The sequence below is a fragment of the Lolium perenne genome, chromosome 6 (genome assembly GCF_019359855.2).
Source record: "Lolium perenne isolate Kyuss_39 chromosome 6, Kyuss_2.0, whole genome shotgun sequence".
Lineage (NCBI taxonomy): Eukaryota > Viridiplantae > Streptophyta > Magnoliopsida > Poales > Poaceae > Lolium > Lolium perenne.
This window is the reverse complement of record NC_067249.2, coordinates 87,199,923-87,271,576: the sequence shown is the minus strand read 5'-3', so window position 1 is coordinate 87,271,576 and position 71,654 is coordinate 87,199,923. Positions and strand designations below refer to the sequence as shown.

Below are 71,654 nucleotides of genomic sequence, written 5' to 3'. Positions count from 1 at the left end.
GTACGACAACAGGCGAGACGATCGGCAGGACGGTAATCGGAACGACTCTGGGAACCGTGGTAACTATAAACCACGACCTCAAAGAACCCCCAAATTGCCTTACGCTGAACAGATCAACGCCCCTTGCTACCTACATTCTTATACCGATTCTAAGGATGGAAAAGTAAAGTCTAGCCACCTGCTTAGGGATTGTCGGCAGTTCCTTGATATGCATGAACTCATCCAGCAGGCAGGCCAGAAACAGCTACCGCCACCACCACCGCCACCCCCGTCACAGCATCAAGTACAGCAAGCTCAACCTCATCAAGACAACGAGGCATTTCCACCGCCACGTGGGCAAATGAATATGATCCACAGGACAGGTGTTTCAAGGAGAGAGATGAAGAAGCTCACCCAAGAAATCAACCTGGCAGAAAGCGTCATGGCAAACATTCCTGAATATGTCGAATGGTCGTCTCAGGAAATCACGTTCAGTCGAATGGACCACCCGATGACTATACCAAAGCCAGGGCACGCTGCCCTAGTGGTCGAAGCACAGATAGGAGGGTTTAAGATGAGCAAATTCTTCATGGATGGAGGAAGTTGACTCAACTTGATATTCCTTGACACAATTCAGAGTATGGGGATCACCATGAGAATGCTGGAAGACTCAGATACTCGCTTCCATGGGATACTCCCTACTTCACCAGCATACTCTCTTGGCAAAGCTTACTTGAACGTCGTTTTCGGTAAACCCGCACTATGCATACCTCAAGCTGAAGATGCCAGGGAACAATGGAACAAACATCACAGTCTATGGGAGCTTTTCACGCTCGGACAATTGTGACCGTGACTTTCAAAGGATTGCTGCTAAATTTGGGCCACGGCGAGATACTGTCGACCCCCCGCCCAAGTTGACGATACAAGAAATCAAGGAGGAAAAACTCGACAGGGAAATCAAGAAGAAGCCAGCTCCCGAAGGCCCAGCAGCAATAGCATCGGCAGAAAAAGTTTCGGCAGAAGATGTAGGAGGCGGCAAGACGCTAACAATCACTGCCCAAGCACCCGACGAAATCAATAGCGCTGCAGCAACCATCAGCATGGCAAAGAAATCGGAAGATGCCTCTGAAGAAGAGAAGAACCCCTTCCTTGATAAAACACTTCCTTAGTTTTTAAATTTTTCCTTTACACAGGGCCTCTTGTTTTTCGCCCTCTAGTTTCGTATTTACCTTCTCAATAAACACTTAAATTTCGATTCTTGTTAAAGTATTACAGTCATCTAAAGCATCTGTGACCGTGCTGCTGCCAAGTAAAGGCATAACTTAACGCGCGGCGGAAGATAGCACCCAGGGCAAAAGCCTCTACGAGCACTGCAAAGAAGAATAAAGGACATTAATCCATCCCTCTGCTTCAGATGCCTCTACGAGTGCCGTACAAAGCAAGAGTTTGGAAAAACTTACACACAACCCACGCTCGATATTTTACTTATGAAAATATCAGAGAGCAACGGGCTCATCGGCAGAATCATTACACCCAAAAAATTCGGGAATGACTATCGAAATTTACAAACGGTTGAAAGCAAAGTTGCGCATACAACAGGTTTAGCAAAACCTGCAACACGAGGTGATCACTCGTAATGATTTGCTAACCAACTAGTACACATACATCCAACGGGCAATTAAGCTTCGCTCCTTTGAATATTTGCCAACGGCATGGTAAAAGTACATATTCATGTATCAACCAGATACAAAGTTTCGGCTCAAAAATCCGAACACTCGGATGGACTAGCCAAATACAATTTACGAAAGTAATTTTACGCCTTTACATCACCCTTGCGTAATTTCCTTTTCCTCAGGTACCTTTGACATCTCTTCAAGCCTGTCGACAATTATATGGGCAGGTGCTAAAACCTTCGGGTACAGTTCCTCGAAATTACCAGTTGCATTGGCGATAGACAACAAGCAAGCTGAAGGATAACAAGCAAGCACAAGGGCAAGCATGCACTTGGCCCCTGCAAAGACTTGAGATCTTACTAGCTCCCGAACCTTCTTGGCGCTTCCAAATTCAGACATCAAAGTCAAAAGGGTAGGGGGAACTGCATTCAGAGGAAACATTGTTTTCCAAACTACCCTCATAGCCCTGTAGCACTTGTCGAAGAACTGGTGGACCTGTTGCACTCGATCCTGAAATTTGACGACAGCCGAGGCCTTCGAGTGTTCCCGCCAGAAAATCTCCTCGGATGAGGAAAGCTGAGTCAAAGCATGCACCCGCTCGTGTATCCGCTTGTTCTCTTCCGCATGGTTCAACGCTATGACTGCCAAAAGAATTAGTAAAAGACTCAGACAAGAAGTTGCTAGCAAACAGGCAAAGGGATCAGAAAACTTATAGTTTAAACTTTCGGTAGCCTTATGCAGCTCGCCAAGAATGTACCGCTCCACGTCGGCTGCAATCTCGCTCTTTTTATTGATGATGGCAGCTAAGGCATAAGTGTTGCGTAAGTCCTTTTCCATCTGCGTGATCCGGTCTTTCATGCGCTGGCTCCGATCGCTTTCAGGAAGAGCACCCGACGAGTCATCTGCGAACGAGGGTACTGGGAAGACCTGCAGAAAATACTGATTATAAAGAGGTGATGGATATGGTACAGCCGAACATCCAAAATAACTCCCATCGGGAGAAGTGCAAGAAAGTGATATCATAACAAAAGTGTGCTAACAACACTGCTAGCACGGAGTTTATTACAAGCATGAGTTTTGCGGCAGAGCAATGTTTCGCATCAGCTCAAGGCACAAGTTTGTTACAAGAATCAAGGGAGTTGGGTTTGAGTCGATAAACTAGGGCCAGCCGACGACTTCCTTGATGAAACTAGTTCAAGGAGCTGACGGGCACAAGTAAGAGCAGACGCCTTAAAGGTGCTCAAATCAACAGGTTGCCCATCTTGCTCTTTTGGAAGACCCTTAGTCATTTCCTCGATGTCACCCTTAAAGCCGTAACCCATCATAAGCTGGAAGGCAAGGACATCACCAAAAGTGCGCGATGTACGCTTGAATACCTCGATGACCTCCTTGGTGTCAACCGCGAAGGTATCGATCAGCTGTCCCAGGGTCTTCTCTTGCTTGATCTTGGGGAAGATCATCGAGTGCATCCGCGCCAGAGCACCCTTCCCCTTCACAAGAAGCTCTTGTGTAAGCTGGTGAGAAGCGAGAATCATCGATACAGCGTTTGCTGGGGAGTTATTTGGAACTCTCTCCAGGGCATCGACAGGGATGTTTGCTACCTCTGCAGTGGAAAGGAAAAAAATTCAGTCATTGACAAAAAAGTTTAAATCCATAAGAACGTCATTCGACAGAAGTATGTTAGAGATTACCAAGCAAGGCCAAAGAAGATTGACGAAGGACTTCATCCTTTTCGGCTGCTCGAGCCTCAGCCACCAGCCTGGATGCTTCCTCCTCCTTCAGCTTCTCTTTCAGTCTGGCCAGCTCCTCCTTCAGAGAATCAATCTCTTGACGAGCCGCGGCAGCTATCTTGACTGCGCCATCCAGTTTCGAGGAAGAAGATTCGACTTCCTCTTGCAGCCGAACTTTGTCAGCCTCTAGGGAAGTGAATCGGGAGGCGAAAACCTCCAGAGAAGAAATAATGCCTCGCAGGTCCTTAAGAGAGAAAGAGAAACAATTAAGCAAGGCACGCTCCAAGAAATTTGTATTGCGATCAGAAGAGGACTTACAGAAAAAGGAGCCGCAGTAGCAGCAGTTGGAGAAATATCCTTCCCTTTGGAAAGGGAAGACGCAGTCGATGCTTGAGCCATGGGGGCAGCCTTAGGAGCCGAAGCTTCGGAAGCCACCACGACCGGCGAAACAGCATCAGATTTGGCCTTTTTAGGAGGAGGCTCGATAAAGCCCTCGTCACTGCAAAAGTAAACAGTCGACTGTGATTATAACAGGGGTATGAAAAGTAAAAAAGGCACAGTATAACTTTCAGAAAAGAACTACTTACATGTCGAAGAGATCATCTTCATCGGCAAAGCCGCCGGTTGATCTCTTCGCAGGAGAAGCTCTGGCCCCTTCCGCAGCTGCATCAACAAAAGTATCACGATCAGTGTCGACGTTACGCACTAATCCATCTGCGATACAAGTGTTATCGGCTGAGGGGGGAAGATCAGCGTGGGCAACTTCAAGATTCATCGGACCATTATATTCATCCTCTAGACCTGTTTGATCGGTGGTGTGAAAATCTACGGCGATTGAGGAGCCCCTCCCCTCAGAAGTATCATCGGGTGAATCACGTGTATTTTCAGAAGCCATAGGGATCTGGCAAAGAAAAATGACATGTAAGAACAAAGGTAATCATGTCGGCTGAGCAAGAAGCTATAGTAGAGATGTGAAGAATGGAAAATACCCCTGATGGTGGATGATCAACGTCAAGGGGAGCATAAGAAGAGATTAGCGGAATTGAATCTTCCTGGTTGAAGGAAGTAAGACGACGAACTTCATCAAGCAACTCTTTCTGTGATAGATCGGCAGCATTAATCCTGGTCTCATCCTTTGGACCTGAGTACAGCCACATCGGGTGAACTCTGGCCATGACTGGCTGGATTCGGCGCTTCAGGAATACTGCTGCCACCTCCGTACCAATCATAGTTTGGCCGTCAGCCTCTTTGATTCGAAGGAATTTGGCAAACAATTCTTCGGCTGAGGCCCTTTCGTCGGCTGAGAGGATGTTCTTCCAAGAGTCCTTGGGCTTGGCTTCAGAAACGTCGGCATAGCAGGGGAGTCGACACTCGGGTGACGAGGAATCTTTGACGTAAAACCATTTCATCCTCCATCCTTGCACGGACTCTCTCATTGGGAAATTAAAATAATTAACTTCTGAACGAGCAACAAAACCTACTCCTCCGGTGACAAAGTACCCATTACTACTGCTGTATCTCTTCACATAGAAGATCTTCTTCCATAGCCCGAAATGAGGTTCAATACCCAAAAACGCCTCACACAAGGTGATGAACACAGCAACGTGAAGGATTGAGTTGGGGGTAAGTTGCCATAATTGGATTTCATACATCCGCAAGAGATGGAGAAGGAATCCGTGCGTGGGGAGCGAAAGGCCTCGGTGAAGGAAAGATAAGAACATCACAGAAAATCCAGCAGGAGGATCAGGCCGAGAAATCGCACCTGGAAGAATCACATCTCCCGCGTCGGAGGATATCAATCCTAAGCTTCGGGACCTCTTCTCGTCACGCTTGGTGACGGTCGAAGCTACCCAGTCCCCAGGTTTGACCATTGAGCTCGACGGCGCTGGTGAAGGAGATATGCCCTAGAGGCAATAATAAAGTGGTTATTATTTATATCTTTATGTTTATGATAAATGTTTATATATCATGCTATAATTGTATTAACCGAAACATTAGTACATGTGTGATATGTAGACAACAAGAAGTCCCTAGTATGCCTCTTAAACTAGCTTGTTGATTAATGGATGATTAGTTTCATAATCATGAACATTGGATGTTATTAATAACAAGGTTATATCATTATATGAATGATGTAATGGACACACCCAATTAAGCGTAGCATAAGATCTCGTCATTAAGTTATTTGCTATAAGCTTTCGATACATAGTTACCTAGTCCTTATGACCATGAGATCATGTAAATCACTTATACCGGAAAGGTACTTTGATGACACCAAACACCACTGCGTAAATGGGTGGCTATAAAGGTGGGATTAAGTATCCGGAAAGTATGAGTTGAGGCATATGGATCAACAGTGGGGTTTGTCCATCCCGATGACGGATAGATATACTCTGGGCCCTCTCGGTGGAATGTCGTCTAATGTCTTGCAAGCATATGAATGAGTTCATAAGAGACCACATACCACGGTACGAGTAAAGAGTACTTGTCAGGAGACGAGGTTGAACAAAGGTATAGAGTGATACCGAAGATCAAACCTCGGACAAGTAAAATATCGCGTGACAAAGGGAATTGGTATTGTATGTGAATGGTTCATTCGATCACTAAAGTCATCGTTGAATATGTGGGAGCCATTATGGATCTCCAGATCCCGCTATTGGTTATTGGTCGGAGTGAGTACTCAACCATGTCCGCATAGTTCACGAACCGTAGGGTGACACACTTAAAGTTGGATGTTGAAATGGTAGAACTTGAATATGGAATGGAGTTCGAATATTTGTTCGGAGTCCCGGATAAGATCCCGGACATCACGAGGAGTTCCGGAATGGTCCGGAGAATAAGATTCATATATAGGATGTCATTTTATGTGAATTAAAATGTCGCGAAGGTTCTATGGAAGGTTCTAGAAGGTTCTAGAAAAGTCCGGAAGAAACCACCAAGGAAGGTGGAGTCCACATGGGACTCCACCTCCATGGCCGGCCAACCCTAGTGGGGGAGGAGTCCCAAGTGGACTCCCCCTTAGGGGGCCGGCCACCCCCCCCCCCCCCATATGGGAGGTCGAACTCCCACCTCTAGTGGGAGTCCTAGCTTGGCTAGGTTTCCCCTCCATATGGAAGGTTTTTGGTTCGGGTCTTATTCGAAGACTTGGAGACCAACTCTTGGGGATCCACCTATATAATGAGGGGCCAAGGGAGGGGGCCGGCCACCCGAAGACCACAAGCTGGCCGCCCCCCTTGAAGTGGCCGGCCACCCCCTCCCAAACCCTAGCCGCCCCCTCTCCTCCATATCTTCCGCGTAGCTTTAGCGAAGCTCCGCCGGAGTTCTCCACCGCCACCGACACCACGCCGTCGTGCTGTCGGATTCAAGAGGAGCTACTACTTCCGCTGCCCGCTGGAACGGGAGGTGGACATCGTCTTCATCAACAACCGAACGTGTGACTGAGTACGGAGGTGCTGCCCGTTCGTGGCGCCGGAATCGATCGTGATCAAGATCTTCTACGCGCTTTTGCAAGCGGCAAGTGAACGTCTACCGCAGCAACAAGAGCCTCATCTTGTAGGCTTTGGAATCTCTTCAAGGGTGAGACTCGATACCCCCTCGTTGCTACCGTCTTCTAGATTGCATCTTGGCTTGGATTGCGTGTTCGCGGTAGGAAAATTTTTGTTTTCTATGCAACGTTATCCTACAGTGGTATCAGAGCCGTGTCTATGCATAGATGGTTGCACGAGTAGAACACAATGGTTTTGTGGGCGTTGATTCTCTTGTTATCTTTAGTTTGAGTACTTTGCATCTTTGTGGCATAGTGAGATGAAGCGGCTCGGACTAACTTTACATGACCGCGTTCATGAGACTTGTTCCTCGTTCGACATGCAACTTGTATTGCATAAGAGGCTTTCCGGGTGTCTGTCTCTCCTACTATAGTGAAGATTCAATTTACTCTTCTATTGAAAACATTAGTATCAACGTTGTGGTTCATGTTCGTAGGTAGATTAGATCTCTCTCGAAAACCCTAAACCACGTAAAATATGCAAACCAAATTAGAGACGTCTAACTTGTTTTTGCAGGGTTTGGTGATGTGATATGGCCATAATGTGATGATGAATATGTATGAGATGATCATTATTGTATTGTGGCAACCGGCAGGAGCCTTATGGTTGTCTTTAAAATTCATGTTGAGTAGTATTTCAAAGTAGTTGTAATAGTTGCTACATGGAGGACAATCATGAAGACGGCGCCATTGACCTTGACGCTACGCCGACGATGATGGAGATCATGCCCGAAGATGATGGAGATCATGTCCGTGCTTTGGAGATGAAGATCAAAGGCGCAAAGACAAAAGGGCCATATCATATCACATATGAACTGCATGTGATGTTAATCCTTTTATGCATCTTATTTTGCTTAGATCGCGACGGTAGCATTATAAGATGATCCCTCACTAAAATCTCAAGATAATAAAGTGTTCATCCTTAGTAGCACCGTTACCAAGTCTTGTCGTTTCGAAGCATCTCGTGATGATCGGGTGTGATAGATTCAATAAGTACATACAACGGGTGCAAGACAGTTTTGCACATGCGGATACTAAGGTGGCCTTGACGAGCCTAGCATGTACAGACATGGTCTCGGAACAAGTGATACCGAAAGGTAGAGCATGAATCATATGGTTGATATGATGAACACTTTGAGTGTTCGCCATTGAAATCACACCTTTTCTCGTGATGATCGGGTTTAGGTGCGGTGGATTTGGTTCGTGTGATCACTAAGACAATGCGAGGGATATTGTTTTGAGTGGGAGTTCACTTAGATTTTTAATTATGTTGAATTAAAATTTGAACTCAATTTGTCATAAACTTAGTCTAAACTTTTGCAAATATATGTTGTAGAGATGGCGTCCCCAATCAATTTTAATCAGTTCCTAGAGAAAGAGAAACTTAAGAGCAACGGTAGCAACTTCACTGACTGGTTCCGTCATGTGAGGATCTTCCTCTCTGGCGGAAATCTGCAATATGTGCTTGATGCACCGCTAGGTGACCCTCCTGCAGAAACTGAAACCGATGAAGTAAAAGATGTTTACGAGACTCGGAAAACTCGGTACTCTCAAGTTCAGTGTGCCATCCTGTGCAGTCTGGAATCCGATCTTCAAAAACGTTTTGAGCACCATGATCCTCATGAGTTGATGAATGAGCTGAAAGCTATATTCGAGACTCATGCGGCCGTGGAATGCTATGAAGCATCGAAACAGTTCTTCAGCTGCATGATGGAAGAAGGCAGCTCCGTTAGTGAGCACATGCTCGCCATGACCGGGCATGCGAAGAAACTCAGTGACTTGGGAATAGTGATTCCTAACAGACTGGGGATTAATCGTGTCCTTCAATCACTGCCACCAAGTTACAAGAACTTCGTGATGAACTACAATATGCAGAACATGAACAAGGAGTTACCTGAACTCTTTGGCATGCTAAAAGCTGCTGAGATTGAGATCAAGAAAGAGCACCAAGTGTTGATGGTCAACAAGACCACCAGTTTCAAGAAACAGGGCAAGTCTAAGGGAAAATTCAAGAAGGGTGGCAAGAAAGCTGCCACGCCTCCTGTGAAACCTAAGAATGGCCCTAAGCCTGATGCTGAGTGCTATTACTGCAAGGAGAAGGGACACTGGAAGCGTAATTGCTCCAAGTATCTGGCTGATCTAAAGAACGGCCTTGTCAAGAAAAAGAAAGAAGGTATATCTGATATACATGTTATAGATGTTCATTTCACTGGTTCTCGTTCTAGTACCTGGGTATTTGATACTGGTTCGGTTGCTCATATTTGTAACTCAAAACAGGAACTAAAGAATAAACGACAACTGCTGAAAGATGAAGTGACGATGCGCGTTGGAAACGGATCCAAGGTCAATGTGATCGCAGTCGGCACACTTCCTATACATCTACCTTCGGGATTAGTTTTAAGCCTAAATAATTGTTATTATGTACATGCGTTGAGCATGAACATTATATCTGGATCTTGTTTAATGCAAGACGGTTATTCATTCAAGTCTGAGAATAATAGTTGTTCTATTTTTATGAATAATATCTTTTATGGTCGAGCACCACAAAAGAATGGCTTATTTCTGTTAGATCTCGATAGTAGTGACACGCACATACATAACGTAAATGCTAAACGAATTAAATTGAATGATAATTCTACTTATATGTGGCACTATCGTCTTGGTCATATTGGAGTGAAACGCATGAAGAAACTCCATACTGATGGATTACTTGAATCACTTGACTTTGAGTCACTTGATAGGTGCGAAGCATGTCTAATGGGAAAAAATGACTAAGACTCCATTTTCTGGTATGATGGAGCGAGCTACTGACTTATTGGAAATTATACATACCGATGTGTGTGGACCAATGAGCGTAGCATCGCGCGGTGGTTATCGTTATGTTCTAACCTTCACAGATGATCTGAGTAGATATGGGTATATCTATTTCATGAAACATAAATCCGAAACTTTCGAGAAGTTTAAGGAATTCCAAAGTGAAGTAGAAAATCAACGTAACAAGAAGATCAAATTTCTACGATCTGATCGTGGAGGTGAATATCTGAGTTATGAGTTTGGCATGCATTTAAAGAAATGCGGAATACTTTCACAATTGACACCGCCGGGAACACCTCAACGTAACGGTGTGTCCGAACGTCGTAATCGAACTCTCTTAGATATGGTTCGTTCTATGATGTCTCTTACTGATTTGCCGTTATCATTTTGGAGTTATGCATTAGAGACAGCCGCATTCACTTTAAATAGAGCACCATCAAAATCCGTAGAAACGACACCGTATGAATTATGGTTTAATAAGAAACCTAAGCTGTCGTTCCTGAAAGTTTGGGGTTGCGAAGCCTATGTAAAGAAGTTACAACCGGACAAGCTAGAACCCAAAGCGGAGAAATGCGTCTTCATAGGATACCCTAAGGAAACTATAGGGTACACTTTCTATCACAGATCCGAAGGCAAAATCTTTGTTGCTAAGAACGGAACCTTTCTTGAGAAAGAATTTCTCACTAAAGAAGTGACTGGAAGAAAAGTAGAACTCGATGAGATTGATGAATCTATACTCGTTGATCGAGTAGCGCAAGATCTGAAGTTGTACCTGTACCGCCTACACCAGCAACAGAGGAAGCTAATGATAATGATCATGAAACTTCGAACGAGGAAACTACTGAACCTCGCAGATCGACAAGGGAACGTACCACTCCTGATTGGTATGATCCTTGTCTAAATGTCATGATTGTGGATAACAATGATGAGGACCCTGCGACGTATGAAGAAGCGATGATGAGCCCAGATTCCAACAAATGGCAAGAAGCCATGAAATCCGAAATGGGATCCATGTATGATAACAAAGTATGGACTTTGGTAGACTTACCTGATAGCCAAAAGGCTGTCGAGAATAAATGGATCTTCAAGAGAAAAACAGATGCTGATGGTAATATTACTGTCTATAAAGCTCGACTTGTCGCAAAGGGTTTCCGACAAATTCAAGGAGTTGACTACGATGAGACTTTCTCACCTGTAGTGAAGCTAAAATCTGTGAGGATTTTGTTAGCAATAGCTGCATTTTTCGATTATGAGATTTGGCAGATGGATGTCAAAACGGCGTTCCTTAATGGAGACATTGAGGAAGAGTTGTATATGGTACAACCCAAAGGTTTTGTCGATCCTCAAAATGCTGACAAAGTATGCAAACTTCAGCTGTTCAATCTATGGACCGAAGCAAGCATCGAGAAGTTGGAACCGACGCTTTGATAAGGTGATCAAAGACTTCGGGTTTATACAGTGTCATGGAGAGGCCTGTATTTACAAGAAAGTGAGTGGGAGCTCTGTAGCATTCCTGATATTATATGTAGATGACATATTATTGATCGGGAATGATATAGAACTATTAAGCAGTGTTAAAGGTTATTTGAATAATAGTTTTTCAATGAAAGACCTTGGTGAAGCATCATATATATTACGCATCAAGATCTATAGAGATAGATCAAGACGCCTAATAGGGCTATCACAGAGTACATATCTGGACAAGATTCTAAAGAAGTTTAGAATGGACGAAAGTAAGAAAGGGTTCTTACCTATGTTACCAGGCAAAGTCTTGAGTAAGACTCAAGGACCGGCTACGGCAGAAGAAAGAGAAAGGATGAGTAAAATCCCCTATGCCTCGGCAGTAGGATCTATCATGTATGCCATGCTATGTACTAGACCGGATATAGCACATGCTGTTAGTTTGACTAGCAGATATCAAAGTGATCCAGGAATGGAACACTGGACAGCGGTCAAGAATATCCTGAAGTACTTGAAAAGAACTAAGGATATGTTTCTTTGTTATGGAGGTGACCAAGAGCTCGTTGTAAATGGTTACACCGATGCAAGTTGGAACACTGATCCTGATGACTCTAAGTCACAATCTGGGTACGTGTTTATATTGAATGGTGCTGCAGTAAGCTAGGCAAGCTCGAAGCAGTGCACGGTGGCGAAGTCTTCAACAGAATCAGAGTACATAGCGGCTTCAGAGGCTTCATCAGAAGCGGTATGGATGAAGAGGTTCATTGTAAGAGCTCGGTGTGGTTCCTAGTGCATTGGACCCATTAATCATTTACTGTGATAACATGGGTGCCATCGCCAATGCACAAGAGCCAAGGTCACACAAGAGGCTGAAGCATATCAAGCTGCGTTACCACTCGATTTGCGAGTACATCAAAGATGGAGAGGTAAAGATTTGCAAAGTACACACTGATCTGAATGTAGCAGATCCGTTGACTAAAGCTCTCCCTAGGGCAAAGCATGACCAACACCAGAATGCCATGGGTGTTAGGTATATTACAATGTAATCTAGATTATTGACTCTAGTGCAAGTGGGAGACTGAAGGAGATATGCCCTAGAGGCAATAATAAAGTGGTTATTATTTATATCTTTATGTTTATGATAAATGTTTATATATCATGCTATAATTGTATTAACCGAAATATTAGTACATGTGTGATATGTAGACAACAAGAAGTCCCTAGTATGCCTCTTAAACTAGCTTGTTGATTAATGGATGATTAGTTTCATAATCATGAACATTGGATGGTATTAATAACAAGGTTATATCATTATATGAATGATGTAATGGACACACCCAATTAAGCGTAGCATAAGATCTCGTCATTAAGTTATTTGCTATAAGCTTTCGATACATAGTTACCTAGTCCTTATGACCATGAGATCATGTAAATCACTTATACCGGAAAGGTACTTTGATGACACCAAACACCACTGCGTAAATGGGTGGCTATAAAGGTGGGATTAAGTATCCGGAAAGTATGAGTTGAGGCATATGGATCAACAGTGGGATTTCTCCATCCCGATGACGGATAGATATACTCTGGGCCCTCTCGGTGGAATGTCGTCTAATGTCTTGCAAGCATATGAATAAGTTCATAAGAGACCACATACCACGGCATTTAGTAAAGAGTACTTGTCAGGAGACGAGGTTGAACAAAGGTATAGAGTGATACCGAAGATCAAACCTCGGACAAGTAAAATATCGCGTGACAAAGGGAATTGGTATTGTATGTGAATGGTTCATTCGATCACTAAAGTCATCGTTGAATATGTGGGAGCCATTATGGATCTCCAGATCCCGCTATTGGTTATTGGTCGGAGTGAGTACTCAACCATGTCCGCATAGTTCACGAACCGTAGGGTGACACACTTAAAGTTGGATGTTGAAATGGTAGAACTTGAATATGGAATGGAGTTCGAATATTTGTTCGGAGTCCCGGATAAGATCCCGGACATCACGAGGAGTTCCGGAATGGTCCGGAGAATAAGATTCATATATAGGATGTCATTTTATGTGAATTAAAATGTCGCGGAAGGTTCTATGGAAGGTTCTAGAAGGTTCTAGAAAAGTCCGGAAGAAACCACCAAGGAAGGTGGAGTCCACATGGGACTCCACCTCCATGGCCGGCCAACCCTAGTGGGGGAGGAGTCCCAAGTGGACTCCCCCTTAGGCCTTGTTTGGTTCTAGAGTATTAGCTGGGATTACTGCGGATAATCCGCTAGAGTATTGGGTGAAACCCCTACCTTCACCCAATCCCCACAAATACTCTTCCCTGCCAATCCCCAATCCCCAGTTTCAAACTAACGCATTTGGTAGACAGGGTTTTGTGGGATAACAGCAACAACAGGCAACAGTGAAGAAAATTCAGCATAAGTTACAAAAGATATAATTTTTATGGCATCAGATGAATGCAACTCTGTGAAGTCTACATCCAATAGTTATCAGCATCCATAAACGCAAGAGTTTTAGTCACATAGTGCACAACAATTCAGCATAAATTACATATTCCATACAACTATTCCCAGCAATGTTTCTGTGACAACAAATGTCGACTCTTCAAAAAACTCGGTTGATTTTGTCCATGTGATCTTGAAGAAACACAACTCAGGCACCTGTAACCATAGGCAAAGAAGTTAGACAAGTTGGTGCATGATCATGTTCAGGTGATATATGACTGGAAGCATATAAATATCCACATGGATCACTGAAAGCATGACTACCGGAGCAACATAGCAACAACACAAGTGGAGACACGAAACAATGTTTGCCAGAGAAGAAAATGCATCAGTCGATGAATTCAATTGTACTACAAACATACTTTGCCATAGAAGAAACTGCAACATACTTTGAATTGTGGATACACATACTGAATTATTATGTCCTACACACACAGAGAGACGAAAAATGAATGGGACCATATATATTACTAGTACTTTCTTAACCATTTCTCTACACAATCCCTAGAACCAGGCAAGTCAACCTTCCGCTTCTCAAAAATAAAAGGGAACACCCAGATATGGTTCTGAACTTACAATATTATATAAAACAAAACAAAGCAGATCTAAAACAATGTACCATGTAGATAAGCAAGATTATTGCACATATCTGATACTAGGCTGAATGTATCCAACTAGTATAACACTATTCAAGAAATGGTAACATGGCCATACAAGAAAGCAAGATTATGACAATATATTCATTCACTGGCTAGGTAGGTAATACACGAGATTAAGCAGTTCTAAAAATGTAGAGTTAACTAAAACTGAGCTTACCTCATGGTAACATGGCCATCTCAATGCGAAGCCAATCTAATGCACTGCCATCATTGTCCTCGATAGAACTGAGGAATATCTCGCGGTTCTCGACAGTTTTGAAGACCACAAAGGCTTTTGGTTTTTCAGCAGGATCAAAACCTTCCAAGGTTCTCAAGGCAGCGATGCATTTGCTTATGGTGAATTGTTGAGCAGCTTCGTTGTTGACTTCTTTCTCCTTGATATTGACAAACCTGTCCATCACTCCAACTAATGCCTCTCCACTACTTTTAGGTTTGATCTTGGGGCTTCTCTTACGCTTTGTAGGCTTGTTTGTTGAAGGGCCAACACCACTTGTTTGATTGACCTCCACATGCTCCACCCTAGACTGCCTTTGATTGACCTCCACATGCTCCACCCTAGACTGCCTTTGATTGACCTCCACATGCTCCACCCGAGACTGCCTTTGATTGACCTCTATATGCCCCACCTCAGGTTGATCTAAGACTTCTAAATCAATACCTCTGTCTCCATCATCATCAATTGCATCATCATCACTTTTGATTTCCACGTGGGGCTTTTGTTGAGCAGTAGAGGTAAAGTTGAAGTTTCCCTCCGCAATATGTTCTGTAATTCCACCAGAAAGAAAAACGCTACATAAGCATAGCACATATGGCCTACATGAGCAAGGAATAAACTAAGCAATGAGAAATAAAAGAGTAGATAAACATACTATGGTATAGATCTGCAAGTGTGTCATATAGTGGAAATGACTTTTTCTTGAACTTCAAGATTCTTGGACCAAAAGACTGCAAAATATATGAATGACGCATTGAACTTTAAACAAAATACTGCAAGTATAATTGAGTAGAACTACAATTGCATATAACTTACAATTGCAAGATTATCCCACAGAAAAGGTTCAGCATCCAATTTGAACTCACTAGCAATCCACCCAACTCCACTTTGCTCACGAGCATCTTTCAGCATTCTGTAATCCCTCTTGAGCTCCTTCTCCTTGTCATGAACTTGCGACTTGTCAAATCTCACATGCTGATTTCTTTGGTGGAACATGTTCACCATTTCTGTCCAAGATTCACCACTCCAACCATTTTGACCTCTATGGTACGGGTTGTCATGCTCATGTAGGATCTCGACAAGAGACTTCTCAAGCAAAGCGTTCCATTGTGCTCTTGGCTTTGTACCTGCATAAGCATACACAAAATGATCCATTAGCAAGTCATGAATGAAGCCATACATGATCATTAGCAATATACTTTTAATACCTTTTGGAGAATTCCGTTTGCGAATCTTTTTGCCTTGTTTAGGAGACTGTTTTTTCTTGCCCGTTGTGTTGGAGCTAGACTGCACCATGTTGGATCCTTTTGTGTTGGAGCTGGACTGAACCATGCTGGACACTTTTGTGTGCATATCTAGTTCATGTAAAGTAACACAGAAACTGAATATATACATAATACAGAAACTGAAATAATACAAAATAGTTAACCATTACATTACAAGACTAGAAGATGAAGGGCACAAAATAGTTCAGCATTACATTACAAGACTAGAAGATGAAGGACATGAAATAGTTTAGCATTACATTACAAGACACCAAATAAGACACTAGCTACTCATTTTGGTAGTCATTCCACATCTGCATTGCGATCTGGTCCCTCAAATTGTTGCCCTCCACTTGGTTCCCCGGGAGGTGTCCAACATCATCTGGTTGTTGTACCACATCCTCATCATCGTCACCTGGGAGATCCACAAAATTTGCTGGGTTTATGTTATCATCTTGGTCTTCAAGCCAGTCTTCATCACCATTGTGTTGCTTGATGATATTGTGGAATATTGCTGTAGCGGCTGGTATCTTAACCTGATTCGATATTTTGTGGAATGTGCCAACTTTGAGAATAGGAAAATGTTTTTTCAGAATTCCCAGAAGCCTCTCAATATGGTTTCGAAGGACAGCATGGCGATGATTAAACAATTCACTGTAGTTTTGTGGACGCCGACGACCACGTCCAAATATGGGAAGAAGAGGCGGTCTGTAGCTATCTTTGGATGAGTTTCATATAGATTGAGAGGCTTCACCATTCTTGTTGTTAAGGTTGGAATAATATCAAAGAATTCCCTGACATACTTGCTGAAACTCCAACCACTATGCTTAAACTCTAATTGCATTTGTTCGTATGAAGCATTATGTGAGAGCATGTACAAGAAAAATGCAAGCTTCTCTTCCACCTTGATTCTGGAATCTAAAATCAAGCCCTCATCTCTAAGGTATGACGCCAACCACGTGAAAATGTCTGGCTCCATCCTAAAGGCAACTAAGCAGTCCTTGAGGTGTCCTCCAAGCAATTTTCTGACATGCTCCTTGCCGTATACAAACGAAAGGTGGCGTACTTGTCTTTGCTTTTGCCATGTTAAATGGAAGTGCAATGCAGGCAAAATGATAAACATGAATTCTTCATCTTCCTTTTTCCTCTTCCTAATACGTTCTACACTCACCAAGTCCATGACATCCTATAATACACAGAAATTACACTTCGCAAGTTAACACACGGTACTAAATTTAATTGGCACTTCATAAGGCAAAGTCATACAAAAAAATGTTAAATGGAGTAGCTAGCTCGACACTAAACCAGAGCAATACATAGCAAGATATGGAACAGCTAGCTCAACAATAAACACTAATGACCACAGCCGAAACAGTACAAGGAATAAAACCTGAAGCAAGAGGGCGTTTAATTTAGACAATTAGATAAACATACCGAATACTGGTGTTTTTACATGATCCCAAGAGGGTGGAGTCTCGTCGCTGAATGAATTTACCGGAGAGAATGCCAGGTTTGCAGAATAGCAAAACCTGGAGTAAGAGAGCAATCTTCAGTGTAACACTTGCAGAATATTACTTCAGTACCAGCAATCATGTGAAATGTCACCACAATAATTATATATATAGAACTACATGTGTTACACTGAAACATATCAATGTGATAGACTACATGTGCACATCTGTTATCACCATAAGTTGACCAAGTCAGAGGTGGGCCGCGATCAAGATGGATTTAAAGAATATACATGGAAGAAATACGTGAATCGGCCTGTTATGCAAAGTTTGGGCTAGTTTGCCCGTGTATCTATAACATAGTAGATTACGTGTCGGTTAGTTAGAGTTTGCCTCGTGCACGGTTGGGATTATTCCCACGTTAGAAAGTCTACGGACTATAAATATGTATCTAGGGTTTATGAAATAAACAACAACCAACGTTCACCACAAATCAATCTCGGCGCATCGCCAACTCCTTCGTCTCGAGGGTTTCTACCGGTAAGCATCATGCTGCCTAGATCGCATCTTGCGATCTAGGCAGCACAAGCTTTTTTGTTGTTCATGCGTTGCTCAAATCGAAGCCTTTTGATGGCGAGCAACGTAGTTATCTTAGATGTGTTAGGGTTAGCATTGTTCTTCGTATCATATGCTGTCGTAGTGCAACCCTTATACATCTAGCCGCCCTTACACATATCTTAGGTGTAGGGGCGGCACCCCGCTTGATCATTATTTAGTAGATCCGATCCGTTATGGTTGCTCCTTGTTCTTCAAGGATTAGTTTAATATCTGCAATAGTTAGGCCTTACAAAGGGTTGGAGGATCCAGCGACGCGTAGGGTGTCGTTTGCTAGCCCTAGACAGGATGTTCCGAGGATCAACCTCGTGTTGGTTTTTAGGCCTTGTCTAGGACCGGCTTACGATCACCGTACGTGACCACGAGGCCCAATCGTGAGTAGGATGATCTGATTATGCGGTGAAAACCCTAAATCGTCGTAGATCGCTTTAGCTTTATCTTGATCAAGCAGGACCACCATATATTCGTGCACCTCGTACGAATCATGGGTGGATCGGCTCCTTGAGCCGATTCACAGGATAACCTGAGAGCCGATCGAGGCTCGTATTTAATGTTTACGTGTATGCCATGCAGGAAACTAAGCGAGGCATCTCCATCACCTTCCTGACCAGGTATAGGTCCGGTGGCACGCCCTTGCACCAGCATCGGACGTGTGTACCAGAGGCTTTGCGGGCCGTCGCTCGGAGGGACCAGGGCCAGCCGCAGCCCTAAGTTGTTCCCGGCTCTACTGTGTTGCCCGTCGTTGCTCGCCGGTGGGTTTCTGACCGCAACACATTCTGGCACGCCCGGTGGGACAAGCTTCGACATCAACCACATCGCCATCTACATCTGAGATGGTGGACGGCACTCCAGTCACGTACGAGGATCTGACAGACGAGCTCAAGAAGAAGTATGACGAGGTCAAAGCGATCCTCAAAGCCGACCTCATCGGCTCTTTTCACAGAACCCGTTCACATGGCATCAGGTGGAAGGGGTTCTCGCCTGATGGTGCACTCGATGGGATAGACCTCTCTGCCCCGTCAGAAGAACGCACCAGGTCCCTACGTCAGGAGATCAACTACATGGTGGCTCACTCGCTACACCGCCACTCTGAGAACCTGGTGAACACTTTGGAGCGTGTCGCTCTCCGGGTGATCCAGGAGATCATGAGGCACCAGTACTCTCCGTCAGGACCAGCTCTCGGGACACACCAAGGAGAGATGCCACTCCAGTCCCGTCCACCGCTGCCATTTGCGTTGGCAGCACCGGAAGTGCCGAATTCACCGGCATTCGTCGTCTACAAGATCGGTGGTGACCCTAGTGACTGCCAGTTCTTGCATGAGGCGCCTAAGGAGATCCCTCACGGGTACATGTGCACATACGTGCCGATCGCGTAATCGGGCGCTCACAAACCAGGCCGCGGTAGCAGGGACTTCTGGGAAAGCAGGAGGAACGTCAGCAACAGATCTTGAGAAGCAGACGTGGCTAGCTAAATATGCCACCCCGACGAACCTCCAGAGCTCAGCTCCTGCAGTTGGCTCAGAGCTGGAAAAGCAAGCATGGCTGGCTAAGTACGCCACCCCGGCGAATCTTCAGAGTTCGACTCCTGCAGCCAGCACCGCGGATCAGATCAGTACGATCCTGAGGGACCAGTTCGGCATGGTGCCGAAAAGGAGGACAATCGGCTATTCCAAGCCGTACCCCGATGAATACGAGTTGGTCCCGCTACCACCCAAGTATCGGCTCCCTGACTTCTCCAAGTTCAGTGGATCAGATGGTTCCAGCTCCATCGAGCATGTGAGCCGATATTTGGCACAGCTAGGAACGGCCTCAGCGTCGGATCCACTACGCGTGAGGTTCTTCGCACAGTCCCTCACGGGATCGGCTTTCGGGTGGTACACTTCATTGCCACCGGACTCGATCCTGACTTGGAAGCAGTTGGAAGAACAGTTCCGCATGCAGTTTCACTCAGAAGCTTCCGAGTCTGGCCTTGCCGATCTAGCACAGATACGTCAGAAGCGTGGAGAAACTGTGGTAGAATACATCCAGCGCTTCAGAAATCTAAGGAACCGATGCTATTCGGCTCGTGTGACTGAAAAAGAAGCAGTCGAGTTGGCAGTGGTGGGCCTTGCCTCACAAATCAAGGATATGGCTTCCCAAGCAGACTACCCTTCACTGGCGCACATGGTTCAGAAACTGTCAGCATATGAACAGCGCCATCCGGACTTGTACCAGGACAAATTCAAGCGTGCGGTAGTCCTGGTTGAGGCAGATGAAGATGAAGGCTTTGCGGGAGACCAAGAGGTAGCAGTGGCTGAATGGACTCGGGGGGCAACCCCCGTGTCCTGCAAATGGGTTAAGCCACCAGGTCCGCCCAGAGGGTTTGATTTTGACGTGACCAAAACTGAGCAAATCTTTGACCTCCTACTTAAGGAGAAGCAGTTGAAGATACCCGAAGGCCTCAAATTCCCCACGGTACAGGAGCTGAACGGAAAGTCATACTGCAAATGGCATAACTCGCTCTCCCATGCCACCAACGACTGCAGGGTGTGGCGTCAGCAGATCCAAATGGCGATAGAACAAGGACGTCTGATTTTCAACCAGTACGCCATGAAGATCGACACTCACCCCTTCCCCGCCGTTAACATGGTGGAGTGCACTTACCCTGAAGGTTGCCAGCCAGGATCCTCGCTCAGCATCAACATGGTAGGACCTGGGCACCACTCTGGCAAGGATGGAGACGAGGGCAGCTGCTCTCATAGCAAGGACACAGAGGAGGCCGCTCCACGCGATCGGCTCCGTCATGATGGCAAGCGCTACGTCACAGAGGGAGAAGTGAAGAACATAAGATATCAACGACCCCTCTCTGATCACCTCCTCAATAAGTATGTGAGTCAATATAGCCAACGCCGACGATCCAGCGACGATGATGATAAAGACCGTCTGGCTAGGGACGCCAGGAGACATCGTCGGCATGATCGCGATGAGGAGGAGTACGAGCGCCGTGCCAAGGAAAAGTCGAGGGAGCAGGACGACGAAGATAGGCACTGGGACTGCCCCTTCTTCAGACACTGCTGGGATTCAGGAATGAGCCGATTGCCTACAATCGGCAATTGCCCAGAATGCAACCAGAAGAAGAAGGAGGCAGCCAACGTGTCCGTGTTCAAACGTCTAGGGCCTCTCCCACCACAAAGCAAACGCGCTGAGTCCCCTCGGATGGAAGATCTCGAGGATTCGGAAGACGAGGGAGAAGAAGAAGAAGACAGGTACCACCGTCCAAGGTGGTGCCCTGATGGACTCAGCCGTTCCCAAAAGCGTAGGGTTCAGCGATTGCGCGGCTTGGAGGAAGCCGAAAGGTTATATCTGCACACGCTAAGAAAGGCGCGGCCTGATCTGGCCGCGAAAATTCAGCGAACCCTGGATGAAGAGGGTCGACCACGGAAAATGGAGTGGCGCCCCAAGCAAAGGAAAGCCGATGATGAAACATCGGCTGGCACAAACATGGTGCTCGTCCTTCCGACGGAGTTTAGTGCTCCAGGATTACACGAGGCACCCAATTTGGACGACTGCGAGCACATCGACGTGACAAAGGGCAGGGTTAGGCTGGTCTTATCCACTGGTTTGACCGTGTAGCAAGAACAGACCGATGAGCAAATGTGGCGAGGCCGATCCTTGGGATATCGGCCCCCAAAGGTATATGAAGGAAAAGCACAACGCCTTCATTGAACACTTCGATCAATATGGAGGCCGATTCCAGCAATCGGCCAAAATTATCCTCACCACATGTTCTGCTTGTGTTCAACATTGATCCCACCGGAGCCGACGTACAAATTACAGAGCCGATATCTGCCGTTCCCTGACAGATTCAGCTCGGGGGGGCACCTAAATCAGATGAACACGTGCAGGTGAACATGTGTGCAGTGAAACATTGGGGGCCGATTAGAAAAATCGGCCAGTAAAAAAAAATATTTATATACTCATAGTGGGTATACAGCCGATGCGCATCGACTCAAGAGGTACAGCTGATATAAGCAGAAGCCCGATGGAGCAGTTGTTGAGTTACAAGGAGAGGCTCTACTGGATGAATTCCTTCTCAAGACCTCTAACTCCTTCTGCAAGACTTCAAGTTCAGCAGTACCAGTGTAAGCATGCAGATCAGGTTAAGGATGAGTCCAACAAAGGGAGCATACCTATCCTAGAAGCATGAGCACAGCCGATAACGAATCAAGCGGCTATGGCATTTTTGCCTGGCGTGGATTAAGGTGGCGGCTTGGTCGATGTCACTTTCAGAGGTTGTTGCGTCCAGAGTCTCGGAGGGTATCAGAATTCAAAACATCCTCATCGGAAGTTGCATCAGTCTGCCAAAGATGAGGAGCCGAGCTGATCAGCAAGGCGCGAAGGATTGAACTAGGAGGAGTCGGAAAGCCATTATGTTAAGGCTTCTTAAGTTCAAGGTACGAATTTGCTGATCTTTCCAAACCCTTTCAGTGCGTCGGTTCTTTGGGCGTAAGCTTCCCTGCCACGTTTTGATGGGAGCTGAAGAGGCTCGGGGGGCAGCTCGCCCTGAAAAATCTTTGCTCTGGAGAGCCGATTTTGTTGGAATCGGCTGGTTCTGCATTATAACTTGGAGGCCAATGGTAACACATTTGGCTGATTCATCACTGTTCTCGCCTTGGATGAGGCTTGGGGGGCAACTCGCCCGAAAAGTTCTTGGCCCTGGAGAGCCAATTTGGTTGGAATCGGCTGGCTCTACATCGCAACTGTCCTGAAGAGTGGTGCTTTTGTTACAGAGTTATCAGTTTCAGCATCCAAGCTGATTCAGCGACAGTTCCAGGGTTCTCTTAAAGACGCCTGCTCAAGACCAAATCGCAGGCCTGCTGCGATCGGCTGTGCCAAATGCTGTCGTCGTCGGCCTGTCTCGCAGATTATCGTGAGAGACCGATGTGTTGCCATCAGTCATTGAGCATTGATTAGGCTAACAGTCGACAAAGTCAGATGAGGAAAAGTCGGCTAAATCAGCATAGAGGACATCGGCAAAATCAAAGGAAGTTTTCATTAATAATAAGATTTCTTACAAAGAGAAGCCGATTGTTCAACAAAAGGGAACAGATTACTACTGCTAATCCTATACTAGTAGATCCCTACTCTAAGGGCTGTTGTTGTCTTCGCCGTCGCTGGGGTAGCTGCCGTCAGTACTGCTGTCGACGAGTTCCTCGTTGCTGCTACTGTGACCTTCAGTAGAGGCTTCTTCCTCGTCATCATCATCGTCCTCGTCTGACCAAGCCCAGCCCCGGATGCGTTTTGGCGGCGGTTCGTCGGAGGAGGTGTCGTCCTCCTGTTCCTTCTTCATGTCGGAGGAGATGTCTTCGTCTTCGTCATCCTCTTCTTCTTCTTTGGTGACGGAGGTAAATTTACCCCGGAAGGGAGGGTCGTCGTCGTCGCTCTCCGCCTCCAGTGCTCCGTCAATCAGGAACCGGAGGTCATCTTCCCCGTCAGTTAGGGGCATGGCCCCATCTGACCAGACGAGGTCCTCGCCCTCTGGCACGAAATCGAAGTCCCACTCCCGCTTGTCCCAATGCTTGGGAGCGCGCCGGTTATACGCCTCCATCTGGTCGTGCTCTGGAATTGACTCGCTTGAGGAAGAGGATTGGAGAGACACGGAAGAGGAGGAAGAGGATGACATGGCTATGGAAGGAGAGGGTTTTTTGGCTGACGGCTAGTCTGGAGCAGAGGGATGAAGAGGTGAACTGTTCGATGTTGTAAATAAAGGGGGATGGAATAGAGATTTATTGCTCGAGCAGTTTCCGAGGAGGTGGAGCCAAAGTTGTCAAATCGTGCAGAGAAGTTGAGAAGGCAGATCATCATGATGAAGAATACTGCGACGGTTCTGACCTGCCACGACATGACCCTTCGAAGGAAAAGCAGAGTGGTTTTGAAATTATCATTACCAAAACCAGGGGGCATGTGTTATCACCATAAGTTGACCAAGTCAGAGGTGGGCCGTGATCAAGATGGATTTAAAGAATATACATGGAAGAAATACGTGAATCGGCCTGTTATGCAAAGTTTGGGCTAGTTTGCCCGTGTATCTATAACATAGTATATTACGTGTCGGTTAGTTAGAGTTTGCCTCGTGCACGGTTGGGATTATTCCCACGTTAGAAAGTCTACGGACTATAAATATGTATGTAGGGTTTATGAAATAAACAACAACCAACGTTCACCACAAATCAATCTCGGCGCATCGCCAACTCCTTCGTCTCGAGGGTTTCTACCGGTAAGCATCATGCTGCCTAGATCGCATCTTGCGATCTAGGCAGCACAAGCTTTTTTGTTGTTCATGCGTTGCTCGTACTGAAGCCTTTTTTATGGCGAGCAACGTAGTTATCTTAGATGTGTTAGGGTTAGCATTGTTCTTCGTATCATATGCTGTCGTAGTGCAACCCTTATATATCTAGCCGCCCTTACACCTATCTTAGGTGTAGGGGCGGCACCCCGCTTGATCATTATTTAGTAGATCCGATCCGTTGCGGTTGCTCCTTGTTCTTCATGGATTAGTTTAATATCTGCAATAGTTAGGCCTTACAAAGGGTTGGAGGATCCAGCGACGCGTAGGGTGTCGTTTGCTAGCCCTAGACAGGATGTTCCGAGGATCAACCTCGTGTTGGTTTTTAGGCCTTGTCTAGGACCGGCTTACGATCACCGTACGTGACCGCGAGGCCCAATCGTGAGTAGGATGATCCGATTATGCGGTGAAAACCCTAAATCGTCGTAGATCGCTTTAGCTTTATCTTGATCAAGCAGGACCACCATATATTCGTGCACCTCGTACGAATCATGGGTGGATCGGCTCCTTGAGCCGATTCACAGGATAACCTGAGAGCCGATCGAGGCTCGTATTTAATGTTTACGTGTATGCCATGCAGGAAACTAAGCGAAGCATCTCCATCACCTTCCTGACCAGATATAGGTCAGGTGGCACGCCCTTGCACCAGCATCGGACGTGTGTACCAGAGGCTTTGCGGGCTGTCGCTCGGAGGGACCAGGGCCAGCCGCAGCCCTAAGTTGTTCCCGGCTCTACTGTGTTGCCCGTCGTTGCTCGCCGGTGGATTTCTGACCGCAACAACATCTCAGTTTATTTTTCTATTAGCCGATGCCATCTCAGTTTATTTTTCTTTGATTTATTCTTTCTGTACAGACTTGAAACATATCAATGTGATAGACTACATGTGCACATCTAAAATGTGATCCGAATTCTGAACTGTGATGTTCAACAGTTACCAAGATTGTTCAGTACTGTGAGCTGGAAACATTGTATGATCCGTCCAAGTTATGGCTAGAAAGATTTAAAGCTACAAATCCAGCGATTATTGTATGCCAGTGCACACACAACAACCGCTTGTTCCAGTATTTAACATTGCGGCAAGCCCCAAATTCAGAGTGCTGCCTCTATGGTAATGAAATCCAAATCGTACCCACGTACCTACTGCTACCTCGACCGCAGACAGGAAGAGAGAGGGAGAGAGAACGAAAATAAACACCTACTTCAGATAACATCTAAATATTATAGGGGGATCAGATTTGAGACATATATCTAGATAATCATATGAAAACATGTGTTAGAACATGACAGGAAATTGTTGCAGAGCAGGTGGAGACTGCAAAAGACGAACATGAAAGTGCTGAACAAATTTTTTGACTCATACAAACAGAACATCAATAGTTATTAATTACGCACTACAACAACAGAGACAACCCAGCCATCAAACTGTAGGATCCCAAAATTCAATAGTTAACTGACAGAGCAACAGTGTTCCTGGACTTTGACGAGAAAAATATCAAGAGCAGGCAAAGACTACGGACCTCATCTGCAAAAAAGTAAGATATACGAGCACTAAGTTCCTCCCAAGCTTCTTCAGGTTGCACCACCACGTACCTACTGCTACCTCGACCGCAGACAGGAAGAGAGAGGGAGAGAGAACGGGGAGGTTACCGGAGAGGATACCGAAGTACAGGAGGTGGCGTCGACGGTCAGGTCCAAGAACGGCGGCGGCGGCGATGTGGAGCGGCGATGTCGAGCGGCGATGTGGAGCGGCGATGTGGTATTGTCTTCCCCGCAGATCTTCCTCCCCTCCGGCAGCTACCACCTCGTGCACCTCCACTCGGTAGTGCTCCGCTCGCCGCCGGTACGTGCGCCGCCGGCCGCTTGAGCGCTGCCTATGGGGTAGGGTTTCGATGGGGATAGAAGAGACGGGGATAATACGCGACCCCTGGGTCGTGGATTGAGCCCAAGACAAAAAATGGATCGGGGACGGGGTTTTCCGGGGATGGCGGGGATTTTTTTGGCCCAAAACTCTAGTACCAAATGGGCTATCGGGGAAAACTAGGGATTCGGAAATGGGCCGGGATAATACTCGCCTATCCCCGCTAATACTCTGGAACCAAACAAGGCCTTAGGGGGCCGGCCACCCCCCCCCCCCCCCCCCATATGGGAGGTGGAACTCCCACCTCTAGTGGGAGTCCTAGCTTGGCTAGGTTTCCCCTCCATATGGAAGGTTTTTGGTTCGGGTCTTATTCGAAGACTTGGAGACCAACTCTTGGGGATCCACCTATATAATGAGGGGCCAAGGGAGGGGGCCGGCCACCCGAAGACCACAAGCTGGCCGCCCCCCTTGAAGTGGCCGGCCACCCCCTCCCAAACCCTAGCCGCCCCCTCTCCTCCATATCTTCCGCGTAGCTTTAGCGAAGCTCCGCCGGAGTTCTCCACCGCCACCGACACCACGCCGTCGTGCTGTCGGATTCAAGAGGAGCTACTACTTCCGCTGCCCGCTGGAACGGGAGGTGGACGTCTTCTTTATCAACAACCGAACGTGTGACCGAGTACGGAGGTGCTGCCCGTTCGTGGCGCCGGAATCGATCGTGATCAAGATCTTCTACGCGCTTTTGCAAGCGGCAAGTGAATGTCTACCGCAGCAACAAGAGCCTCATCTTGTAGGCTTTGGAATCTCTTCAAGGGTGAGACTCGATACCCCCTCGTTGCTACCGTCTTCTAGATTGCATCTTTGTTTGGATTGCGTGTTCGCGGTAGGAAATTTTTTGTTTTCTATGCAACGTTATCCTACAGCTGGCGGCGCCGGAGCTTGGGAGGGGTGCTCGGAGCGCTCCCCTTCGGAAGAGAAGAGGAGGATTTGGCAGCGGCACCTCTGTTGGTGGAGCTAGCGGCGGCGGCGTATTCTTCTTCTTCACCATCGCGAGATCTGAGGAAGATTGAAACTGTGGCGGCGGCGCGACAATGGCGAAAGAAGGAAGAAGAGGGAGAATGAGGAGATGCTGCGGGAACCGTGGAGAAGATTGAGAATTTTTTGCCCTTTGGAGATTTTAAGGAGAAATTAAGAGTTAAGTAAGCACGTGGCGCTTGAGGAAGGGGAGGAACTGATGGCCCACTACGCCCACGATTGCGCGAAAATCGAGGAGCCACCTCGGTCGTTACGCGTATAGTGGTCAAGCCCTAAAACACTGATTGAACAGGGCTAGGGCTAGCTCGTCATGATGGACCCATCAAATCAGCCTGCAGCAGTTACACGTCAGCAATGACGTCATAATTTAGAAGCACTCGAAGGAAACATAAAAAGTCATCGGATGAAGGATTTGAGTCCATGCACGGATTGCAAGCATCCGAACCTGGACTCGGGGGCTACTCCCATCGGGAGTGCTGACGCGCACCCGATAAAAGAAAGACTCGACAGAATGAGCAGTCGAAGGAAAAAGGACTGAGTCTGCACTCAAGCGATTACACCCAGACACTCCCATCGGGAGCGCATGATGTACATCCAGGATCATGCCCGGGGACTTGATTCTGTGTAGAGTAACGTTGTTTTGCCATCGGCAGTTAACCAACAAAAGTTGGGCACGTTGTTCATTATCCTTTGCGTGAAGAAAATATATCGGATGACCTATGAAGACTTGCGAAAAACTCGGCAGAGGAAAGTACTCGAGTAGTACAACTTGAGTCTACGCACGGATTGCAAGCATCCGTACCTAGACTCGGGGGCTACTCCCATCGGGAGCGCTGACGCGCACCCGATAAAAGAAGGTGAAGCAGAATCAAGATGAACAAGAACAATGAAGGAGAAGAGTATCATGTATTTGTCTCTACCCGAATTATCTTCGGCTAGACACTCGGGGGCTACTGACGTGGGCACTACCCTTCAAGTAACCGACGTTGCCCTATCCTGTATTGACCAACTGGAGGCCCATGAAGACACCCGAAGGCTAGATGGGCCACTAGGTCGGCGCACCAGAAGATTCCTTGACGGGCAAGACAAGGAAGCGGACAAACAAGGAAAGATTGGATCTAAACTACTGTAAATCTAGTCGTATTCGGTTAGATCTCTTGAGACCTGGCCTCCTATATAAAGGCCAGGAGAGGGGCTGCCGAAGGACTTGAACAATCTTAGCAATCTTAGCCAGGAAAAGCTTAGAGCTAGGTAACCCTAGCAACAGCAATCTCGCCTAGATCGTAGTCGAACTATTCGGCACCCCATTGTAACCCATTGTTTTCATAATCAAAGAACAGACAGGCAGGACGTAAGGGTTTTACCTCATCGAGGGCCCCGAACCTGGGTAAATCGCTCTCCCCGCTTGTCTGTGAACCGATGTCTCGTGTCAGCCTACAGGATTCCATCAACCCTAAGCCCCTATCGGAAGGCATTGGCGAGGAGTACCCTCGACAGCTGATCTTATGTAACAGAGTCTGTATGTAATTCTATAGACATGCCTTGGACCAGCATATGTTTCTGTTGTACCACTCTGAGCGATATAATACTAGTGGAACGGTGTTTCATTGGTGTTATATCAGACTTGCATACTACACCATGCAGTGGTATGCCGGGTCACCACACGTATCAGCATCCCCAAGCTTAGTTCCTGCTCGTCCCGAGCAGGTAAACGATAACAAAGATAATTTCTGGAGTGACATGCCATCATAACCTTGATCATACTATTGTAAGCATATGTAATGAATGCAGCGATCCAAACAATGGTAAATGACATGAGTAAACAATTGAATCATAAAGCAAAGACTTTTCATGAATAGTACTTCAAGACAAGCATCAATAAGTCTTGCATAAGAGTTAACTCATAAAGCAATAATTCAAAGTAAAGGTATTGAAGCAACACAAAGGAAGATGAAGTTTCAGCGGTTGCTTTCAACTTGTAACATGTATATCTCATGGATATTGTCAACATAGAGTAATATAACAAGTGCAATATGCAAGTATGTAGGAATCAATGCACAGTTCACACAAGTGTTTGCTTCTTGAGATGGAGAGAAATAGGTGAACTGACTCAACATAAAAGTAAAAGAAAGGGCCCTTCGCAGAGGGAAGCATTGATTGCTATATTTGTGCTAGAGCTTTGATTTTGAAAACATATAGAGAGCATAAAAGTAAAATTTTGAGAGGTGTTTGTTGTTGTCAACGAATGGTAGTGGGCACTCTAACCCCCTTGCCAGACAAACCTTCAAAGATCGGCTCCCATTTTATTTTTATTTTTGTGTGGCACTCCTTCCAACCTTTCTTTCACAAACCATGGCTAACCGAATCCTCGGGTGCCTGCCAACAATCTCATACCATGAAGGAGTGCCTTTTTATTTTAGTTTTATTATGATGACACTCCTCCCCACCTTTGCTTTCTCAAGCCATGGCTAACCGAATCCTTCGGGTGCCGTCCAACAATCACATACCATGGAGGAGTGTCTATTTTTGTTAATTAATTTGGGACTGGGAATCCCATTGCAAGCTCTTTTTGCAAAATTATTGGATAAGCGGATGAAGCCACTAGTCCATTGGTGAAAGTTGCCCAACAAGAATGAAAGATAAACACCACATACTTCCTCATGAGCTATAAAACATTGACACAAATCAGAGGTAATAAATTTTGAATTGTTTAAAGGTAGCACTCAAGCAATTTACTTTGGAATGGCGGAGAAATACCATGTAGTAGGTAGGTATGGTGGACACAAATGGCATAGTGTTTGGCTCAAGGATTTTGGATGCATGAGAAGTATTCCCTCTCGATACAAGGCTTAGGCTAGCAAGATTATTTGAAACAAACACAAGGATGAACCGGTGTAACAAAACTCACATAAAAGACATATTGTAAACATTATAAGACTCTACACCGTCTTCCTTGTTGTTCAAACTCTTACTAGAAATTATCTAGACCTTAGAGAGACCAATTATGCAAACCAAAATTTAGCAAGCTCTATGTATTTCTTCATTAATAGGTGCAAAGTATATGATGCAAGAGCTTAAACATGAACACAACAATTGCCAAGTATCACATTACCCAAGACATTTTACCAACTACTACATGTATCATTTTCCGTTTCCAACCATATAACAATTTAACGAAGAAGATTCAACCTTCGCCATGAATACTATGAGTAAAGCCTAAGGACATATTTGTCCATATGCAACAGCGGAGCGTGTCTCTCTCCCACACAATGAATGCTAGGATCCATTTTATTCAAATAAAACAAAAACAAAAACGAACAGACGCTCCAAGCAAAGTACACAAGATGTGATGGAATAAAAATATAGTTTCACTAGAGGAACTGATAATGTTGTCGATGAAGAAGGGGATGCCTTGGGCATCCCCAAGCTTAGACGCTTGAGTCTTCTTGAAATATGCAGGGGTGAACCACCGGGGCATCCCCAAGCTTAGAGCTTTCACTCTCCTTGATCATATTGTATCATCTCCCTCTCTTGATCCTTGAAAACTTCCTCTCAAAACAACTCATTAGAGGGTTAGTGCACAATCAAAATTTACATGTTCAGAGGTGACATAATCATTCTTAACACTTCTGGACATTGCACAAAGCTACTGAAAGTTAATGGAATCGAAAAATCCATCAAGCATAGTAAAACAGGCAATGCGAAATAAAAGGCAGAATCTGTCAAAACAGAACAGTTCGTAAAGACGAATTTTATTGAGGCACCAGACTTGCTCAAATGAAAATGCTCAAATTGAATGAAAGTTGCGTACATATCTGAGGATCACTCACGTAAATTGGCATAATTTTCTGAGTTACCTACAGAGAATTAGGCCCAGATTCGTGACAGCAAGAAATCTGTTTCTGCGCAGTAATCCAAATCTAGTATGAACCTTACTATCAACGACTTTACTTGGCACAACAATGCAACAAAACTAAGATAAGGAGAGGTTGCTACAGTATTAACAACTTCCAAGACTCAAATATAAAATAAAGGTGCAGAAGTAAAAACATGGGTTGTCTCCCATAAGCGCTTTTCTTTAATGCCTTTCAGCTAGGCGCAGAAAGTGTGTATCAAGTATTATCAAGAGGTGATGCATCTACATCATTTTCACAATTTATCCCATTAGGTATATTAGATACTCCTTTTTCTATAGTGGTATTAAGAGCTTTATCAATTTTAGGCCTATAATAGTTTTTTGGTTTAGGCACCTTAGAGACATACATGAACTTTTGCTCCTTACCCACATAAGCTTTCTCTCTAAACTTTATAGATGAAAAGGTTGAACCCAATGTTCCCATAGCCTCTTCAAGTTCACTAATCCTTTGGGTTTGATTATCATGAATAGCACAAGCTTCTAAGATGGCAATTCTCTCATTAATTCCACCTAGAGATTTATCAAGTTTATCAGTGCTATCAAGTAATGCTCCCAAATTAATCTCAATACTTGGAAGATTTTGCTCTATGGTTTCCAACTTTTTCATGACATCTTCAAGAGAGGTTTCAATTTTAACTTCATTAACAGGTGGTATTCCAAATAGACTCTCAATAATGCAACTAGCTTCTAAGGCAGGAGTACCTAGGAAGTTACCTCCCGCGAGACAATCAAGAACATATCTATTCCAGCTAGAGATACCAATATAAAAATTCCTCAGTAGGATAGTGGTGGAGTGTTTCTTAGTGCACCTATTATGGGCATCACTAATTCTATACCAAGCATCTTTTAAACATTCTCCCCCTTGTTACTTAAACGAATGAACTTCAACTTCAGGATTACTCATTTTAGCGATAGTAAATAAAGCAAACTAGATAAAGTAAATACAAGTAACTAATTTTTTTGTGTTTTTGATATAGCAAACAAGACAGCAAATAAAGTAAAACTAGCAACTAATTTTTTTGTATTTTGATTTAGTGCAGCAAACAAAGTAGTAAATAAAAGTAAAGCAAGACAAAAACAAAGTAAAGAGATTGGAGGTGGAGACTCCCCTTGCAACGTATCTTGATCTCCCCGGCAACGGCGCCAGAAAATCTGCTTGATACGCGTACAGCACGCGTCCGTTGGGAACCCCAAGAGGAAGGTGTGATGCGTACAGCGGCAAGTTTTACCTCAGTAAGAAACCAAGGTTTATCGAACCAGTAGGAGCCAAGAAGCACGTTGAAGGTTGATGGCGGCGAGATGTAGTGCGGCGCAACACCAGGGATTCCGGCGCCAACGTGGAACCTGCACAACACAACCAAAGTACTTTGCCCCAACGAAACAGTGAGGTTGTCAATCTCACCGGCTTGCTGTAACAAAGGATTAGATGTATAGTGTGGATGATGATTGTTTGCAGAAAACAGTAGAACAATTGCAGTAGATTGTATTCGATGTTAAGAATGGACCGGGGTCCACAGTTCACTAGAGGTGTCTCTCCCATAAGATAAATAGCATGTTGGGTGAACAAATTACAGTTGGGCAATTGACAAATAAAGAGGGCATGACCATGCACATACATGATATGATGAGTATTGTGAGATTTAATTGGGCATTACGACAAAGTACATAGACCGCTATTCAGCATGCATCTATGCCTAAAAAGTCCACCTTCAGGTTATCATCTGAACCCCTTCCAGTATTAAGTTGCAAACAACAGACAATTGCATTAAGTATGGTGCGTAATGTAATCAACAACTACATCCTCGGACATAGCATCGATGTTTTATCCCTAGTGGCAACAACACATCCACAACCTTAGAACTTTCTCATCAGTCCCAGTATTTAATGGAGGCATGAACCCACAATCGAGCATAAATACTCCCTCTTGGAGTTACAAGCAAAAACTTGGCCAGAGCCTCTACTAGTAACGGAGAGCATGCAAGATCATAAACAACACATAGATAATAGATTGATAATCAACATAGCGTAGTATTCTCTATTCATCGGATCCCAACAAACACAACATATAGCATTACAGATAGATGATCTTGATCATGTTAGGCAGCTCACAAGATCCAACAATGAAGCACAATTAGGAGAAGACGACCATCTAGCTACTGCTATGGACCCATAGTCCAGGGGTGAACTACTCACTCATCACTCCGGAGGCGACCATGGCGGTGAAGAGTCCTCCGGGAGATGATTCCCCTCTCCGGCAGGGTGCCGGAGGCGATCTCCTGAATCCCCCGAGATGGGATTGGCGGCGGCGGCGTCTCTGGAAGGTTTTCCGTATCGTGGCTCCCGGTACTGGGGGTTTCGCGACGAAGACTTTAAGTAGGCGGAGGAGATAGTCAGGGGGCCACGAGGGCCCCACACAACAGGCCGGCGCGGCCAAGGGCCAGGCCGCGCCGCCCTAGTGTTTGGCCACCTCGTGGCCCCACTTCGTATCATCTTCGGTCTTCTGAAAGCTTCGTGTGAAAATAGGCCCATGGGCGTTGATTTCGTCCAATTCCGAGAATATTTCTTTACTAGGATTTCTGAAACCAAAAACAGCAGAAAACAGCAACTGGCTCTTCGGCATCTCGTTAATTGGTTAGTGCCGGAAAATGCATAAATATGACATAAAGTATGCATAAAACATGTAGATATCATCAATAATGTGGCATGGAACATAAGAAATTATCGATATGTCGGAGACGTATCAATTGGGTATGATCTACGCCCATTAGATGATCCATCTTGTTCCATATCTTGTTCATAATGCATTATAGTGTATCTATTTGATGATCCATCTTGTTCCATACCTGGTTCATAATGCATTATAGTGTATCTATTTGATGATCCATCTTGTTCCATATCTTGTTTTGCATCATGTATTGTTAGATGCTCAACACCCTCAAGATGTACAAGTAAAAAACGAGGACAAAGACTTCCCCTTCATGCATTGCTTCAACAAGCTACAAGGTTGCAAGAAATGGGATGAGCTCCGCCTCACTCTAAACAAGGACGGGGTAGAACGGACGGTCGATCCAGCCGGCGCCTCCACCGAGCGCCCTATTGGCAACAAGAAGGCCAAGGTCGAGAGGAATGCGGCACCGGTATTGGCCGCCATGGACGCCTCCCTTGAGAAAATGATAACCTCATTCTCAGTGGAGAACAAGGAAGCGACGGATAGGGCCGATGTCGTGTGGAAGGCAATTCTCGACAAGCAAGACATGAAGATCGAGTTGGAGAGGAAGAAGGTGGAGGCGGCGAAGATGGAAGCTCATGTTGCTGCCATGAAGGCCACCAACGAAGCGATGCAACTTTCGTTGGCCAACATGTCTCAAGAATCCAAGATCTTGATGGTCGGCATGGAGAAGATGGACCCGTTCGTGCGGGCGTGGCACGACATGTACCGCGAGCGCATCGGCCAAGAGGTGTTGGCAGCGCGAGCTGCGTCGGCGTCTCCGCCGGCACCCTCCACGTTCATGTCTCCGCCGGCACCCTCCACGTTCATGTCTCCGTCGGCACCGTCAGCATTCATGCCTCCCCTGGCGACCGTGGATCTTGTTGCAGTGACGGAGCTGCCGCCGGGGCTCGCCGATGATGAGGAAGTCGCCAGGTTGAGCCACCCCTGACCCCGTTCATCTGATCAGTTGGCTTGGAAGCCGAAGTTTTTTTTTTTGCAGACGGAGACGGCGATTCGGTGGCCGTATGTTGGCCCAAACTTCATATCAAAAACCTATTCGAATTTGGTGGCCATGTGTTGGCTCAAACTTTAAATTCGAAAATTTATTCAAATTTCTATGCTTTTGTTTGAGTTTTCAATTCAAATCATCGATCGGGGCTGTCGTATGGGGCGCGCCGGTGTGGGAGCAGCTCCCCAAATGGAGGATGTTGTGCCAGCGCGCCCCATATGACAGTGACGGCGCCCCTGCCGACGACTATATGAGGCGTGCCGATGTAGATGCTCTAAGTATTTGCAATATAAAATTAATTGTATTAAATCATCGATAATTATGTTTTCATATTGTATGTATTTGGTATTACGGATAATGATGGTTTTTCTTATATTCTTGATCAAGTTTTGTAAAATTTAACCTTAACTAAACCTATAACATAAACAAAATAAAAATGAGGAAGTATTGAGGGTCTCCATTTGCAACTTCTGTTAAGAACAAAGCCCGAAGTAAAGGACTCATCATAAAAAAAAAAAAAGGAACAGTGCTACTTTTTCCCTTTCGAATGAGCCAAGTGACCAAATTAGGCGATGATTTTCATCCGATGCGACACCAAAATCAAGCCCTATGTGCAAACAGAGCATGGCTCTGGTGGTTAGGTCTCTTGAAGACTTGGCATTGGTGTTTGCATTTATCTGGATTTAACGGCGCTATGCTTTCAGTGGTAGGTGACGTGTCCGTCAACAGCGAGGCGCCAGTGGTGACTACGTCAACCTCAAGATATGCCGTCTCAGTCCTTCGAAGGTGCTCATAGAGGTAGGGTGTGTGTGTGCGCGTTCATAGGGTGTTTGTACGTGCGTGTTTGTGAGCGTCTGCGTTATACTGTGTTCTCAAAAAAAAAAAAAAATCAAACCCTATGTCTTTTGCATGTTGGACCATCTCACGGTTGAGAGTTATGGTCTTACACAAATCGGACATGAATGGTCGTACGCACAACAGTATTGTAAAAAAGAAACATAAAACTACAATCGACATAAATTTGGGACAACTTGATCAGATTTTGAGTTGAGTGACACCTTTTTTCATAGAGTGGCCCCACACCATGCGAGGGTTTCCCTCGCCAATTGTTTTCAAATAGAGGCAAAAGTTTTACTCCAATCTATTAATTAAAAAACAAAAATATCAGTTAATTAACATAAAATCTGGCAAAATGCGTAAGCAAACACAACATGTGAACTACTCTCAAAACATGGAACTCCTACAAACACAAACTCTCGATGCTCTGATCATCACGCAGAATAGGAAAATCTATCAGATACACATGAACAAAGATTTGAAAAGTGATAACCTCAAAAGATGAGAACCGTCCATCAAAGAAGCCACACATTTCTTAAGAATCTAAGATACTCAATCATCTTCTAGATTTTGCCCTCGAAGCCGTATCCGCTATGAGGCAAACAATGTACTGGACAAAATCAAGAGCTAACCGCTTCCAAACTAACAGACCCTCACCAAAATGAGAAGATAGCGAAGTTGTTTTTTTTACGGGTTAATTAAATATATGGTACCGCAATTATTTCGTATTTGAGAAATGCCACCAAAATTTTCATCTTTCGAAATATGCCATTGTAGTAACATTTTTTCGAAAGATAAGAATAGTGGTATTTCTCGAATATGTAATAATCGTAGTGGCATATGTCTAATTAACCTTTTTAAAAATATCTGGATTATTATATTTCAATTTTTTAAACAAATGGTCATATATTGGCATTTATTTGGAGTTTCCAGTCAATAAAGGTTACTATGAGCAGTATCCGTTGTTGTGATCCTGCTCCACGAGGTAGGGGTGGGCATAAAAACCGATGACCGAACACCGAACCCAAAAAGACCGAGACCGAACCTGAAAAGACCGAAACCGAAAAGACCAATCAAAAAATGGATAGCAAATTTTTTAGACCGAATTTAGTCCGGTCAATTCGGTCACTTTGTTCGTGATAACCGAATAGACCGAACTGACCGAATTTTATGTTTGAGAGGCCCAATTCTTGATTGGACAGGTTTGGCCTTAACCTTTTGTTGTCCAAAATATACTTTATATTGTCATGTATTAGTCTGTGACTATGAGCTTGTGACTATTGACGTGTATGGTTGTATTCTTTTGTTGTTGGCTGAAAATTCGTAAATATGTGACCTATGAAGTATGAACCGGATAATATGAATGTTGATCAAACTGCTATATTATGCCACTATTAATATTTGTTCTTGCAAACTGATACGAATACATGCATTGAAAAAAAAGTTACTACGGAACTGTTGCCCCAGAACTTTCACCAAATACTCTCCAAGTTTTGTGTTGACAACAACTATCACAAAGTTCGGTCATGACCGAACCGAACCCGAATTATCGGGTACCCGAATTTGTCGGGTAGTAAAACTGACAAGTAATTTTCGGTCTTTATTTCTAGAGCACCGAATTCAAAATAGACCGAAATACAAAGACCGAATTTTCGATCATGACCGAACGCCCACTCCGACCACGAGGCATATAGGTGACAAAGATGGAAAACATAAATAACACTGTAAAAGACCATCCAAGTGGGAATTTTGCGAAATGCAATGTCAAACTGTATATACAACACACATACATGGTGGATATGGTTTGAGGTTTTGAAGTTATGGCGGAGAAGTGTGTTGATTGCGATAAAGACATGCAACACAAATTGTTGACTTGCAGTAGTAGGTTTGGCAAGAGCGGATGGCAACGTAGATTGCATTGTTTGGTGGTGTTTATCAAGTACCGAGTTGTGGTTTTCACGGTCAAAACTCAAGGTATGTCTTCATTATTTGTACTTGACAATAGCTTTACTGAAATTAAATCGGACTTTCTCAGTGATGAAAAGTCAAGATTTTCGATAAGACGAAGATAAGACTTTGTTAGATTTTGTATAGCTATACTTGTATTATTCTTGTACATGTACTTTGTACCCCTATAAATATATGAGACATGCCACCCCTAGAGGGTTGAGCAAGTTCCCCCAACTACGTTGTTTCACATGGTATCAGCCTAACTTTTCGATCCGCCCCACCCTAACCCTAGCCGCGCCGCCACCCCTAACCCTAGCGCTGCGCCGCCGCCTCCTCCACCATGACCGCTTCCGCCTCGGGCACCGCCAGCTCCGGGCTCCTTCCCGCGTCGCTTGCTGCCCTCCTCAACGCGCCACCATCTCCGCTTGCTCCTTAGATGCCGCAGTTCTTCGGCACCACCGCCGTCGGCTCCATGTACTCGGCGCCTCCTCCACCGCCGAGCACCGCCACGGCCACGCTCCTCGCCGCGCTACCCGTGGCCACGACTGCGTCCCTCGACGCCCCAACGACGGGTTCAACCGCCCCTGCCCTCTCGTCGCTGGACATGGGGGCCCCTACCGCTGCCTCCACCACCCTCTCCGTTGTGCCGACGGCCTCGGGGGGTGCCGCTGCCTCGGCCCTGCCCGGGATGCAGCCTCCCCCACCCAAGCCCGCGCCCTTAGCGCCGGCCCCAACCGCTGCTACCCTGCCTGCGACCCCTGCCTATGTTGCGGCTGCCCCGGGGTTGGTAGCGGTGGCAGCGGCACCGTTCCACTTCACCAACCAGATCACCATCCGGCTCACCCCGGACAATTATCTGTTCTGGCGTGCCAAGGTGTTGCCGTTGCTTCGCAGCCATGAGCTTCTTGGGTATGTTGATGGTTCTCTTCCCTGTCCTCCCCAGGTGATCATGACCATGCAAGGCCCGGTCATCAACCCGGAGCACCGTGTGTGGGTGCAGCAGGACCAGGCGATCCTCTCCGCCATCCAAGGCTCCCTAGGTGAGGGTGTTGCTGGCCTCGTCCTCTTCGCTGCCACCTCCATGGATGCCTGGACTACTGTGGAGCATGCGTTCGCCAACGTCTCCACCTCTCGCACCATGGCCCTCCGTCGACAACTTGGCGACATCAAGAAGCTCGACTCCTCTGCCTCCACCTACTTCAACAAGATCAAGGTGGTGGCGGACACGCCTGCCTCGTTTGGTCAGCCGCTCCACGATGAGGAGTTCGCCGGCTTCATCCTACAGGGCTTTGACTCCGACTACGACAACCTGGCTGCGGCTGTCAATGGCTCCACGACGCCAATGCCTCCCCACGAGCTCTACTCGCGCCTCATGTTCACGGAGCGGCGCGTCGAGGCTCGTCGCGCCACTGGTGTCATCACTGACCAGTCCGCGGCGCATTGGGCCAATCGTGGCCAGCGCCCACCTGTGCCACCAGGCGCTGGTTCGGCGCCACAGCCGGCGGCCAAACCCGCTCCACCTCCTTCACCGACCACGGGTGGCGGGCGTGCCGGCGACACCCGCGTCTGTCAGCTGTGCGGACGTCCGGGGCACCTCGCCTTGAAGTGCCATCGCCGCTTTCAGCGTAGTTTTCTGGGCATCGGCAAAAACGGCCAGGGCAATGAACGCCAAGCCCATCTCGCTGACTTTGGCCCTCCTCCTGCCGCCCCCGCTGCCTTCGCCGCGGCTAAGGGCAAGGACACTGTTCAGGGGTCTACACCGTCCTACCCCATTGATCCTGCATGGTACATGGATACTGGCGCCACGGATCACCTGACGAGTGAGCTTCACAAGCTCACCACCCCACCAGCCCTACTATGGGCACGATAAGGTTCACACCGCCAATGGTGCAGGTATGCCCATCTCTCATATTGGCCAAGCATCTCTTTTAACTAGTCATCCTAGTAGGCAACTTCATCTTCGTAATGTTCTACGGGTTCCATCGGTCACTCGTAATTTGTTATCTGTTCCGAACTCACTCTTGATAATAATGTCCTATGTGAATTTCACCCGTTTGATCTTCTTGTTAAGGACCGAGCCACCCGGGACGTTCTGCTTAGTGGTCGCCTGAGCCAAGGTCTGTACCGCCTGGAGGATCCGACACTCTCTCGTGTCTTCAGCGGGATTCGTGTGTCGTCATCACAGTGGCACTCTCGCCTTGGTCATCCTGCCACTCCCATAGTACGTCATGTTCTCCACCGTCATGAGCTGCCATTAGTCTAGCAATAAAGAGATAGGTGTGTGTGATGCCTGTCAGCAAGAAGGCAAGAGTCATCAGCTCCCGTTTGTTTCATCTACTAGAGAAGTAAAGAGTCCTCTTGAGATTGTGTTTTCAGATGTATGGGGTCCTCCCCAAACCTCTGTTAGTGGTCACAACTATTATGTGAGTTTCATTGATGCCTATAGTCGATTTACTTGGCTTTATCTCATTAAGCGTAAATCTGATGTGTTTGATATATTTGTTCAGTTTCAAAAGCATGTTAAACGTCTTCTCCAGCATAAGATCATTCATGTTCAGTCTGATTGGGGGGGGCGAATATCGCAACCTCAACACATTCTTTAACAAGCTTGGAGTATCTCATCGTTTATCATGCCCACATACACATCAGCAGAACGGTGCTGTTGAGCGCAAACACCGTCATATTGTTGAGACTGGACTTACTCTTCTTGCTCATGCCTCTGTACCTTTTCGGTTTTGGAGTGATACATTTGCTACTGCATGCTTTCTTATGAACCGTTTACCTACACGAGTGCTTCACATGAAAACTCCTATTGAGCTTCTCTTGCATGAAATTCCTGACTATACTTTTCTCAAGGTTTTTGGGTGTGCTTGTTGGCCCCATCTTCGTCGTAACAATAGTCGCAAACTTGAGTTTCGGTCTAAGAAGTGTGTGTTCCTTGGGTATAGTTCTCTTCACAAAGGCTACAAGTGCCTCCATGTCCAACAAACCGTGTCTACATATCACATGATGTTGTTTTCGATGAGAACGTCTTCCAATTTTCTTCTCTGCCACAACCATCTACCAATGATACAGTCATGCATTCATCCTCTATTCTGCCTGGCCAATTTAAAGATGTTGCATATGCGCCTGTTTTGTTGCCTAATCATGGTGCAAGTATTGGTCGTGGAGCTCGCCTAGAGCTGCTCCCGAATTGCACCACTCCACCGGTGCCTCACGTCGATCCGCCCATGCATGTGCATGCCCCGGGCTCCGTGCCTGTCATGGCGCCATCGCCCCCTGGCGATTCTTCGCCCCCAACGCCCACGTCGCCTGCGCACATGGCCCGGCCCGTGACGCCGCTGGTCAGCTCCGGCTGCTCACCGCCTCGGTCTCCCCCGGCCTCTTCATCGCCTGGACCGTGCTCGCCTGGGCCTGGGCCCTCCTCGCCTTCGCTGTCGCCACGGGCGTCGACGCTTCCTGCATCGCCCAGGTCTGCAACACCTGGGCCGCACACTTCGCCGCCGCCCACTGCGCCTAGGTCAGCCGCGCCTGCCTCATCGTCACCTGCACCACCAGCGACAGCACCGGCTGCCCCGCCTCCGCTTGTTCCCGCTGCTTCGCGCCCTCATACGCGTAGTCGCAGCGGCATCATTCGACCAAAAGAGCGCACCGACGGCACCGTTGCCTGGTTGGCTGCTTGCATGGCCCATGCCGTGGATGATCCTACAGCTGAACCTCGCAGTTATCAGGTCGCCATGACTATACCGCATTGGAGAGCTGCTATGGAGCAGGAGTATCAGGCTCTCTTGCAGAATGAGACCTGGACACTTGTTCCTCCACCATCACGTGTCAACATCATTGATTCCAAGTGGGTATTCAAGGTGAAGAAGCATGCTGATGGTTCTATCGAGCGCTACAAAGCTCGGCTTGTTGCTAAGGGATTCAAACAGGGACATGGTCTTGACTATGAGGACACATTCAGTCATGTTGTCAAGCCTACTACCATTCGGCTCCTTCTGTCCTTGGCGGTTTCACGAGGTTGGTGTCTGCGACAGGTTGACGTTCATAATTTATTCCTTCATGGTCTCCTTGAGGAAGAGGTCTATATGCGGCAGCCCCTGGCTTTGTTAGTCCTGCTCAGCCCCATCATCTATGTCGGCTGACTAAGGCTCTATATGGCTTGAAGCAAGCGCCACGTGCATGGTATGCTCGCCTGGCCTCTGCTCTTCATACTCATGGCTTCATTCCTTCGAAGGCCGACACTTCGTTGTTTCTGTTTCAGCGGCCCCGTGTGACTATGTACTTACTTGTCTACGTCGATGATATTATCCTGGTCAGCTCTTCACCAACAGCTGCTACTGCTCTCATTTCTGCTCTTGGTGCTGATTTTGCTGTCAAGGACTTGGGCCCGCTTCATTTCTTCTTGGGCATTGAGGTTGCTCATCAGTCTACTGGCTTAGCTCTCACTCAGAAGAAGCACTCTCTTGATCTCTTGCGCCGTGCTGGTATGCTCAAGTGCAAGATGTCACTCACGCCCATGTCCTCTACTGACAAGTTCTCCGCTACTGACGGTGTTCTCCTATCTCCTGAGGATGCGACGGAGTACCGCAGTATTGTTGGTGGCTTGCAGTATCTGACGATTACACGTCCGGACTTGTCATTTGCTGTCAACAGGGTGTGCCAGTATTTACATGCTCCTACTGACGTACATTGGTCTGCTGTTAAACGCATATTGCGTTATGTGAGTCACACGGCCTCATTTGGTCTTCATCTCCGGGCCAGTTCATCAGATGTTCTGTCTGCGTTCTCTGATGCTGATTGGGTTGGATGTCCAGATGACAGACGCTCTACGGGGGTTATGTTGTGTTCCTAGGTCCTAATTTGATCGCCTGGAGAGCACGTAAACAAGCCACCGTCTCTCGCAGCAGTACTGAAGCTGAATATAAAGCCGTTGCCGATGCTACCGCTGAGCTTATATGGGTTGAGTCCCTTCTTCGGGAGTTGGGTATTTCTCAACCTCGTACACCGGTCCTTTGGTGTGACAACATCGGTGCCATGTTTCTTTCGTCTAATCCGGTGTTTCATGCACGGACCAAGCACATAGAGATTGACTTCCATTTTGTGAGGGAACGTGTTTCACAGAAGCTACTACAAATCAAGTTTATCTCTTCAAAAGATCAACTTGCGGACATCTTCACCAAGCCTCTACCTTTGCCAATGTTTGAGGTCTGTAGGCGCAATCTCAACCTTCTTGCTACATCAGGAGTAAGTTGAGATTGAGGGGGTGTTAGACTTTGTATAGCTATACTTGTATTATCCTTGTACATGTACTTTGTACCCCTAGAGGATTGAGCAAGTTCCCCCAACTACGTTGTTTCACAGACTTGTGGGTTGTTTTCTTCTTGAAAGCATGGCTTTTAGGGGGTAAATTTGTAGTCTAGGTGTTGTCTTATGTGGTTGTTAGAGTGCTATTATTGCGAGTGTTCCATCACCGCGGCGGGTCTTTGTTATTTTTTTTTATTGTGTGCATCTTCATATTTTCGTACTCCCTCCGTTCTGAAATGTAAGACGTTTAGGGATGTCACGTTCAAAATTCGTCACGCACAAATTTTTTCCGAGTTTCCCCTTTTACCCCCGCGTGCCGTGTCGCTCCACCGCCCTGCTCGCTCGCTTGGTTCCTAGCTTGCTTCCATGGCGCACCGCATTTCTCCGCCCGCGTCGCTGCCCCTCCATGGCGCCGCCCCTCCCTTCCTCTCGCTCCCCACCACCACCGTCCTCCCCACGAGTATCCCCTTCTTCGTGTCACCCCGGTAGACACGTCTTCGAGATCAAATGTCGCATTTTTATGCTCCGGCGCTCGATCTGCATGTGGTGCCGCTACACCTGCGTGCGCTGGCCCTCGATCTGCTCAAATACGGAGAGAATAGGGAGCAGCGGATTTGTAAGTGGCGCCGGAGTGGCAGGAAGACGGCGCCCTCCTCGTGGAGGAGGGCGACCGCTCCGTGGCCGCTGACCTTCGTCTCTGCGCGATGGCCGCTCTCTGAGAGCAATCGCCGCGTCGAGCGCCGAGGTGCCCGCGATTCCTCTCTGAGAGGCCATAGCGAGGTTTGATTTGTACGAGAACAACAGCGGCACTTGCGTGGCCGTCGCGGGGCCGCGGGGGCCGATTACTGCATCGTCGCCGCCGACACCCGCCTCTCCGTCCGATACAGCATCCTGTCCCGCGGCCACTCCAAGATCGTGCAGCTGTACGTGCTCTCGCTTCCCCTTACTCTCGCTCTCTGTTCCCTTCCCAGTTCCCATGGACTATTAGAGTAGAGTTTGTGTACAGTTCTTGTGACAGTTAGCTGCAATTGCAAATCTATACTCAGGTTCTGAAATTTCACGAGCGCTTCAAAAAGTTCTTGTAGCTCCTCTTGCGATGTGTTAATTTGGTGGTAAATTAGTCCAAAAAGTTTATCCTGAATAAGGCTCCTAGAACGCCAAGTTTACAAGGAATAGCTGTTAGAAAGTGTATCCATGTCTGAAAATAGAACTACTGTATAACATGTTGTCTTCTTGAATTTCATCTGTCAGGTTGACAAGCTATCATTCAGAGAACAAATGGCCTGCATTTTGAAAGCATTTTGACCATCTACACTACTTGTATTTTGAGTGGTTACAATCATCTGGTGCGGGTAGTGGCACCACAGGTTTAGGTAGCATGTCTACTAGGAGTATTATTTTTCAGATGAAAACTCTGACACTAACTTATTATGCAAGTGCTGCATACATGTTTTTCGAAACATTGGTAACACTTGGACTGTAGCCTACCTATTTTTTACATATAATTTCTTGTTCCTGCTGGCTCATAAATATTTTCTCTGTTTTTGATGTTTTTTAGAATGTTTTTGTTTATCTAGGCCCTGAGGAGTTATGATTACACTGATGTACAATTCAGGGTTGAGTAATTTACTCCTTCCTGTAATATTATTAGTCCTGTTACATGTATGATTCACTCATTACTTTTGTGTGCCTAAAGGCTGGCCCAGTAATTTGATTGACGTGAAGATTAAGGTTAGAAGAGATGGGAGATGGGGCTCAGGAACGAAGCTGGGGCAGGCCGCGATGGAGGCCAGAAGAGATGGGAGATGGGGGAAGGAAATGGCACAGGTCGAACATAGGTGGTGGGCAGCGACCGCGGATAGAAGAATGGGAAAACGTGACCACTCTAAGAACGACATCAAATCACTTGGAGTAATTTGTTTCGCGTTATTGATGTCTGACCATTTTATGCCATGTCTTTGTTGTCACAGGTGCTTACAAGAGGGTGCTTGTTGGTGTAGAGCGTGGTAGAACTGTTCCAAATTGGCATTCTAGGAGATTGGGTGGTGGTCTTGGATCAAGCAGGATTGGTGTTGTAGATGCTGCCTAAAAGCATTCTTCTAGGTACATTCCTTGTGTATTTGAGTCTGGAACTGAACCCTGTGCCTCGACTGGCGATGGTGAAAATCTGGGTTGTTTCCTGAGATCTTCCTGTTTCTAGCCAGAATTCGAGAAGAAACCTATATTATTGCAATCTTCTACTCATGTTATTTACTCCCAGTATGTTTGAGGCCGTGTTTCTTCTTAGCAGCCGTTGGTACAGTTTGGACTCATGTTATTATTTACTCAATCACCAGCGGTGAGTTGAGGAAACTAGCTGACAGCGCTACCAACCACTATGGATTCGCCTGCTCAATTTGTAGTTTTCATCAAGCAAATAAATTGCTGGTATTCATCTAAATGTTGCAGGTGCTAGTGACCAATGCTGATCCTGCATGTAGCATAGAAATTGCTGTCAAGAATAGGCTTACTGCATTTTACGTCACTGTTGCTAGGAATAGAAATCTGACTTCCTCTTGAGTGTTCGCTGTGGTTACATTTGTTTTCATAATTTGCTCATGTTCCTAAGTGAACTTGTGTCCTTTTTGTCAGTGATACTATGTCATTGAAGAAAAACTTCATCCTATCTGTCTTTTATCACAGGTGCCTTGCCTGGGAGTAGCTGCCTTGCCAGAGTAGGTGCCTTGCCGGAGTAGCTGTCGTGCCGGAGTAGCTGGGGCGGAGGTGCTGGACAGGGCCGGAGGTGCTGGCTGGGGGCGGAGGTGCTGCACAGGGCGGAGGTGCTGGACGGAGCCGGAGGTGCTGCCTAGGGGCGGAGGTGCTGGACGGGGCCGGAGGTGCTGCACAGGGCGGAGGTGCTGGACGGAGCTGGAGGTACTGCAGGGGGCGGAGGTGCTGGCTGGGGGCGGAGGAGTCGCTGGGAACGGAACGCCATGGAAGACGATGATGCGGGGAAGGCGATCCAGATTGAGGAGGGTACAATTGTAAATTTACACGTTTTTCACCTGGTCGGAAAAAGTCCAAAACGTCTTACATTTTAGAACGGAGGGAGTACATCTCATTGAGGTAGAGACTAAGTGTAATTGGTATTTTCGTAATACTAATATTCTTTTTATCGAAAAAACAACACGCGTACACAGACGGGCAAGGGACCCAAACCAGCATCTGAACGTCTGAAGTGTCAAATCTCTGAAACCAATCCAACCTGCCTGGGCCTCTTCCTTTTTGCCACAACAAGGGGAGGGATGCTCTGCTCACTCCAAAACACCTGCTCAGGATCCACCTCACCCTTCACCATTGCCAGCCTCCTGAAGTTCCCCCTGAAGTACTTCTCTCCCCACACCCTGGCGTCCTCATAGGTCGTGTTGCCCTCAACGTTCTGCCCCAAGTCCAGGTCCCTGAAGTTGATGTATGCAGCTCTAGGCCTCTTGCTCACGTAGGGCGCCATGAGCTGATGCACACCCCTGACCCAACCCAAATGCTCCTCCTGAGAAGACACGTTCTTGTCACCTCCCCACTTGACGAAGTACTGGACGTTGTAGAGGTACCCTCGCCGGTGCGCGTACGGCGTGTCGGACTCCTGTATCTCGCTCATCCTCCCGCCCTGTGGGTCGATGTCGATCGAGCCGCCCTTGTCGTCGACGATCTTGTCGAGCAGTACGGCTAGACCGGCCGTCGGAATCGGCGATGTCAGGTAGTCCAGCTTGACCTTGTAGTACTCTTTGGGTTGGAGCGTTCTGTCAAGAAACACTTCTGCAGGTTGGCCGTTGGTGTAGCCGTAGAAGTAGAGCATGGACTGAATCCAGTTCATCTCTCTGCAGTCGCTCGGCTTGATTCCTAGCTCAGGCAGATGGTTGTTCAATTGTGAGATCATGCCGCTGCAATTTCCGAGAAAGAGTGACTTGAACACCACCAACGGCCGCCTCTCGCCGTCGTCGTCGACCTTGGGCTCCATGGCCGCCTTGACGAAGAGAACGTCCGGGAGGGCGTGTGCCACGAGCTGCCATCTGGTCAGAAGACGGAGCACAGCCTCTTCGTCCTCGCCTCCTCGCCGAACTAGCCGGCGGACGGTGAAGGCGGAAACGACGCTCGGGACGGGGACCAGCCTCACGGTCCAAGAAACCACGATGCCGAAGCTGCCGCCGCCGCCGCCCCTGATCGCCCAGAAGAGGTCCTCCCCCATGGCCTCCCGGTCCAGCAGCCTCCCCTCCGCGTCCACCACCTCGGCGTCCACGATGTTGTCGGCGGCGAGGCCGTGCCGGCGCATCATCGGGCCAAACCCTCCCCCGCTGAGGTGCCCACCGACGCAGACCGTGGGACAGATACCGGCGGGGAAGCCGAGCGCCCCGTCGCTCCCTTTTGCCACCGCGTAGTAGAGCTCCCCGAGTGTGACCGCAGGCTCAGCGCGCGCTTCACGGCGCGCCGCGTCGACCCGCACCGCCCGGAGCGCGGCGACGTCGACGACGGCGAACCGGCGGCCTCCGCTGGGACGGAGCGCGCGGTAGGAAAGGCCCTCGTAGTCGTGGCCGCCGCTGCGGGCGCGGACCGTGAGGCCGTGGGCCTTGCAGCAGGCCACGGACGCCTGCACCTCGGGGACGCTCCTGGGCGTGACGAGCAGCAACGGCCTCGGTGTCCGGGGCGAGGCGAAACGGAGGTTCTGGATGGTGGAGGCGAGGAGGGGTCGGTAGGAGGCGTCCGCCGGCCAGTGGACGAGCTCGGACGGGTCGTCGGTGCCCGGCGACAGGCGGGAGATGCAGAGCAGGAAGCTCTCGCGCAGGCCTTCGTCCTCTTCTTGGAGCTCATGCGGCTGCGTGGACGAAGGCGGGACAAGAAGAAGCACGACGAGGGCGACGAGGAGGTGAGAGAGGCGTGTGCATGGCTGCATCGTCTTTGATTCTCCCGCGCGCGGCCGGCCACCTTGTGCTCCGGCCAAGCAATTTTTTTGAAACTGGTGCTCTGGCTATGCACTGATTAGCAGGAGGATCAAGATAAGCTCGATTGGAGTCTTGGTGATTGGAGTGGAGAAAACGGTGAAGATTAGCTCGATTCGAGATGTTTCCAACTGACCTGAGGCGCGCTTTCACGTCACTACTTTGAAAATTAGAGTATGGAAAAGGTTTACTAATGGTGAAAACATCAAGATAGATATGGGACATTGTTTTTCTTTCTTTCTCAATCGACTGGTTTCAAGTCTCGATCGACAGCAGTAAACGTCACATGCGCCTGGCGATGTACCACAATCATATACCCCAACAGCCAGGTTGATGATCCATGGAGACTTGCATGGTGATGTTCTACGCATGGAGTATTAAGCAGTCACCGGCCGTGTTCAATTGCCGAAATCAACAACGTATAAGCACTAGCGAATCTAATCATATATAGCCAACTAAATACATCTAGCAGATCTAGCAGACTGCGGTAGGAGAGTCGCTTGCTGTACTGTTGACGAGGAAGTAGTCCAACGAAGACAAACATATCCTAAACAAATATCGTTCATTTCCTATTGCAGGTTAGGGCATCTCTAGCGGCGCCCGCCTTGACCGAAAATGCGTCGTGCACCACCTCCAGCGGCGCGACGCAAAGTGATCGGGCCGTCCGCGGAGACGCAAGCCTGACCCAAATATGCGCCAGGTTTGCGTATCGGCGGACGCTCGGCGGTCGCGGAAAATGTCCACTCGGTCCTCGCACGGGCCCGCCTGGCAGCGGCACAACTGCTTCGTCTTCCGCGACATTACTTCCGGGGGGCGCGCTCCAGCCTTTGCAGGGCCGCGTTAATGGCGTGCTCGGCTTCCGCGAGCGTGCGCAGCGTCGATGCGTCTTCTCCGCCAGTACTGGCACCGAGGCGTCGCTTCGGCAGTCTGCGGCCGCGTTAATGGCGATGTCTCGCGTGGCGCGCGGCCGTCGCCTACCTCTGCGCACGTAGTAATGGCGATGCCACGTGTGGCGCGGCCGTCGCCCTTCCTCCGACCTATATATACAGGGGCGCGAGCATCTCATTTCCTCCCCACAAACCCTAGCCGCCGCTGCCGTAGCGCCGCTTCCTCTCAAGCAGATCCACCATGAGCAGCGCCGGACGCGGCCAGGCTGCCGCGCCTCCACCTCCACCTTCACCTCCCACTTCACCTCCTCCGGCGTCGAGCTCCTCCGAGGACTTCGACTCCGAAGATAGCACCGATCTCCTCCACCCGGTCAGGGACGCCGCGGCCCTGGCACTCGCGACGCAGGAAGCAGAGGAGGAGCTGGCGGGCCACGCGGCGTTGGACGCCGAGCTGGAACAGCGCAGGCTGGCGGCCGCCGCTGCAGCCGAGGACTCCGACTCGGAGATATCTTGGTCCTCCGATGACCCTGATGCACCGACGCCGGAGGAGAAGGCGGCGGAGCAGCGGGCCCTCGTCGAGTCTTTCGAGACGCTCAAGGACGAGGCCGCCAACGCGAGGCTGGAGCAGTGCCTGCAAGAGGACGCGGCGGCGCACCAAGCCATAGCGGCCGCGCGGGAAGCGGCGGAGAAGCAGGCGACGGAGCGACGCAACAACGGTGCCGGCCCGTCAGGAAGCAAGTAGTCTAGGCCTATAGATCTACTTTGTATAGTTTTTATGCATTTTTATGTACTACTTTCAATATTTGTACTATGTTGCAATTCAAAAAAATGGGTCGCCCCGGTGGGAGCACACCCAGACGCAAACGGACGAGCGGACAAAATATGTCTGTGGGGCGACGCAAACGGACGCTCGCGACCACTTTTGGGCGTCCGAAATGCGTCGCGCCGCTGGAGATGCCCTTAGCCGCATTCCCAAAACGTCCTCCAAAGGTTTTTGGGCGCGTCGGACATTTTTCGTTCACAGTCGCGTGTCTCAAAAGCCCTTCCATCGGACGCAGTTCAATACGGTGTCCGGCACCCCGAGCCAATCCCCGGTCAATAGGGAATGGTCCGGGCACACCGGACAGAGCGAGAAGCGAGGCGAGCTCCCACCCATCGACGACCACATTGAGAACGGTTGGTTCTGCCTTTTATTTCTCGTCACACCTCCCCTCCCGCGTCTCCCACCCTTCCGTCGCCGCTCGATTTGCCAGCCGTCTCGACGACAAATCTCTTCTGAGTCGGGCACTGTCGTGGTGGTTGGCTCCCTCGCCCTCATTTTCACCGCCGCCGCTTCGCCAACGCGTCCCAGAACGCGCCGGCAAAACCGCCCCACCTCCACGCACTGAAGGTGTTCGACGCCTTCTTTGGTAGGCGTGATAGGTCGTTATTCGTTGCCTCCTCTGCCGTGGCTGAATTTTAACCATTTGTTTTGTTTCAGACATGGATAGCGACGACGAGATGATTGTCCGACTATTGGAGGAAGAGCAAGTCTTCGACAACGACATTCGGGGTCATTTGTCGATCACAGCGTCCCTCCAGAACATGCTTGATGCCGAGACGGAGAAGCGGAAGAGGCGGCGCCACGGAGGTTCACAGGCGGGAAGAAAGAAGTCGAAGCCCTGGCAGAGGATGAAGGGGCATACCATGTTGCACACCGATTACTTCGCAAATGAAGCAACACATGCCGACAATTTTCGGCGCCGGTATAGGATGAGCAAGTGTTTGTTCGTGAATATGCTCCACAACGTTCGAGAGTTCGACCCCTACTTCAAGCTGAAGCATGACGATGTTGGCATTATCGGGTTCTCATCGATTCAGAAGTACACCGCCGCCATGAGGATGCTTGCATACGGAGCACCTGCCGATACAGAGGACGAATACATCCGCATGAGTGAGTCTACTGCCATTAAGTGCATGTAAGTTTTGCCGAGCTGTGGTGGGAAAGTTTGACAAATACTACTTGAGAGGGTCAACTGAAGAAGAGACTGCAAGGATCATGACACAAAATGCTATGAGAGGATTCCCTGGGATGCTTGGAAGTATCGATTGCATGCACTGGTCATGGAGAAACTGTCTGTTTGCTTGGCAAGGTATATATACAAAGGGCGTCATGGATATTACAGTGTGGTGCTTGAATCTGTGCCAGATTATGACTTGTGGATTTGACATTCTTTCTTTGGCACGACGGGATCACACAGTGGCATCAACGTGTTGCAGCGGTCTCATCCTCTACAATGCAACTATGAGATCAATGGCTACCAATATACCAAAGTCTATTACCAATATACCAAAGTCTATTATCTAGTCGATGGTATATATCCAAAATGGATGACTTTTGTCACAACAATCCTGACTCCATCAGGTTAGAAGAATTGCCACTTTGCTTCGTGATGGGAGGCTTGCGGGAAGGATGTCGAGCGGCATTTGGTGTGCTTCAAACTTAATTTGCTATTATTCGGTACCCTACTCTAAGCTGATCTCACGACCACGAGGATGACCGCAAGAATCAAGTAAGAAGACATGTTAGTCCCTACGAGTGTCAGGGCCCTCTTACGGAGGTTGACACGACCAACTTCAAAATAATCTCGTTAAGCATATGTGGAAGGTCAAAGGATTATTATCAAATGTATCGCGGCACCTTGATCTAGTCCCACTAATTATATTTATTTAATTGTTTTATTGTTTGTTGGATTTTTAATTTTAAAACAATTTTACTCCCTCCGTCCCAGTTCGCAAGGCAAATTCCTAAAAAATATTTGTCCCAAAATCTCTCACCTCCTAGGCGCATTTTGCATTTAATGTGGGAGTAAACTACTCATTCATTTTTGCTTTTCATCTCCACCACGCACTGCACTAGTACTCCATGCATGTGAAACCACCACGCACTAGTGCTTCATGCATGTGAAAGGTTTTAGTTTTTGCATGTTGTGTGTGAAACGGTTGGAGAACATGCAAATTTAGAGCCAATAAGAATTCACCTTGCGCCAACATATTTAAAAACTTTACCTTGCGAACTGGGACGGAGGGAGTAGCAAACTTTGACAATATTTAATGGGAAATTTGAATATAGATCTACAATATCAAATATATACCATATTAATATATAGTTTTTGATTAATGGTCAAAGTTTACACTGTTTGACTTCAAAAGAACCTAATACGAACAATATATCAGCACAGAAGGAGTACTATTTGCTACTTTAAATATATGGTATTAATTGTAAAAAAGCATAACATACTTTTCAAGATAAATGAAAAACTTCCCAACAATGTTTCCACGGAGTATTCTTGAACCGACGAACACTATCCAATGTGTTCATGAACCACCTCCGAGGTTTAATCAAACCAACACTGGCGTAGCAATAAAATTCAACAAGGACAGGAATCCAGAATGGCACGAACAAAATAACGAACTGACGCAAAAAGAACAGGGACAAAAATCACGACCATAGCCAATCAAATAGGCTACCAGAAAGGAATGAAAGTCGGCCTTTAGCTTCCAGGTAATAGCTAAAACATCTGGCTAGAGAATTCATCGTCAATTTGCAAGGTGAACTTCTGTTTGCGACAAGAGGATAAAGGTTCTAAAAGCTGCAACAGATAGAGATGGGATTTCAAGCATTGTGCGACTTGTTGAGGATGACTCCCTCGTACTTGGCCTGGAACCACCTCATTGCATCCTCCTTGGTCACCCTCTGGTGGATCCCGATGCGAGCCTTGCACCTGCGGCGGCGGGACACGCGGTAGCCAGCACGCTCGAGCACGACATAGAAGTCCATTCCGTAGATACCTGTTGAGGGATCGTACCTGCAGAACGTGATAGAGGTTCATCAATAAGGTTGCGCTGAAAGCATCAGTTCAAAAGCACACAACAATGAAGAATAAGTGCATCTGCTGAAACCATAAAATTCCGCAGGCATATAGCTAGTACGAAACTGGCAGAGAAAGTTCTCACCACCATCGGTCACGCAGAGCATGAGTATGGTATTCAAATGAGCTCGTATCAGTGTTTAAAGAGCTAATTAAACATTCGCAATCGATCAACAAACGAGGAAAATATATTACTACGAAACTTCTGAACAATAATAGCTGAAAATGGATGTTTCAAACAGAAAATTTCTATCAAAATGTATCATGAGAAATACTAAAAGTGAATACTGGACTGTTTAATACATAAAAAAAAACTGCAGAAGTAAGCAATTGCAAAACAAGCATTACATTCGGCAATAATCATTTCTCGAGTAATTGATATAAGAATGTATACTACAGTTAGGGGCTGATGTTCAGTGGTTTCTTGACCCGCTGTAACTTTAAATGGACATTCCCGTTAACAATGGCAATCATGTGCCATCTTTAGTTAGAAGTACATAACCATCATGTATAAAAGCAAGTCCTAGATATCGAGTGAGTGACTAGAAGACCAAGAAAAGTAGAAAATGAAGCTGAAGATTTGCTAACATAACACAAACATGGCATCTACAACTTAGGAAAATCACACAGAAGATCATTCATTCAGTTTTATACTAGAACAAGTCGTAGAGGCCCAATCCTAGCTGATATGATGAAAATGGAACTCATAACAGAATAACAACAGAGAATCAGAACGAATAATACCACAAGGCATCTTAAATTCCTAACCAATTAAAGAAAATGGAACTACAGATGTATCATTGCCATAACAATGCAGATAAGATTGATATGTTGAGAGCCTAGGAAGATGGCCTTACTTCATGCCAAGGTCGATGTGCTCCTGGATACCGAATCCAAAGCAGCCGGTCTCACTGAAGTTCCTCCTGAGCAGCTCGTACTCCTTGACCTTGAGCCCGCTCTCGAGCAGCTGCATGGCCTTCTCGCCACGCACCGTCACGTAGCACGCGATCTTCTCGTTACGCCTGATGCCGAACGAACGCACGGTGTACCTCGCTGAACAACACAAAAAACGTCAGCACTGCCGCCATTAGACAGCGGAACAAAGCAGAGCCCGGCGCGGAAAAACTTACCCTTGGAGAACACCGGCGACTGCCCGCTGAGCTGCTCAAGCACCTGCAAGAACCGACCGCGAGATGAGATGCGGTTGCTCGGGTGGGAAGATCCATTCATGGCGACAGAGAGAGGGAGAAGGGTGACGGGAGGGGGTGATAAGAGACCTTGGAGGCGCGGGTGAGCCTGTCGCCGCTCTCCCCGACGGAGCAGTTGAGGACGAGCTTCTGCACCTTGATCTCCCGCATGGGGTTCGCCCGCTTCTTCTCCGTCGACTGCGCACGCAACAACAGACGAAGATAACCGCATTAGACTCACGAGAAGGGACGGGGATGAGGAGAGCTAGGGCGGGAAGAGAAGGGGCGCGACCATGGCGGCAGATTCTTCGGCTTCGGCGACGGCGGCGGGGATGGAGATGGTGGTGCGCTTCTGGCGTCGAGAGGGGATTGCAGGGTGGCGGCGCGGGGTTAAAAGGCAGCAACCCTAGCTCCGGAAAGAGGCCGAGATTTGAGAGGCTTTTCCGCATGGGCCTGTTCGGCTAGATGGGCTTTAGATGGGTTATTTTCGATTGGGCTATGGTTTCATTTTCGATCCATACAAAATATCTTCTGCGCGAAATTCAATCCATTCTCTTGCGCGTCTTTGTTTGTTTGCGCTGGTTGTGGCTGACTGCGGCTTGTTGTGCTGTGCAAATAAAGTTGTTGTTTTAAGTTTTATTTTAAAAATCTAGCTGTTTGTTTGCCTATGAAGTGTGAATTGTCATCTTAAAAAAAACTGGTGAATTGTCTTAAATACCTTTGGTAGGCATGATAGCAACAACACCATGTGGTCGTACGCGGAGCTTGGAGCTTGTGTGGTGGTAGCCGCGGACGAGCCCCAGGACATGTATGTGTGTCTGACAGGGTTGGATGAGGTCGTGATGTACGAGCTCTTGGATAGGAACGAGGTTTGACTAGGTCTATCAGCGGCACTCGCTTGGCGACAGAGCTCGATCTACTGGTCACGGGCGGCGCGGCTCGATATGTCGGTCACGAGCGAAGAAGATGGGCGGCGGAAGGGTACCAGTGGTGGAGGAGAGGGACGGGGGTGGAGATAGGTTCGGGATGAACTCCGGTACGTGGTTGGTGATAGGACGGTGTGGTCGGTCATCCTGTAAGGGTATTTTACCCTTATCCATTATTTTGGTAACAATGACACCGTGCTAGAGTATTTGTCCTAATACGTTTACAAGGATTATCTCAGGTATTAGGCAAAGAGGCATAAATGGTGTATCAAAGGAACAAGAAGGCTAAAGGAGACCCCCCCACTTCAACAACAATCAAAAGGGGTCTACAGCAGAGATCCGGTCTGCGCCGGTCGGTTTCTCTCGCCTCAGACCGGCGAAGTCGGCGCACGGTCCGGTCGATCGGCGCCAACCGGGCGCCAACCGGCCCCCAAACCAGCGCCTAAGTGGTCCGGTCTTCGGCCCGGTCTGCCGGCCTCCTGACCGGCGGGTCCGGCGTGCGGTCCGGTCGACCGGGCCAACCGGGCGCCAACCGGAGGAGCTTCCTGGACGTCGAAAAAGTGTCTCCGGTCTGGATCCGGTCTACCATCCGGTCACAACCGGCAGGTCCGATCACTGGTCCGATCTGACCGGCCTCTGCACCGGACAATCCGGTCAGGGGTCCGGTTGACCGGGTTTGTCGAGAGAAAAGATGAGGTGGCAGGTGACCAACGGCCATATTTCGAAGAACACTATAAATAGGCCTTCTCCTACCTCTGAACAGTTAGGGACTACACTACAAGCTGTTCTTGAGCTCTCTCTCTCTTACTCCATTAGTAGAAACACCAAAAGCCTCTGATCTCCCTCCTCCACCCAAACTCAAATCCCTCCGGGGAATCACTAGAGGAGGACCCGATCTACTGTTCTACCGAGCCAAATCTCATTCCCCCTTGTATTCATCGAGAAGCTTGCTTCCTAGGGTTCCTTGGAAACCCTAGGTGGGCAAGAGGAGTCCGGAAGCATCCGGGTTGTGGATTTGCTCCGGGCAAGATTGTGAAGGTTTGGAGGCTACCTCAAAGTCTACCACAAGTGAGTGAGCTATTCCTTCGTGGGATAGGCTCCGGAGAATAGGGTGAGCCTTCGTGGCGTGGGGAATCCTTCGTGGGACCTCCACCCCTCCAAACGTGACGTACCTTCTTGCAAAGGAAGGGAACACGGGAATACATCCTCGTCTCCGCGTGCTATCGGTTATCTCTAACCGAACTCCTTACTTGTGATTTAACTGCCTGAGAGAGCCTTCGTGCTCAAGTTAGTTGTATCCTCATATAGGTTGCTTCACCTAGTTTGCATTAGGCTCACCTTTATATTCTGCAAAGCCTAATATTGCAAAGAAAGAATTAAAATCTGTAGAAACTTATTCAACCCCCCCCCCCCCCCCCCCCCCTCTAGGTTTACCATCTCTATACTTTCACATCCAGTAGCACTTTTCCGGTAAATACGCAATCTAAAAGGGGCAAAGGGTTATACCTATTCGGTTTGAGCTGGAAAAGCTTGTGAAGGACCTCCCATAAGTGCTTTTTCGTGTACGTGTGAGGATGACCTGCTTCGGAGCCCACAGCACAACCATACCCTTTGTTTCGTTTACCATGCTTATTTTCGTGGAAAGTAGCTAAAAACATAAATAAAGAGGCCCTTCTTCGGTTCCGGGCTTCCTGCATTTCTCAATAAAAAAAATTAACCACATTATGTGGCAGCCGGAGATTGAAGCAACCAGCGAGAACTTAGAAAAAATAAATCTATCTATACACATGCATTGCATACCATCAGAACATTGGTCTTCAATGGAGGAGAGCAGCAACACCGTCGTGCAGGCAGCAAGAAGTGGTGGTGAATCGCGGGGCAAATCTCCTTTGGCAGACAGACAAAAGATCGAGCAATGTGAAGGGGTGATGAAATGATCCACGTCCATCCTTCTGCCAATGGAGTAGTTGCCCTGCAATGCACCTTCACGGGTTACTTCACACTTGCGCTAATCCCACTCGGTAACCACTGGATGGGCATGGGTACGTTTCTGTTCAAGCTATGCCGTCGTCGGCGTTGTCCTTGCTGGTTGGTGAGAGGAGGAGATGCGACGGCGCCGCGTATTTATGCGCTGCCGGAAACAGCATATCCACCGGGAACATGCTATGTTCCTCCGCCTCTTTCTCATTTCGTCGCATTTGCAAGAGGTGCCGCCGTGGATCGACGGATCGTGGGCATGCCATAAGGAGAAAGGGGAAAGAAAGGTTCTCGCCTCAACGAAATGCCAAGAGAAAATCCTGGCGCTCTTTATTCCGAGATCGGAGAGATCGGGATGCCCTTTCTGTTGTTGATCTCCTCGATTGCTAGCCGTTCTTGGCCACGAGAAAGCTTGCACAGGGGAATCGGTCCAGCATCAAGAGGAGAATGTCCGGCCGCGACAACCTTTCTCTTGCTTTACCGGCGAGATGCGGTCCACGGAATGTGATGTGATTGCCAGCATTTCCATCGATCTCTTGTACGTACAGCTTGTACCGCTAAGGAACAACAGCAATCGTTTTCTTTTTCTTTCAGACTCGAGGCAACTAAGCAAACACATTTGTAACATGATGAATTTTGTGCTGAATTTATGGCAATCCTTTTTTGAGAGGTTTTTGTAGCAATCTTAGTATCTCAACATTTGAAAAACATTGGATTTAGAATGCCACTTCTCTCCATCTAACTAAAAGTTGAGCCCGTTTTAGGTAAAACACTACTACTACTTATGGAGAATCTTGTCTCTTCTGAAAAGACGGGTGGATCAATAACCAAAGCGTGGGCATGATAGCAACTTTGTTGCTAAATTTTGTGGACAAGCGAGCTCTAAACATGCCTACCATTATGCAAGGCTGCCAGCGCACTCATGGGTGCATGACCACTCTGCGGGTCTTTCAGTTCCGACGTTGGTCCAATACCTTCATCGTTGGAATGAGATCTCTGGCATGCTTTTGGTTGAGAACATTGCTGATTCAGTTGTTTACGCGTGGATTTGGACTGCTTCCAAAGAGTTCTTGGACAAATCGCCCCTATTTGGTCTTCTTTGAAGGTCGCACTCTATGGCCTTGGCATGATCCATTTTGGAAAATGTTAAGCCAATCTTAAATTCAATTTGTTTGCGTGGAAAGTGGATTGGGACCGGTGTTGGGTGAGAGAGAGGAGATTTCTTCATAGCTTGTCCGACGATGATTCGTGCACTATCTGTTCACAACAGTCCGAGATTATTGATCATCTTCTATTCCAACATCCTTTTCCTGGGACCATTTGGTTTGAAGTCTACAAGGGCTTGGGTCGCACCTTTCTTTGCCCCGATGCCTGTGGATGGGCTTCTTGAGTGGGTGCCGTGGGTGCTTGACTCTTGGCCGGATAAGCTGAAGCCTCAAGTGTGATCCCTCTTCCTCTTGGTGCTTAGGTCCATTTGGATTGAGCGGTACAATAGGATCTTCAAGAGGAAGTTGAGGACAGAGGCCTTTCTTCTTGACACGACCGTCGAAGAGGCGGATAGGTGAAAATTAGTGGGTCTTTTTTGTGAGGAATCCCCTTTCTTTGGTCTTGGTCTCCATGTGTTGTGTGGACTTCAGTATTTGGTTCTTCCTCTATCTATAGAAACGTTCCTGAAAAAATACTACTAAGCAAAATCAAGTTTGTACCTCTTTCACTGCTATACTGTCTACTTGAACCAAATCAGGACTATACTGTATTCAGTACAGTATAAGCCATCGAAGCAGCCCAAGATGCTTACAAAACAAATTTGGCTTTTGAGAAATCGAGAATAAATTGCTAACACAAAGAAGATCGGAAAGTGGTTTGGCTTTTTGCATGACACAACCCCGGCGGCCGATGCAACGCATGCACTTTCCATGGTACAAAGCTAGAACGGCACATGTGCAAGCAACACAACACCGCTAGCTAAAAGAGAAGCTTCCCAAGAATAGTTCCCACCCGGTAGCATATGCCAGGCATATCCAGATTTCGTCTCCCTCGACTTTCCTCTCGACCTTGCAGGATAAATTGGTAGTTGCCAAGCCATTGCAGAGAGCATGCAACACAAGACGATCTGGCTACCAAGATACACACATTGAGTCCAGGGTTTATCAGCTAGGGTGTGTGGCGCGATGACGAGGGTGAGAATCACAGTGCGGTTCTCCTCTGGCATGGAGGACGAGAGTCGCCGGCGCCAGCCGGAGGCGACGCTGCTGGTCCGTCCCTGCCAAAGGAGAATTGCCCTGCCATTCATAATCCTCCCAAATTTATATGCATGCTGTGCTGGTTCGCTAAAAAAATATGCAGGCTGCCCTTACTGTGCTGAAGATTAAGCTTCTCTTTTGCTAAAGTACCAGGCATTGCAATTTGCATATCATTTTTCAGCTCTCAGCTCTTTCAAGATACTAGTAACTGCGCACATGCAAGGCACTTTCAAACAGGTCAAGCAAAAAAAAATACAATTGATAGATCTTGTCAACTTAGTTTAGATGATGTAAAAGCAATGCAGCTGATGCTAGTAAGACAGCTCATATAAAGCGTACTCGGTATTTGACTGAAATTATACATATATAAGCATTCGGTATTAACATTTATGTCTTGCTATTAGAGTTTAGAGAGTCTTCCAAGAAAGGTAAAATTGTAAAAGCAGCAATGGTGTGGCATAGCATTTGTCACATGAAAGATACATTACGGATTAGCAAACACATTCTAAAATTTCTAAATGGTCCTAGAACCAGAGAACAATTTCAAAATTCAAAAAAGAAAGTTCCATTCAATTGGCATCAATATGAAGGGCCCATGTCCTCATCAGCGTAATATAGTGACCAGTTCAACAGTTCCACTTGTCTGAACCATCACATCTGTTCAAACCAAACCCTGATTCCACTTCAACTGGATACATGGATTAAGAAGCATGACCTTTGCTATCTAGGATCATATACGTAAATACGTTGTATAATTTTATTTAGATTTTGTATCCATACCATAGGTGGAAAATATGCTTACCAGAGTGCAAAACCCAAATGACTCTTGGAATGGTAAATATTCCAGATGTCAGACCATAATTGAAAAAACCATGAATGGGACTTCTCTAGGATTTAGCTTCCAGCCTTTCATACTATCCATTTGTATGGCATGGCAGCTTACCCTTGCCAACCAGACAAGACAGTGTCTCCTACAATTAGTCAAAGTTTTAAACTGTCCAGAATAAGTGTACACAGCTACTGTACAAAATAGATCCAACTATTATAATTGTCGAGTATGTGGAGTTGCATGGTATGCTAGTGTGGTATTCGTTGTTGCATAGATGAATTCACTTTAGGAGTTTGGTAGGATAACTCAGTGAAACATGGCTACTATGACATATTTAGCACACAGGTTGATACTAACACAGCCTCAGCTGATCCTACCAAAGATATATTTACTACAAAAGTAGTTTGATAGGATTCTCATCCACATTTCACCCAAAATTAACGTTCACATAAAACTTTAACGCAAATTTATTTTCAGGAAGAGGACCAGGTCAACAGCATGTCCATTCTAAGATTTCCCGTCCTTGAAGCTTTCTGGTGGACTGATGTTAAATTGGACAAAGCATGATATCAACAAGATACGCCAAATCAATTGAGACGGTGTAACTCCAAACAAGATCCAGATGTGGTGCCAGGACATTCAAAGCTTAACCAAGTGTATCAAACTGCAAGTTGAGACACTTCACTATCTTTGCAGGGCATATGCATGCTTCTCTTGTTAACAGTTACACATAGAGAGTAACATTAGGTTTTCACTTAAATATCTCATTAATCTAGTAAGAAAACCTCGATAACTAGCCAGGTCCTCATATCTAAATTATTACGATGGGAAGGCTGCAATTTAAACAAAGGTTACTGTAAATAATATTAATAACAATAGCAATAAATAATTAACAAAATTATCATATTCCATCTTGTGTTAGTGGTAATACAGTCCAATTCAGGGCAGAGCCACAGGAACCAAATTAAGTTTTCAGAAAAGGCCACAATAGATGCAGAACATGCACCCACTCATACAAAACGAGAATTGAGTTTTGGGCATTATATTCTTGATAAAAGAATCTTTGGCTCCTCGCTCGAGATGTAAAATGACTATGGCCTTTGGAGAAACTTTACAGCATTATAGAAATAAATATGCAAGTGCAATCAGGATTTATACAGACAGCTCTAACCTGCTGCTGAAATGCCTACACTCTAAAGGATGACAATGTTCATGAACTTCCTCTTTGCAAAAGCCAACCACCATTTGTTTGGAGTACCATTAGTTCTGTATGCGCAGTTGAGTAGCCTCCCACTTGTTTCCTCCCTTATCTGCTTCAGATAATTCCTCAACAATTCTGCAATCAAACAGCGCAACGATTAATTGAGGATCACAACCCATGGTTGTAAGGAAAATCTGACCTTAGATTTGGTCCTTTCTAAGTTGTAGCTTAATTAGTCCACTGTTTAAACAACATATAACTGATTGTCTCTCTCTCAAAAAGTACATTACTTATGTAGAACAGAGTTAGCATACTTTCATTAAAAGTCTATACGCACATGCAATTGAAGTAGATGGAGCTATATACCTGCCTCCTCCTGAGATTGGGGAAGAGTGAAAAGCCCAGGGAAAGGAAATGTTGGTTCCCCAGGCACAGGGACCTTTTCCAAGCCCAAGTTAATGATTGCCTTGGTCCCGACAGCTAGTGTTCGGCAGCCTTCTAATCTTTTCAAGGCAATATTGATGTAAGATGTCAGATAGATGAGCAATTTGTCTGCTGGGCTTTTGACATGAAAGTTTTTGAAGAAAACATTTGCTCGGAAGAAAGTTATTGCTTCATCAACTATATCGGCTTTATCTGAAATAGCATCAACACAAATAAGCAGTTCAGCATAATCGGTCGCACATGAATGGAAGTACATCACTAAATGTGTCTAATGGTGGTAACCGTACCTGAATCTGCGGCTGGTGCTGGACCCCTTATATGAGTTTTTAGTGGAAGCAAGGGACACCCACAGGCTTTAGTGGTCTCGTCATCGTCAACGAAACTAGAGTGATAAACCTGTCCATGAGGGAGAAATCCACATGGTGATCAGATATAACCAGTTAACGTTAATTAAGACCAAACTAGAACTAAGATAACTAGTATGGTAAACTAAATCAAGTGATGAGCACATTTGATAATTATATGCTACCATTGGTTTCACCGTCCGTTAAACCATTAAAGGTGTAGCGCTCTAACTGAAATACTTTGACCCACAATATTTATGTCATTGATTAGCTTTCTCCTGTTTGGACTACCTCGACTGGTATAAGCAGAAGACACCATGCAACTAGATAAAGAAGCATCCTGGAAAGGTGATTTACTGTTGGAGCACATCATATGGCTTACAAGTTGGGCTCGCAAATGAAAGTGTCGCATAGCTTCACCACTTGAATAGGAAATAAATCAAGTGATAAAGCCGTACGTCTACCGAATCCAGAAAAGGGCTTTCATTAGTTTGAAATCAGGAAGGGAAACTGTATTTACAGCTTAATGTTTTATATGTTTAGGCTTAACATTTCGAAAACAGTATTGTCGTCTCATGAAGTTCTACTAGAGTTTTTTTTAGTTATTGGGCTACTATATTTTAGGATCAACTTCCAGGACCTCCCATACTTGCTCTGGTATGCTGCAAGTATAACCACGAAGTATGAAGCGAAAATTTCTAATGAACTACATTGCATTGGTTTGTATAGCAGTATATTGCCTCCAGCAATGAGAAAACATAGGCTCAAAATGACACTCCTATCATCATGCACCGAATTCCCCAACCTAAAACGTTCGAAATGGAACTCCACTTCCAGTTTGGCCTAATCAGACCCGATGGCTGCCCAATTTCGGCGGCGATGGCGTGCGAGGAATGATGAGATCTAGACGGAGGAAAGGGCGCCAGCTAGGGAGAGCCGCAAGGTAAGGTGCGCCGACACAATAAAAAAAACCTAGCATTCGATAGGGAACCTTACTTCGGTTTGTCCTACACGTAGACTCCGTCCCTGCCCGAATTCGGGGGCGATTGTTTGAGGGGCAGTAGGATATGTAGGGAAATGTGAGCTTACCATGGCTACGGATGGCGGAGGACGAGGGTCGTCGCCCGCGTAGATCTTCCGATGGCCGAGAGGGGGAGCGAGGCGGACGGGGTGGCCGTCGATCTGGTGGCGGCTGGGAATGATGGGGCGGCGATCGATGGCCGGGGCCGTCGCTGGAGAGGGTCGCCGGTAGAGGCGACGGCGAGAGGGGAGCAAGGAGACGTCGGCCCTCTGAGGGCGTTGGCCCAGGTTCTGTTTGAGAAGAGAAGGGTGCCGGTCGTATCGAGCGCCTGATGTTGTTGGACTGGGCCGTGTGAGGTTTGCCGACATAACCCGCGAGCAAAGCCGTTTTTCAATCGCCTGGTCCGTGCAAGTGTGCAACCCATTTCTCTGGCCTCTGAATATACCGCCGACGCCATTGCCATCACGTGATTCACTGATCTCTCTCTTTCTTCGCAGCGATGCGTCACACGAAAAGACCGGGTGCAAGGTTTCTAAGTAAACTAATGGCCTGTCCTAATCATGCAGCCATGCGCATCACACATACCACACCAATGACGCTCGGAGGAGAAGCACCTAAAACCATACCTAGAGGCATGGATATCTAGACGAAAGAGAGAGGGCAAGAAATTCAGCATGCACATTTGTTTAGACCATGTCTAACAGGCCCCGTATTTTTTCGCCCCTTAAAACGCGAGTAGAGGGCCCTGTATTCACTTTTCGCCGGCCGACGGGGTGGGATACGGGGTCTGCTAGCTCGTCCGAGTTTTCAACCCCTCAAAACAGGGTTTTTTGACAAATTGCATATTAGAACCAACACACCATTCACATAAAATAAATGTTTTACATCACACAATAATCGTCTTAATTATTACAATAATGTTTTTCGGAAATGTCAACAAATGTTCTAATGGAAGAATTAAACAAATAACAAATGTTTCTTTGTTTGCTTCAAGCCGAACAGGAGCAGCATCATCTCCGTCTCGTCGTCGTTGAGCAACTCGTCGATATCCGAATCGTCGGAATCCGACGACGACCAATCGGTCGACGTCGCGTCCAAATCCGCCATGTGCACATCCTCCGAAGCCATCTACCACGGTGTACCATACATCAGCCCCAAATCCGACCAATTTACCGGCGGCAACGAAGAAGAACGCGGCGGAATACTCACTGGCGGAGAAGACCACGGCGGGAGGGCGGGCGGTGCGCGCGGAGGGACGCGGAACTTCGGCGGGGGTGCGGCGGAGGTGCGGCGGGCATCGACGAACCTCGACGCGGCTCGGCGGACGGCGGAGGGGCGAGGATCTGACGGATTGCGGCGGTGGCGCGCGGGTGGCGGCGGCGGCGCGCGGGGGAAAACGGGTGGGGGGAACTGAAATGTCCGCGCGCGCTTTCGGAATTGGGATACTGGTTTCGCCCACTATCCCAGCTCCCACCCCGCACAAGTAGGGGGCGACGACCCGCCCCGTACTCGAAAACAGCAAAAAACGATTCGGGGGCCGTTTTTACGGGGCGTGCTAGACGGCCGGGTAGAGCCGAAACCCTCAAATCGACGGTTATTATACGGGTTTGCCCCTTTTACGGGGTCTATTAGACATGCTCTTATTATACTTTCTCCTGTTGGAGGGAGTGGCATGATGACGCGAGAGTAGTGTGTTTTAGGCTAGGAGGTTGGGTGGATGTGTGGAGTTCTCGCAAGCGGATGGATGCATCCGTTTTGCGTTTCTTATAAACTTTTGTGCTCTCCTTCTATAAAGATACGGCACGCGTTTTGCGTGCTCGCGAAAAAAAAATCTTAAAGACATCGACCTGGCTTTAAGTAAATAAAACACATGCACATAATCCGTACAACAACATCAAATTCATATTACATGGGTCGAACCCAAACCAAACACACCGGGAAGTCCGTACCATAGTACAACTAGAAAGATACCCTATCCGGAAGAGAAACACATACAATCACTCATGTCGTCAGAGTGGAGTGAGGATGCATGATCGCCCCATCGTGACACGTCTAGGAGATCCAATCCGTTGATCTCACCAACATCCTCCATTGTTGCATGTAGATAAACATTTTAAACATTGGAACAGTCGGCTTGCCAATAAAAATAACTTCAATGGTTAGTTTGTTCCTAATGTTCGAAAGGGTCAAACATTGCGCAACAAAAGTAAACAAATCAAATCTTTGGTACGACCCTGATAAGCCATGAGCGATAGCTAGGAATGCACCAACCCTTGCTGAGTTCCAGTCATAGACTCACAATGGGTAGTTCCCTAACCCCTTCCCACATGAAATTCGCAAGTGGACAACTAAAGAAGAGGTGGTTACAGTCATCTAATTCTTCGTTGAGAGCACACATGCCATCCGAAGTGCCACTAAGCTTGGCCACCTTCTCTGAGCAGGGTATCTTACCACAAATTATTTGCCACACAAATATATTTATCTTTGGCGGTACTCTATAGTTCGTGGGACCTTAAAATGTGTGATTGTCGCCCCCTTGCGAAAGCCGGAGGTACATGGAACTAGCGGAATATCCTCCCAAGGCTTCCAAGCACCATGAAATAACTTCATTATCCTCATTTGCTTGGGATAACTGCAACTCCCATGTCAAATTGCCTCGCTCCACCGCTTCGGCCAGCCCAAAAGGCATGCGATATTGGAATAGCTAACCTATGTCACTTTGCGCAGTCCTAATCGTGATAAAAATGGGAGCATCAGTAACTAAACAGCTGGGGAATTGATCCATAAGGGGAAACGACGCTCGATCCAAAAGTAGGTTTGTTTCCCATTCTAGACAAGATTCTTTGCTCCCAACTTGCCACTTATTTCTCTAGACTGTGTTCCAAAATGTTCTCCCTTTTGTGGAACAGCCACAGAGCATAAGTCATTTTTGCCCAAATATTACGCCTTAAGAAAGCCCATAGACCTTCAATGTTCTGCTACAATTTCTATATCCATTTGATCAAAAGGGCAATGTTCATGTGTCTTGTGTTTATGATTCCAAATTCACCAAATTCTTTCCGTTGGAGACCTTTTCCCAAAATATCATGTGGTATTTACGGTTTTGTCCCACTCCTTCCCAAAAGAAGCGTGACCTAACCTTATCAAAGAAGACACGAGTCGAATCAAAAAACATGATTAGGCTCATGACGAACATTGTAGTCTAGATAGGCAACAATTGGTAAGCTCCAACTTCCCCACCGAGGCAAGGAAGTTCCCTTGAGAGGGCTCCACCATGTTGCCTACCGTTCCCATAAGAAAGTCTCAATCTAAGGCCCGGAGAGTTTTATCACTCACAGGCAACCCCATGTAAGTGATAGGGAATTCCCCAAGCTTACAGTTAATTTAGAAGGTTACCGATCTTGACTTATTCATGCTATGCAGTCCCAACTACAATTACCCCGTTATTGCCAAAATGGATCATAAGGCCCTACATCATTCCAAAGATTAAGCTTGAGGTTGGTAGTTCCCTCTTCTGTCATCTCAATAAGAATCATAGTGTCATCTACAAATTGTCACTTCCTTGGAATGAGGTGAGGTACTACCCGGCTTATGTGTCTCACTGCATTAGCATGGGAGATCGTGGCAGCTAGGGAGTCCACCATGAAGTTGAAGAGGATCGGGGAGAGATGATTTCCTTTCCCAACTCCCCTAGCATTTCTTAAGAACGGGCCAATTTCACCATCGGCATTGACCGTAGTTTGGCCTCCTGAGACTAGCTGCATAAAATAGTGGTCTATGGTAGCTGTGTGAAGAAGGAATTCCCGGAGGAAGTCCTAGTTGAACGGTTGTAGGCCTCTTACAAGTCTTATTTAAGAAGGAAACCCCCTAGATTTTTTTCCTTCTTGGTTCATGGGCTATCTCATGGAGAGAAAGAACCCCTTCGTGGAGAGCCCGGCCCTTGATGAAAGCATATTGACTATGGTCAATAGTCCTATGCGCTAGAGTGAGCCAGAAAGTGTAAACTTTCACAATGAATTTAAATACCACGTTGATTAACGCAATAGAGCTAAATTGCTTGATTGAGTCTGCTCCTTTCACTTTTAGAGTGAGGATTTCAAAGTTCAAACGAGATATACTAACCCTCCATAGGGAGAAATCATTTAGAATTTGTAGAATATGATCCATAAGAATTCCCTGGAACTTTTTCAAGGACGTCGAAGCCCATAGCCCGAAGCTGAATCAACCTCGTGCCATTCAAGACTTTGCCTATTTCATCCGCCATGAAAGTACGTTCCATCTCCACATTCTCCTCCTAGTAGATGAGTTTGTTTGCAGACCATATGTTATGTTGTAATAAAAATCCTTGGCTTCACCAGCCAATCCCATTAGCTGACGGCAGAATGCACAAACATGCTAAATGATGTCTTTATGATGCAAGATGTCTTTGTGTTCCATGATCAGTCTAGGGATGCAACAGTTCCTTCTTTTCCATTCGCAATGGCATGGAAGTAAGCCATGCATGGAACACCTTTTAGGAGACACTTAGTGCGACTCCTTTGTAGCCAATACTCCTCCATTTTATCAAGAAGAACAATTATGTTCTCGAGATTGTATATGAGGGACCATTAGAATCTGTCTCTCTATCCAGATCAGCCACCTGGGCCAGGATGTTTTGAAGTCTCGCTTCTCTTTCCGCCGCCTCACCTCTTCTCTCCTAATAGGAAACCTTAAATATGGATCAACCGAGCCTTTTGGTATCCAAAGCCAAGTAGGGTAGCATATTGGGATGCCTTCGAAGCCCGTTGGGTAGCCAAATATGCTACGTATAGCTCCAGCCTTGTCCTGCTGCAACCTTAAGCCAACGGAGGTATGCAACCCAAAGGCATCTGCATGAATCCCCTAGCCCAACATCGTACCCTCCTCCAAGAGTGAGTTAGTCTAGATTTGACCCATGGTTCTCTTCCTAGTCCAGGACGACAACACCAAAGAGGGAAGGGGAACAAACCTCAAGACTATGCCCGCTCGCCGCTGCCGGCTTTGCCTCCTGTTAGGTTGTGAGTGGTCCGGTGAAAGAACATCTCTCACAATATGTTTTGTGTGTTTGATGTCAATGTATGCGATACACTAATGTTTGATGAAGTGGTGCAGGAATTATATAGATACATGTATATGAGTGACTTGTGTGGAAAAAGGAGTCAAAAGGAAGCTGGAAATATATCACCAGGCCGGATAATCCGGGCCGGATATTTGTGAAATATCCGGCCCCCAAAATTTGGCTAAGGACCAGAGGCGACGCGGCTCAGTACTTCCCTGGCATGGGGCCGGATTTTTGGCCGGACATTTGCCCGGTTTTTCTCCAGGGCCGGGTTTTTTGGGGGGGGGGGGCGGATTATCCAGCCCCAACTTAGGCCGGATTATCCGGCCCTCGAAAGTCACCAACAGCTGGATTTTGAGAGGGGGTATTTATACCCCCTTCTCCTACCTTCCTCCTTGCTCAATCATTGAAGAAATTCTGTCAAGCCTCACCACCATTAGAGCCACCTCAAGAACTCAAGATTTGCAAGATCTCCTCCCTCACCCAACCAAAGCTCTTGATATTTGGAGATTTGAAGGAGAAGACACCGATCTACATCCTCACCGAAGCGATTTACATTTCCCCCTCATATGCTTGAGGTCTCTCTTGCTAGTGTTCCTATTTGGATCCCTAGTTGTTTGTTGTTGATGTATTGTTGTTGATTGTTGTGTTGTTACAGATTTGGGAGCCTCCAATTTAGTTGTGGATGTGTGCCCCAAGAACCTTGTAAAGGCCCGGTTTCCGCCTCGAGGAAATCCCTTAGAGGAAGTGGGCTAGGTCTTCGTGGTGTTGCTCACAGGAGACCTGAGTGAAGCCTTCGTGGTTGTTGGTCTGGCTTTCGTAGCGACCACACTCCTCCGAACATAGACGTACCTTCTTGCAAAGGAAGGGAACTACGGGAATCAACTCCGTGTCTACGAACTAAGGGAAGCTGCCTCCCTTCTTCTGTTCAGAGCAGCTGTCTGTTTTTCCAATTCTTTTCCAACGCGGGCGAGTCTATATTGGTACGCTTGCAATTCTTCCGACGTAGCAGTTGTAGTCATTGGTTCTATACCATCCATAGCTCTTGCGGCTCTATCCCACGCTGCTTATGGAAGTTGAACACTTAAACGTGGTGTAGACCCGACATATTTAGTGCCTAAACCTCGCCTAAGGTCAGCGGGATCGACGTATGGATTTCCCACATCGTCGAAAGCCTCTGATGTCTCCTCCTGATCGCGACTTGGTTCTCCAATGGCATAAATCTGATGATATTTTGGATTCTGAACCTTGCTGGGTTTGGTGACACCATCATAGAGATTGGTGAAGACCTTTCCAACAGTAGTGGATCTATCGATGAAGTTGAAGTTGTCGATGTTGCTCGAGTCATCGCTTATATCGGAGTCCGCAGATGACTCGAAGGACATGTCGCTGAAGATCTTGGTGAGTTTTTCGCTTGCCCTGGTGCTGATGAAGCGTGGCGACGAAGTCTCCTCGTCGCCTGACTCGATTGACGATGCTAAACTCGAAAAATCGGGATCGACCGTTGATAATCCCGGCGAGATCGGAATTTCGAGACGATACGCTCCTTCTTTCTCGACGCGAAAGTGGAACCTTCCGAACGTCATCTCCATAGGCTTCTCCAGATACGCATATGCATCCAAACGTGAGGGCGGGTGAGGAACAAAATCGACTAGACCAGTTTCGATCTGTTTACCTCTGTCCATCGCGTTGCTTTCACTTGACGAAGTCGACGATCTTGAACGTGCCATCGAGATCAGATCCTTGACGCCTCTAATTCCCACAGACGGTGCCAATTGACAAGGGATTAACTTATCAATGCCTACAGATTGTAGACTAGGGTTTTAGTCAGAAGTAGAGGGCAAGTAGATCTCGAAGGTTTCAGCCGAAAAGTGCTCGATGATGTGAAAACTAGGGTTGCGTGAAACAATGAATCGATGCTATCTTTGTCCCTCAACTCCCCCTTATATAGGAGGTGGAGTCGAGGGATTCATAATACAGATTCTGGGAGGGTTTCTAACCCGTCCCGCAAGATTACAAGTAGTACTTCCTAATACAACTCTAGCTTTCCTTAATAATAACTTGGGCTTCCGGATCTTCTTATTCTTCGAGTCATGGGCCTTTAGTAAACCCCGGGTACCATCTTCGGCAGGCCCATTGGGGATGCCTATGTCACCATGTGTTCCACTCTCGGTTACCTCTATCCTTTATCTCCTCTATATATTGCGTAGCTATATCTTGCTTAGTCGTTGACCTTGTCATATAGGTAAATTCACATAGTTGCATATCTAGAGAATTTACCTTTGTGTCAAGCCTAAATTGAAAAAGAACTAAAAATTGGTTAGCACCTATTCACCCCCCTCTAGGTGCGGCATACGATCCTTTCAATTGGTATCAGAGCCTCGGCTCTTATTTCGGGCTTAACCGCCTAAGAGTATGCCGGAGGATGAACACTCGGAGGGGGCCGCAAAGCCGGTCTCCATGGATGATCTCAAAGTGTTGGAAACATCCTTGAGATCCACCATGCAAACCCAAATGGAAACCTTTATGAAAATGTTTAACGACCGCTTTCCCACGGCTCCTCTCATCATCCCCACCGAAGAGGAAAAGGACAAGGGTGTGTTAGAAGGGGGAGATGCAGCAACATCACCCTTCTCTATCAACCCCTTGAATGGTGATAACTTAAACACTATCAAACCCCCGTTACTTCTCCTAGGGGAACTAGTGTATGTGTTAGCTACAATCAAGTGGCTCCGCCTTTCCTATCTCCCGATATCCCGGTTCCCCATCCTCATATAAACATTCGGGGCGACCCACCTAAGTTTAATGTTAAAGATTTCGATACATGGCAATTTGAGTTTCGTTCTCATGTTCGCAGTGCCTCCAATGAACTTTGGAGAATCATAGTGGAAGGCTTCAAGCCCTACAACCCCGACAAGTTGACTAGAAGAGAAGCGGTTGATAGTCAACTCAATGACACTGCCTTGCACATGATTCAAACTAGTGTGGGGACAAAGGAATTGTCTCGTGTTCGGAATTTCACCACCGCCAAGGAAGCTTGGGATGGTTTGGCCGCTAGTTGCATTGGAAGTGATAGCATGAGAAGGAACAAGTACAATTCTCTTCGGAATCAAGCTGAAGGATTCTTGAGGCTACCGGATGAAGATCATGAAGCCATGTATGGAAGACTTCTCACCGTTGCCGATGCTTTCCGGAATGTGGGTGCCACCCACATCAATGACTCTTGGATCAAAGATAAGTACATCAATTGCATGATGCCGTTTGAACCCATTGATGTCAAGACTCTTGTTGGGAGAGAATGCTATTCCTCTCTCACTTCTCAACAAGTCGTGCACGAGATGCAAGCCCTCAAGGTGCTCGAGCAAAACTCTCATGATTCTCGCAATCGTGCCATTGGTATGTCAAGAGGGAACAATCTTGCCTTGACGGTCAATTCCGTAGAAGAAGTGAACCCTCAAGAACAATATAGGGCATCTTGGAGTATGTCCTATCCGGAAGACTTGGAACTCCACTACAATGATCACATGACCTTTCATGCAAAATCTTTTTGGGTTGACCCGTCCAAGGCCAAGGAAGACAACATCAAGAGAAACAACTCAAGTGGATTCACAAGCTCGGGCCCAAAAACAAGATCATGCTACAATTGTGGTGACAAGCGCCATTTCATCGCTTCATGCCCCTATGAGCATAGGGAAACTAATGGTGGAAGGCTCATTCCCAAGGACAAGAGCAAAGACTCAAAGGGCAAAGATTCAAAGGCCCCCAACAAGAAATTCTACAACAAGAGC

General features: G+C 47.0%; 3 protein-coding genes and 2 long non-coding RNA genes across 6 annotated transcripts; all 5 read right to left on the bottom strand.

Annotated features, from left to right (window-relative positions):
- Positions 1-13,608: 13,608 nt before the first annotated feature.
- Positions 13,609-26,147, bottom strand: LOC127321064 (uncharacterized). Of its 2 annotated transcripts, XR_011747028.1 has the most exons (5): positions 25,878-26,147; positions 17,274-17,368; positions 15,230-15,305; positions 14,518-15,123; positions 13,609-13,857 (listed from the first exon to the last, which is right to left on the bottom strand). It is a non-coding gene; the product is annotated as an uncharacterized lncRNA (long non-coding RNA). The 2 variants fall into 2 exon arrangements; XR_007863828.2 differs by lacking the exons at positions 13,609-13,857; positions 14,518-15,123; positions 15,230-15,305 and adding an exon at positions 16,532-17,025 and having other exon boundaries at positions 25,878-26,128.
- Positions 15,945-16,524, bottom strand: LOC139832243 (uncharacterized). The gene is made up of 2 exons (XR_011747029.1): positions 16,376-16,524; positions 15,945-16,254 (listed from the first exon to the last, which is right to left on the bottom strand). It is a non-coding gene; the product is annotated as an uncharacterized lncRNA (long non-coding RNA).
- Positions 26,148-45,835: 19,688 nt separating the features above from the next.
- Positions 45,836-47,941, bottom strand: LOC127321068 (tetrahydroberberine oxidase-like). The gene has a single exon (XM_051350110.1). The coding sequence runs from the start codon at positions 47,771-47,773 to the stop codon at positions 46,070-46,072; it is 1,704 nt and encodes a 567-aa protein (XP_051206070.1). The 5' UTR covers positions 47,774-47,941; the 3' UTR covers positions 45,836-46,069.
- Positions 47,942-52,222: 4,281 nt separating this feature from the next.
- On the bottom strand, positions 52,223-54,234 carry LOC127321072 (large ribosomal subunit protein uL5). The gene is made up of 5 exons (XM_051350114.2): positions 54,097-54,234; positions 53,895-54,002; positions 53,748-53,790; positions 53,475-53,670; positions 52,223-52,554 (listed from the first exon to the last, which is right to left on the bottom strand). Exons 1-5 carry the CDS (start codon positions 54,097-54,099, stop codon positions 52,362-52,364), a joined length of 543 nt encoding a protein of 180 aa, XP_051206074.1. The 5' UTR covers positions 54,100-54,234; the 3' UTR covers positions 52,223-52,361.
- Positions 54,235-60,661: 6,427 nt separating this feature from the next.
- Positions 60,662-63,135, bottom strand: LOC127321059 (actin-related protein 2/3 complex subunit 3). The gene is made up of 4 exons (XM_051350101.1): positions 62,858-63,135; positions 61,712-61,820; positions 61,347-61,616; positions 60,662-61,115 (listed from the first exon to the last, which is right to left on the bottom strand). The coding sequence occupies exons 1-4, from the start codon at positions 62,858-62,860 to the stop codon at positions 60,973-60,975; spliced, it is 525 nt and encodes a 174-aa protein (XP_051206061.1). The 5' UTR covers positions 62,861-63,135; the 3' UTR covers positions 60,662-60,972.
- Positions 63,136-71,654: the final 8,519 nt, after the last annotated feature.

Coding starts and splice junctions, on each gene's coding strand:
- LOC127321068 (XM_051350110.1), bottom strand. CDS start 47,773: ATGCAGCCATGCACACGCCTCTCTCACCTCCTCGTCGCCCTCGTCGTG.
- LOC127321072 (XM_051350114.2), bottom strand. Junction 53,791..53,894: donor GGCTCACCCGCGCCTCCAAG/GTCTCTTATCAC, acceptor CGGTTCTTGCAG/GTGCTTGAGCAGCTCAGCGG. Junction 52,555..53,474: donor CACATCGACCTTGGCATGAA/GTAAGGCCATCT, acceptor CACGTTCTGCAG/GTACGATCCCTCAACAGGTA.
- LOC127321059 (XM_051350101.1), bottom strand. Junction 61,617..61,711: donor AGCACCAGCCGCAGATTCAG/GTACGGTTACCA, acceptor ATGCTATTTCAG/ATAAAGCCGATATAGTTGAT. Junction 61,116..61,346: donor CCAATCTCAGGAGGAGGCAG/GTATATAGCTCC, acceptor GTTTGATTGCAG/AATTGTTGAGGAATTATCTG.